Below are 60,547 nucleotides of genomic sequence, written 5' to 3' on the forward strand. Positions count from 1 at the left end.
CCCTAACCCCTAACCCCTAACCCTAACCCTAAACCCTAACCCTAACCCCTAACCCTAACCCCCTAACCCTAACCCCCTAACCCTAACCCCTAACCCTAACCCCAACCCCTAACCCTAACCCCCTAACCCTAACCCTAAACCCTAACCCTAACCCAACCCTAACCCTAAACCCTCACCCTAACTAACCCTAACCCTAACCCTAACCCCTAACCCTAACCCTGACGCTGACCCTAACCCTAACCCCTAACCCTAACCCCCTAACCCTAACCCCTAACCCTAAGTGACTAACCCTAACCCTAACCCTAAGTGACTAACCCCTAACCCTAACCCTAACCCCTAACCCTAACCCCTAACCCCCTAACCCTAACCCCTAACCCCCTAACCCCTAACCCTAACCCCAACCCCTAACCCTAACCCCTAACCACCTAACCCCTAACCCTAACCTAACCCTAACCCCTAACCCTAACCCCAACCCCCTAACCCCAACCCCTAAGCCCAACCCTAAACCCTAACCCTAACCCCTATGACCCTAACCCTAATGACCCTAACCCTAACCCTAACCCCTAACCCTAACCCCCTAACCCTTAACCCTAACCCTTAACCCTAACCCTTAACCCTAACCCTAACCCCTAACCCCTAACCTTAACGACTAACCCTAACCCCTAACCCTAACCCCTAACCCTAACCCCAACCCCCAACCCCAACCCCCAACCCCTAACCCCAACCCCTAACCCCAACCCCTAACCCTGACCCTAATGACCCTAACCCTAACCCTAATGACTAACCCCTAACCCTAACCCCTAACCCCAACAGCTCTAACCCTAACCCCTAACCCCCTGACCCTGACACCCTAACCCTAACACCCTAACCCTAACACCCCAACCCGAACCCCAAACCCCTAACCCCAACTAACCCTGACCCTAACCCCTAACCCTCCAACCCCCTAACCCCTGACCCTAACCCAACCCTGACCCCTAACACTAAGCCCTAACCCCCCTAAACCTAATGGCCCTAACCCCTAACCCTAATGACCCTAATCCCTAATGACCCTAATCCCTAACCCTAACTCTAACCCTAACCTGTAACCCTAACCCCTGACGGACCCTAACCCCTAACGGACCCTAACCCCTGACCCTAACCCCCTAAGCCTAACACCCTAAGCCTAACGACCCTGGCCCTAACCCTAACCACAACCACTAACCCTGACTCAGCCTAACCCCAACCCTCTCCCTAACACCCTAACCCTAATGACCTTTACCCCCTAACCCTAATAGCCCCCTAACCCTAACCCCAACCCCCTAACCCTAACGACCCTAACCCTAAGTGACTAACCCTAACCCCCTAACCCTAACTAACCCAAACACCGACCCTGACCCCGACCCTAACCCCCTAACCCCAACCCTGACTAACCTTACCCCCTAACCAACCCTAACTAACCCTAACCCCAAGTAACCAACCCTAACCCCTAACCCTAACACCCTAATCCTAACCCCCCTAACCCTAACCCCGACCCTAAACCCTAACGGCCCTAACCCTAACCCCAACCCCCTAACGGCCCTAACCCTGGTAACTAACTCTAACCCCTAACCCTAATGACCCTAACCCCCTAACATGTAACCCCAACCCCTAATGGCCCTAACCCTAACCCCTAATTCCCTAACCGTGTCCCCAACCCTAATCCCCTGAACCTCAACCTGATCCTGACCCTAAGCCCCTAACCCCTCTAAGTCTGAACCCTAAGCTTAACTACATCACATAACTGTAACCGCAACCTCTAAGATCTTAGTCTAAATGCTGTAATTGTAACTTGTAATCCCTAAGCTTAACCTCCCCCCTTGGTGTAACCCTAAGTGTTTTACCTCTTGACTTCCGGGTGTTAGTAGTTACTTCCGGTGTACTAAGTGCTCCTTCCGGCCTCAGGTTGTGTCTGTCTGCTTTATTTTGATCATTCCGTGTTGGTTTTAGGTCCTAAAAGTGCATTTCCGGTAGATTTTAGATAACTTCCGGTGTTTCTGGAGGACTTCCGGTGTCGCTGGAGGACTTCCGAGCTATAGAGACTAACTTCCGTTTGGTACTCTATGGTACGGAAGTCTATCTCTATGGTCCGGAAGTCCTCCAGCTGTACTCTATGGTCCCGAAGTCCTCCAGCTGTACTCTATGGTCCCAAAGTCCTCCAGCTGTACTCTATGGTCCCGAAGTCTGTCTCTATGGTATAGAAGAGCTCTAAGTGTATTGTCTAGCCTGGACATTGCTCTCTATGGTCCGGAGGTTTAGCTCTGTGGTCCGAAAGTCCTCCAGGTGTATGGTCTGGAGACTGATTTTATGGTGAGTAAGTCATGCAGCAGACCTCTATGCTATGGAGATGAGTCTTTGTTGTGGTGAAATTCTCTGGCTGTGGGGAAGAGTCAGTGTTTCATTGCTTTTAAGTGGTGCATCTATTTTTTAACCCTTGGTGTGCTGAGAAAAAAAATGTGCTTAATTTGCATATTCTGTGAATTAATTAGCGTAATAAGCAGTTGATTAGCATTCCAAGTGGGAGGAATGAATGGTTACAATAACAGTAGGTGATGATTACTGTAATCATTAATTACTCCCACTATGTGTGCTAGTAATTAGTATATATATTTAATAAAAAGTAATAAGTCTGGTGCAGCAGCAGAAAATGGCACAGTGACTGGCAGCAATTTTTTACAATTTTTTTTCATTAATTTTTGTAATTATTGCTGCCAGGGAGAATGCCATTTTCTACTGCTGCTATTTTCAAATTTTAAATAGTGAACACAAACACACAAAAACAAACCCAAAACAGGCCCAACACCAAGACAAACAAAAACCCAGAAAACGCAACACAGCCAAAAGCAAGACAAACACAAAAACACAGAAAATATAACACAACCAAGATGAAGACGCACACAAAACCCCAGACAACACAACAGCCCCAAGATAAACACAGGAAAGGCCTCTAATCAACACAGGAAACCCAAAAATGCCTCCAACGAACACAGCAAACCCAGAAACAGAGACAACACATCAATGACAAAAAACACATACACACAAAAAACAACCCCAAAGACCAACATGGACAAAAAAAAGACATAGAAAACAAAACAGATAAAGAAACCTTCATTAAAACTTTGTTACAATCATATTTTTATTATGCCTTAGAACACTAATAAAGACTGGATTAACTACCACAACTAGCTCTAGCTGCAATTAGAATAATTAAACACAGCCATATTACCATTCCATCTTTACTGCATAGTTTGATATATTTCTTAGAATACTACTCAAACACAATTCATGCCTGCTAGTGTCTTATTAACATCAGTATTACAATGTGCATGATTTATGCCCACGTAGTAATCTACATTTCTTTAAAACTATTCATAGCTACTACAACCTTTACACAACTACAAATACTTCAAATATACTTAGGAGCCAGTAATGCACATGCATTCTTTTAACCAGTCAATAGCTACATTTATCTATAGATATTGACAACTCTCCCTCTGTTGACTAATTCTCATTTAAATCATCATTTGCAAAAGTTATTAGCACAACAGTCCCTCAGAAATAGCTGTGAATGCTTGTAACAATTTCCCCCCCCCAAACAGCTATCTTTACCTGTAGACATTAGCAACACCCACTCAGCTAAGTACTTTCATTTGTTTTTTCAGTTATTACTGTGATTCCAATCAAGATAAATTGCTGCCTTTAATTTCTCTGAAAGTAAGTTTTACATGTAAATTGGTCCATTGCTGACTCCCACTAAAATTTTCAATATTATTTTTTACATTTCAAATGTACAATGTACTTTTATTTCCAAGATAAAAATACTCTCTAGTTGACCAAATACTTGCAACAAATACATTTACTCACTTCTCACTCATTATTTTAGAAAATACATTGCACCTCTAAAAATTCATCAGTACAGCTGAAATCAGAGCAGTTATTTAGTACTTGTGACTCTCTACCTTTTCCACATTTCTCCCTCCCATTTCGTACTCCCTCTATCCATTTATAATCTTGCCTCTGCGAGGTGACATCTCCACAATTTATTGTCACTTTCTGTCCAGGAACAATCACATCTCGACAGGCCCCTTACATCCACACCTGTGCACAAAAAAAAATTACATCAAAAACCATCATTAGATTAGAAACTACAAAGCCCCTCAAAACAATTTACAATCCTACCAAAAAAAAAATGAAGTTGAAACCACCTGACTCCCAAGGGGGTCCTCTTGAATACTGACAACCTGCTCCAATTCCCTACACCCTTCAACTGCAAGATCCTCAATCATCTGCCCATAACTATTTCCTATACAACATACCTCCCTGCAATGACAGGCAAAACAAACATCGTGGGACAGCACTCCCCAGTAAGAGTGTTACAAAGGGCCTTGAAAAACAACCCTCCCTGCAAAAACCACAGCCAAGCTTGACATCCACCCAAACACTGACAATGAACTCCCTCACAGAGTTACTGGGACCAGGCAGCAGGAACATAATACACTCATGCCCAGCCAGAGGGAAACAAATCCCTAGGCAAGGGTTTTTTTTCCTAAACACTTCTTTTTTTTCCAAAATGTCTAAAAAAAACCTCCACACACAACCTGCAAAGAGACAAAAAAACCACCTCACAAGCTTAAACACATTCAAAACACACCACTCATTTCACCTACCACACAAGCCACCCCTCACTCTTACCAATCCGTTCTGCCACCAGCCTGCCACAACGGAACACGGCCCCTAGTCTGCAGCACTCCCTGGGAACAATGTTCCCAGATGCCTCAAAAAGTGCCCTGACAGCAAAAACCCCAGCCAAAGCCTGACCTCTGTCCAAACATTAGCAATGAACATCACCTCATAGAGCGGCCAGGACCAGGGAAAAACAACCCAGCTGGGGGAAGAAAAAAAAAAAATCCCTCAGCTGGGGTTTTTTTTAAAAAACTATTTCTTTAAAAAAAAAAACACCACTCTCAACATTCAATACAACCTGCAGTAAAATTCTTCACGCATACAAGGGTTAGGCACATTCAGAAAGTTACACTCATTCAACAACCACTTGCTCCACCCATCATTACAAACCACAATTGTTTCACTGTCCACACACCACAATGGCACATCACCCCAGTTATACACCTATCCCTGACACTGTCTCACCACGCGCCTCAAAACATCACCATTCCGTACAAAACCGAGTTTCAGCCATCATAACAGCAAACCAAAGAAAACTCCTCGATAAATGTGCCAGTCCTGCTCCTTCTTCGCTTCAAATTGGGTACTATGGCAAGACTCCCTGGAGTATTTCCTCCAGAAATCCAAATCACACTGGGGCACCAGCAAAACACAACAGAAGTGACTCTACATCCTGCTTGTCAATAAGTACTGGCTATCCAAAACCACAGCCCTGACAACCTCCACCCAAAGAGGCCACGCTACTTAAACCATGTAAAGCAAGTCCCCTGGGTGGTGTCCAAGAGCTTCTCAAGACCAAAGCTCAACCTTGATTTTGCATGTGCCTTCTAACTACACCTGGAATAAAAACAAACATGAGATATTAATCCCCACATAGACAAGTTAAGGCTATTTCAAGACTCAACCCGCCTGACTTCCAAGCAAACTGCGACTCCAAATGGCAAGAATCCAACCTCTAGCGCCCACAAAACACAACAAAAACAACTGTTGCAGCTGTCTACAAGTACTTGCCCAAAGATGGACAGTATAGTTTTCTCCTAAATAATCTAAACAGATCAACATATTACATCACCATAAAGCTAAGCAACCCTTGTCTTTTGAGTTCTTACACTCCTGGGCAGAGCAGCTCCAACCCTTACACACAGACAGACACCAAAAACATGACCGTGACACATGAGAAAACCAAAAGAGAAAATCACTACCATAGAGAATATGCCTCTTACACAAAAACCCTAAATTGCCTTGACAGCACAAATGCCCTATACCATCCCTGAGAAGCAAGGCAACTGCCATGGCCCATAAGAAAAAGATACCATCAAAATGAGAACACTTGATGTGCGACAAATTGGAATTTAAGACATAACACCAGTAAGGAATCAGGGATGAAACCTCTAAAGGCAACTGTGGAAACAGAACTCTCAGAAACAAAGCTACAGGCACCACATGGCTAGACACCACAAAAGATGACCCCTTGTCCTGGTTTCGGCTGGGATAGGGTTAAATTTCTTCCTAGTGCTGTGTTTTAGATTTAGTACGAGGAGAATATTGATAACACACTGATGTTTTCAGTTGTCGCTAAGTGCCCTCCTAGTCCAAGGACAGCTCCCGTGCCTACTGACTGAGCTAGGTACACAAGGTGGGAGGGAACACAGCCAGGACAGCCAGCCCAGCCGGCCAATGGGGTATTCCATACCATGTGACGTCATGCTCAGTATATGAAGGGTAGGCGTGATCCAGGAAGTACCGATCGCTACTTGGTTATCGGTCAGCGCGGGTGGTGAGCAACTGCATTGTGCGTCACTCGTTTTGTATATTTTATCATTATCATTATTATTTTCCCTTTTTTTCCCTGTTCTATTAAACTGTCTTTATCTCAAACCCACGAGTTTTTCTCACTCTTACCCTTCCGATTCTCTCCCCGTCCAGCTGGGGGTGGGGGGAGTGAGTCAGCAGCTGTGTGGTATTTGGCTGCCTGCCAGGTTAAACCGACACCCCTCAAAAGCCTCTACAATGCGACACATGTCCATGCATGAAGCTACAATAACAAGGTAAGAAGGGCTCAACAGGTGCTATGCTGAAGAGGCAATGCATTTAAGACCCTCAAGAGAGCTACCGAGGTGCCTACTAACCACAAAAAAAACAATAGAGACACCAAGACGAGACACAGCTATAGTATAACACACGGAAAAACCACTACAGAAAAAACACAATACAAAAGACACAGTCTAGAGCAACCCTGCCCAACAAATACTAGCCTCATGCTAAAGACTAACCCACTCCCTTTACTTTACCAAAGGGGACTGTTCCTGGACAATCCTCTCCCCTACACTAACTTCATCATCCCTCCCTGCAATCCCCAACCTTGTTCCCTCCCCAGCTCTGCTCCCTCAACATAGCTATCAAAGGACCACGGATGTGAATCCATCCAAAAAAAAAAAGGACACACCCCTCACACCAGTAACTAACTGGGATGATGCTGTACTCACCCAGTTCCTTTTCATCATCTCAAAAAAAAAAAAGACACCAAAACAAACCAACCACAAAACATGGCTAGTGTTCAGCATCACACCAGTCTCCTTAAAAGCACCACAGCGCTCTGCTCATCTGATCCACATCAATTCCAAAGTCAGATGCTGCAATTGTCACTCATGGCACCAAAGATGTCAAACACATATTTACCTCTGTGCTTCTGATAAATCAACTACCCAATGCTCCTCCTCGCTACTACCCCAGCTCACCTCAAATGCTCATCCAATTCAAAAGGCAGCCAGCACAGCTCCCACAAAACCAAAAGGTAAATGGTTAACCAAGATGCCATGTAATACTGAGCTATTAAATGGTGACCCGGCCAACAACCTCCTCACCTTCCCAGACTGCTCCTCAGCAGGCAGCTACACCTCTCTGTGTGGGTAGTTAGGATCAGGCGGCCGGAAGATATCACGCTGTACGGAAAGATAGGACCCCTCCCCTAATAGCCAGTAGCGTTTAGGTGTGAAGTAAGCAGACGGAAGTGACGTCGTAAACCCAAGGTATATAACGCCGTGTTACCTACCAATAAACGCCATTTGCCGTCCACCACATTGGTGTCTGCGAGTCGATGGCCCGAGCGCCCCAGGGAGGGGGGTCACCGTGCCGTTCCTGAACCAGGTCGCCACGCCTCACGAAGGCGACACTCTGAGGCTACCTGCAGCATGTAGAAAAACCTAAACTAAAAGCACAGCCTGCCTGCAGCAATTCTCATGGCCCCCTCCTTTCCCTTGGCTTTTACCTGTGCACCCAGCTGCCGTCATTCGGGGCTGCCACATTTAAGCTTGCGTACTACCTGTAAAGCCCAAACAACAGGTAATGCTTATAACTTTGACAGCAATACACCACCTGATAAGTAATGGCTACTTCAGCCTGCTAGTCATTGCTCACCTTGCCCAAGTCAACTCCCGTGCCCATATTCCACTTGGCTCATTGCTTCGCATCTTCGGGGAAAAAACCCACAACATTATGCAGTCATATAACCTACAAGATTCACCTTCCCTCCAACACCACAGGCTGACCCACTTTCATCACAGAATCATAGAATACCAAGTTGCAAGGGATCTCAATGATTATCTGGTCCAACCTTTCTTGGCAAAAGCACGGTCTAGACAAGACGGCCCAGCACCCTGTCTGGCCAAATCTTACAAGTGTCCGATGTTGAGGAATCTGGCACTTCCCTGGGGAGATAATGCCGATGGCTGATCGTTCTCTTTGTGAAAAGTTTTCCTCTGTGTCCAATCAGAATCTCCCCAAAAGTAACTTGTACCCATTACCCCTCATCTTTTCCATGTGACTCCTTGTAAAAGGGCAGTCTCCATCTTTGTAACCACAATTTACCTACTGGAACATGGTGATGAGGTCTACCCTAAGCCTTCTTGTCTCAAGACTACACACAGTTCTCTCAGCCTTTCCTCATATATCAGGGTTCCCAGTCTTTTGATCATCTTTGTGGCCCTTCTCTGGACCTTCTCCACCCTATTCACATCTTTTTTGAGATAGTGGGGACCAACACCGAACACAGTATTCCAGATGTGACCTGGCAAGCACTGAGTAGAGTGGGATGATGACTTCTGTAACTCTGCTGGTGATGCCCTTGTTGATGCAATCCAGCATCACGTTGGCCGCCTTTGCTGCAGCAGCACACTGTTTGCTCAAATTGAGCTTGTTCTCCACCAGGACCCCCGGGTTCCTTTCCACAGCTGCTCCCCAACTAGATAGATCCCAGCCTATACTACACTCCTGGATATGTTTTCCCAGATGCAAGACCCAACTTTTAACTTCATTGAACTTCATAAGGTTCTCATTAGCCCATTCTTCCAGTCTATCCAGGTCTTCCTGCAGAGTGTCTCTCCCCTCCAAAGTGTCCGGTTCCCCACTCAGTTTGGTATTATCATCAAGCTTCATCAGGATACACTCGATCCCATCATCCGCATCACTTATGAAGATATTTAAAAGTGCTGGGCCCAATATTGATCCCTGGGGGACCCCACTTGTGACAGGTTGCCAGTTTGAAAAGGAGCTATTTACTACCACCCTCTGGGGGTGGCCTGTCAGCAAGTTCCCCACCCACCAAACAGACCACTTGTCTAGACTGTAACGCATCACTTTCTCTAGGAGGAGGCTGTGGAAAAACATATCAAAAGCCTTAGAGAAATCCAGGTAGAAGACTGTGTCCACCGCTCACCCCCCATCAACCAAGCATGTTACTTTGTCGTAGAAGAGGATCAGGTTTGTCAAGCATGATTTGCCCTTGATGAATCCATGCTGGCTTTTCCCAATCATGTGCTTCATTGGACTTGTGATATCACACAGGAAGATTCATTCCACAGCTTTCCCAGGGACTTAAGTATGACTGATGGGCCTACAATTTCCTGAATCCTCCTTTAGGCCCTTCTTGTAGATGGGGTGACATTAGCCTTCTTCCAGTCTTCTGGGACATCACCCAATCTCCACAACTGCTCAAAGATTATGGAAAGCAGCCTTACCACAACCTTCTTACAGTGCTGCACTTGCCTCCTCTGTCATTCTTCGGTGCGTGGCTCATTCCTATGCATCTGCAAAAACAATAATATCAAACAAGTCACCCAGTTGCAGAGCAATAACTTAACAATTCCAGAAGTGTTGTTTCCATTTAAGGATCAATCTGCTTCAATACACCTGACCAGCCCCTCCCACACGGCTCTGCTCCTCCCCATAAAACACCATTGAAAGAGCTGTCCACACAACCTGCTGATGGCTACTCAATCTGAGATGACTGTGCAACCTTTGCCTCAATGGTCTAGGCATGTCAACATATTAACCACAGACTCTTATGGCTATTCCACCTCCCCCTGACTCTACGCCCCCAGGCAGGGCAGCTCCAAGCCAAACACACACATGCACAGACCAACACTATACAGAACCCTACAAATAACGCGCCTCAGAGGAGAGAAAACTCTTGGCAAGAATGACGACACCCAAACGGAAGACACCGTTCAGGCAAGACGATGCATGGGACTGTGACAGTGATGCAAGGAGGCTCTGGGGCAACCCCAGAAAAAGAAGTAGAACCTCACGGCCCATGACAAGCAGTTGCTCTCAAAACTGAGAGGATGGATGCACAAGAAGCCTGGCCTCAAGACCTAAAAATGTAAGGATGCAGCGAAACAATCCCAGTCTGCAAAAATGGACATCTAGAGAGCAGAGCTGCTCCCGCAGCCCAGAAGGATGCCGCAAAAGAGGAGTGTCCAGAAAGTTCTGAGACGCAGGACCAATCCACACTTTAAGCTTGTAACGCAAAAGAAGCAGCATCCGATGGGTGCTACACTGATGAGTACAGACAGTTGAGATCCTAGGGATGGCACCCAAGGTGCATGCTGTGCTCCTCGAGCGCAAAGAGGACATCGAGACCTGAGGAAGGCCTAAGACACAGAAGACAGACCACACAAACTACACAACAACAGACACAGGCTGGAACTGCCCGGCCCAGCTCACGCTAGTATCACACTGATGAGTAACCCGCTCCCTTTAACTGCTCAAGGGGGACTGTCCCTGGACAGCCCCCTGCCCTACACTATCTTTAAAACCCGTTCATGCGATTGCCAACCTGGTCCCCTCCCTCCCTCGACCCACCTCCAGCGCCAGTGCATCAACTTAGCTTTTAGAGGACCAGGAATCTGAATCCATCCTCTACAAGAAAAACCAGAATCAGCCCACTGGGTTAACCCTGCAGTCACCAGGTTCCTCTTCACCATCTGCAAAAACAACCAAACAATGCATGCACAACAGTGCCACCAGTCAGTGTCACATCAGTCAACATGGACCTTTCCCACAGCATCCCCCACCTGAGACACACCGTTGCATTCCACTCACCTGCTCCACACCGATACCAGACTCAGATGCTGCAGTTGTCATCGCTTCTGATGCCTAGGATACCAAGAAACACAAAATTACCGTTGCACTTGCCAGAAACCCTCAGCCCCATGCTCCTCCTCTCTACTACCCAGCTCACCTCAAATGCTCATTTAGTTCCAAAGGCGGCCAGCTCGACACCTGCAAAACCAAAGAGAAACACTTCAGTTGCCATGTAATACTTCGCTATTAGACACCAACCCGGCCCACAACCGCCTCACCTTCTCAGACCCCTCGTCAGCATGCGGCAGCGTCGCCCCTCCGAGCCTGCGTATGGCACCTGCAAAAACCCAAGGGAAAAGGCACATGCTGAGATACTGCCCAAAACTGCAGCCTGCCCACACCGATACGTGTCTCGCACTCCTTTACCTTGACAGCTCACCCACCCAGCCTCCGTCACCTTTCGTTGCCATGTTGAGGTTTGTGCACCACCTGTAAGACCCAAACAACATGGGTTGCTTATAACTTCACCAGCAGTACGACACCTGAAAAATAACCGCTACTTAAGCCCCCCAATCACCACTCACCTTGCCCGAGCCAGGTCCAGTGCCCGTATCCCACATACCTCCTCCCTTTGCACCTTCAAATTAAAAAAAATTACCATTATGTAGTCATATAGCCACCAGTCACATCGTCCCACTAATACCATGCAACAACCCACCTTCTTACGGGACTCCACTCGCCTCTCCTACGTCACCCTTTGGTGCGTGGCTTGTCCGTCTGCATCTGAAAACGCAATAACATCAAAGAAGTCACCCAGTTGCAGAGCAATAGCTTAACAATTCCAGAAGTCTTGTTTCCATTTAGGAATACCATTAAGAATCCAACAATACATCCTGCCATTAATAAAAAACCACACCCAAACAACCCACAACCTTTAAGCCCCAAACATATAAGCATTAACACCTTGGAGATTCAATCTGCTTTACTACCCCTGACCAGCCCCTCCCACACTGCTCAGCTCATCCCCATAAAATACCATTGAAAGAGCTGTCCACACAACCTGCTGATGGCTACTCGATCTGAGATGACTGTGCAACCTTTGCCTCAACAGTCTAGGCATATCAACATATTAACCACAGACTCTTATGGCTATTCCACCTCCCCCTGACTCTACGCCCCCAGGCAGGGCAGCTCCAAGCCAAACACACACATGCACAGACCAACACTATACAGAACCCTACAAATAACGCGCCTCAGAGGAGAGAAAACTCTCGGCAAGAATGACGACACCCGGACAGAAGACACCATCGGGCAAGAAGACGCATGGGACCATGACGGTGACGTGAGGAGGCTCTGGGGCAACCCCAGAAAAAGAGTAGAACATCATGGCCTGTGACAAGAAGTTGGTCTCAAAATTAAGGAGATTTACACACAAGAAGCCAGGCCTCAAGACCTATAAACGTAAGGATGCAGGGAAACAATCCCAGTCTGCAAAAACAGACATCTAGAGAGCAGAGCTGCTCCTGCAGCCAAGAAGGATGTGCAAAAGAGGAGTGTCCAGAAAGTTCCGAGACGTAGGACCAATCCACACTAAGCTTGCAACACAAAAGAAGCAGCATCCAATTGGTGCTACACCGATGAGTACAGATAGTCAAGATCCGGGGGATGGCACCTGAGGTGCATGCTGCGCTCCTCGAGTGCAAAGAGGACATTGAGACCTGAGGAAGGCCTAAGACACAGAAGGCAGACCACACAACAGACACAGGCTGGAACTGCCCTGCCTGGCACACGCTAGCATCACACTGAAGAGTAACCCGCTCCCTTTAACTGCCCAAAAGTAGCTGTTCCTGGACAGCTCTTTGGCCTAAGTAGCTTTAAATGCACCTTCCTGCAGTTGCCAACCTTGTCTCCTTGCCCCCTCCCCAGCCATCGTCCTTCAACTTAGCTTTCAGAGGGCCAGGGGTCTGAATCCATCCTTGACAAAAAACACATTGGCTAGCTGATATTTTCCTGCAGTCACCAGGTTCCCCTTCAGTATCTGAAAAAAAAAAACCAACACACACACCAGCAGTAAGCATCATGACAGTAGACACCGTGCTCTTCCACAACACCCTCATCCTCACAAGAGCTGTGGCATTGCACTTGCCTGCTCCACACCAATTCCAGAGTCGGACGCCATTACTTGTGGCACCTAAGATACCAAGACACACAAGGTTAACATTGCATTTGTGAGAAATCACCAGTCCCTTGCTCCTCCTCTCTACTACCCAGCTCACCTCAAATGCTCATCCAATTCCAAAGGCAGCCTGCACGGCACCTGCAAAACCACAGAGAAACACTTCACTGAGTTGCCATGTAATACTTTGCCATTAGATGCCAACCCGGCCCACAACCGCCTCACCTTCTCAGGCCCCTTCGTCAGCATGTGGCAGCGTCGCCCCTTCGAGCTTGCGTGCGGCACCTGCAAAAACCCAAGGGAAAAGGCACATGCTGAGATACTGCCCAAAACTGCAGCCTACCCACAGTGAGTCCTATCTCCCTCTCCTTTACCTTGGCCGCTCAGCTGTCCCACCTCCAACATTTTGGGTTGCCACATTGAAGCTTGCGCACCACCTGTAAAACATAAACAACAAGGGTTGCTTACAACTTCACCAGCAATACACCACCTGAAACATAACCGCTACTTCAGCCCACCAATCACCACTCACCTTGGCCGAGTCAGCTCCGGTGCCCATATCACTCCTCCCTTTGCCCCTTCAAATTAAAAAATAGAAATACCATAATGTAGTCATATAGCCACCAGTCACATCTTCCCTCTAATACCACCCACAAACCCTCCTGCTTCTAGTGCTCCGCTCGTCCCTCTGCATCTGCAAAAATGATATTGAATGAGTCACATGGATGCAGAGCAATAGCCTAACAATTGCAGAGGACTTCTTTCCATGTAGGAATACCATCTAGAATCCAACTATACTTCCTGCCATTAAACAAATTTTATAAATCAAACATTAAGCCATACATTAATCAAACACAAGCCTTAATGCCTTTGAGATTCAATTTCCTTCACTACCCCTGAACAGCACCTCCCACATAGCTCAGTTCATCCCCATAAAACATTATCGAAAGAGCTGTCCACACAGCCTGCCAACAGCCACTGAGTCCTAGATGACTGTACAACCATTGCCTCAACAGTCTACGCATATCAATGTATTAAGCATAGACTCTTATGGCTATTCCACCTCCCCCTGACTCTACACCCCCAGGCAGGGCAGCTCCAAGCCACACACACACACACACGCACAGACTGACACTACATGGAACACTACAAAAAACGGACCTCAAAGAGGAGAGAAAGCTCTCGGCAAGAAGAATGACACCCAGATAGAAGACGCTGTCAGGCAAGACGACCTGTGGGACCATAACGGTGACATGAGAAGGCTCTGGGGCAACCCCAGAAAAAGGAGAAGAATCTCACGTCCCGTGACAAGAAGATACTCTCAAAACTGAGAGGATGTACAAGCAAGAAGCCTAGCCAAGACCTAAGAGCCTAAGGATGCAGGGAAGAAATCCCAGTCCATGAAAACAGACGGCTAGAGAGAAGAGCTGCTCACGCAGCCGGGAAGGATGCCGCAAAAGATGACCGTCCAGAAACTTCAAGACACAAGACCAATTCACACTTTCAGCTTGTAATGCAAGAAAAGAAGTGCCTCTCGAGTGCTATGCTGATGAGTGGAGGCATTCAAGGCCTTAGGGATGACACCTGTGCCCCTTCAAGCGCAAAGAGCAATGAGGTCATCGAGACCTGAGGAAGGCCTAAGACACAGAAGACAGACCACACAAACTACACAACAACAGACACAGGCTGGAACTGCCCTGCCCAGCATCATAGTGAAGAGTAGTCAGCTCCCTTTAACTGCCCAAAGCAGTCTGTTCCTGTACAGCCCCCTGCCCTACACTATCTTTAAAACCCCTTCATGCAATTGCCAACCTTGCCTACTAAGCGTTATCCACTACTCCCGCCGATCCCTCTCCAGCGCCAGTGCCTCAACTTAGCTTTCAGAGGTCCAGGAGTCTGAATCCATCCTTGACAAAAAACACATTGGCTAGCTGATATTTTCCTGCAGTCACTGGGTTCCTCTTCAGTATCTGAAAAAAAAAAAAAATACAAAACAGCATACCAGCAGTAAGCATCATGGCAGTAGACACCGCTCTCTTCCACAACACCCTCATCCTCACAAGAGCTGTGGCATTGAACTTGCCTGCTCCATGCCAATTCCAGAGTCGGATGCTGCAGCCACCATTACTTGTGGCACGTAAGATACCAAGACACACAAGGTTAACATTGCATTTATGAGAAATCACCAGTCCCTTGCTCCTCCTCTCTACTACCCAGCTCACCTCAAATGCTCATCCAATTCCAAAGGCGGCCTGCACAGCACCTGCAAGATCACAGAGAAACACTTCACTGCGTTGCCATGCAATACTTCGCTATTAGACGCCAACCCGGCCCACAACCGCCTCACCTTCTCAGGCCCCTTCGTCAGCATGTGGCAGCATCACCCCTTCGAGCCTGTGTGCGGCGCCTGCAAAAACTCAAGCGAAAAGGCACATGCTGAGATACTGCCCAAAACTGCAGCCTACCCACAGTGATTCCTACCAACCTCTCATTGACCTCGGCCACTCAGCTGTCCAGCCTCCATCATTTTGGGTTGCCACATTGAAGCTTGCGCACCACTTGTAAAACACAAACAACAAGGGTTGCTTACAACTTCACCAGCAATACACCACCTGAAACATAACCGCTACTTCAGCCCACCAATCACCACTCACCTTGGCCGAGTCAGCTCCGGTGCCCATATCCCATATTGCTCCTCCCTTTGCCCCTTCAAATTAAGAAATATAAATACCATAGTGTGGTGATATAGCCACCAGTCACATCTTCCCTCTAATACCACACACCAACCCTCCCTGCTTCTAGTGCTCCGCTCGTTCCTCTGCATCTGCAAAAATGATATTGAATGAGTCACATGGATGCAGAGCGATAGCCTAACAATTGCAGAGGACTTCTTTCCATGTAGGAATACCATCTAGAATCCAACTATACTTCCTGCCATTAAAAAAACTTTATAAATCAAACATTATGCCGTAGACATACAAGCCTTATCGCCTTTGAGATTCCATTTCCTTCACTACCCCTGAACAGCACCTCCCACATGGCTCAGCTCATCCTCATAAAACATTATCAAAAGAGCTGTCCACACAGCCTGCCAACAGCCACTGAGTCCTAGATGACTGTACAACCATTGCCTCAACAGTCTACGCATATCAACGTATTAACCATAGACTCTTATGGCTATTCCGCCTCCCCCTGACTCTACACCCCCAGGCAGGGCAGCTCTAAGCCAAACACACACATGCACAGACCAACGCTACATGGAACCCTAAAAAAAAAAAAAAACACGTGCCTCAAAGAGGAGAGAAAACTCTTGGCAAGAAGAATGACACCCGAACGGAAGACACCATTTGGCAAGACAATGCATGGGACCATGACAGTGATGTGAAGAGGCTCTGTGGCAACCCCAGAAAGAGTAGAACATCATGGCCCATGACAAGAAATTATTCTCAAAACAGAGAGGATGTACACACAAGAAGCCTGGCCTCAAGACCTGAGAACGTAAGGATGCAGGGAAGAAATCCCAGTCCGCAAAAGTGGACGGCTAGAGAGCAGAGCTGCTCCCGCAGCTGGGAAGGATGCCGCAGAAGATGACCGTCTGGAAACTGCAAGATGTGAGACCGATCCGCGCTTTAAGCTTGTAATGCAAAAAAAGCAGCATCCGATTGGTGCTACACCGATGAGTACGGGCATTCGAGATCCTAGGGATGGCGCCCGAGGTGCATGCTGTGCTCCTCGAGCGCAAAGAGGACATCGAGACCCGAGGAAGGCCTCAGACACAGAAGACAGACCACACAAACTACACAACAACAGACACAGGCTGGAACTGCCCTGCCCTAGCCTCATGCTGAAGAGTAACCTGCTCCCTTTAACTGCCCAAAGGAGATTGTTCCTGGACAGCCCTTTGCCCTACATAAACTTTAAATGCACCTCCCTACAGTTGCCAACCTTGTCTCCTTGCCCTCTCCCCAGCCATCATCCCTCAACTTAGCTTTGAGAGGGCTGGGAGTCTGAATGCATCCTGACAAAAAACACATTTGGTAGCAGATATTTTCCTGCAATCACCAGGTTCCCCTCCAGCATCTGAAGAAAAAAAAAAAACAACTACAAAACACCATACCAGCAGTAAGCATCATGACAGCAGACACCGCTCTCTTTCACAACACCCTCATCCTCACAAGAATCATGGCATTGAACTTGCCTGCTCCACGCCAATTCCAGAGTTGGACGCTGCGGCCACCATTACTTGTGGCACGTAAGATACCAAGACACACAAAGTTAACATTGCATTTATGAGAAATCACCAGTCCCGTGCTCCTCCTCTCTACTATCCAGCTCACCTCAAACGCTCCTCCAATTCCAAAGGCGGCCCGCACAGCACCTGCAAGATCACAGAGAAACACTTCACTGAGTTGCCATGCAATACTTCGCTATTAGACACCAACCCGGCCCACAACCGCCTCACCTTCTCGGACCCCTCGTCAGCATGCGGCAGCATCCCCCCTCCGAGCCTGCGTACGGCACCTGCAAAAACCCAAGGGAAAAGGCACATGCTGAGATACTGCCCAAAACTGCAGCCTGCCCACACCGATTCGTGTCTCGCACTCCTTTACCTTGACAGCTCACCCACTCAGCCTCTGTCACATTCGGTTGCCATGTTAAGGTTTCTGCACCACCTGTAGACCCAAACAACATGGGTTGCTTATAACTTCACCAGCAGTACGACACCTGAAAAATAACCGCTACTTAAGCCCCCCAATCACCACTCACCTTGCCCGAGTCAGCTCCAGTGCCCATATCCCACATACCTCCTCCCTTTGCACCCTTCAAATAAAAAGAACACCACACCATAATGTAGTCATATAGCCACCAGTCACGTCGTCCCACTAACGCCATGCCACAACCTTCTTACGGGACTCCACTCGCCTCTCCTACGTCACCCTTTGGTGCGTGGCTTGTCCGTCTGCATCTAAAAAAGCAATAACATCAAAGAAGTCACCCAGTTGCAGAGCAATAGCTTAACAATTCCAGAACTCTTGTTTCCATTTAGGAATACCATTAAGAATCCAACAATACATCCTGCCATTAATAAAAAACCACACCCAAACAACCCACAACCTTTAAGCCCCAAATATATAAGCATTAACACCTTGGAGATTCAATCTGCTTTACTACCACTACCCTTGACCAGCCCCTCCCACACGGCTCTGCACCTCCCCATAAAACACCATTGAAAGAGCTGTCCACACAACCTACTGATGGCTACTCGATCCGAGATGACTGTACCACCTTTGCCTCAACGGTCTAGGCATATCAACATATTAACCATAGACTCTTATGGTTATTCCACCTATACCTGACTCTACAACCCCGGGCAGGGCTGCTCCAAGCCAAACACACACATGCACAGACCAACACTATACAGAACCCTACGAACAACGCGCCTCAAAAGAGGAGAGAAAACTCTTGGCAAGAAGAATGACACCTAAACGGAAGACGCCGTCGGGCAAGAAGACCTGCAGGGCTGTGATGTGAGGATGCTCTATGGCAACACCACAGAAAGAGTAGAATATCATGGCCCGTGACAAGGAGTTGCTTTCAAAACTGAGAGGATGGATGTGCAAGAAGCCTGGCCTCAAGACTTGAGAGCATAAGGATGCAGGGAAACAATCCCAGTCTGCAAAAATGGACGTCTAGAGAGTAGAGCTGCTCACGCAGCCAGGAAGGATGCCACAAGAGATGACCGTCAGGAAACTTCAAGACACAAGAACGATCCACGCTTTAAGCTTAACGCAAAAAAAAGAGACTGATGGGCACTAAGCCAATGAGTATGGGCGTTTGAGACCCTAGGGATAGTGGCCAAGGCACATGCTGTGCCCCTTGAGCGCAAAGAGCAATTAGGACATTGAGGCCCAGGAATGTTTAAGACACAGAAGACAGACCACACAAACTACACAACAACAGACACAGGCTGGAACTGCCCTGCCCGGTTCACACTAACATCATGCTGATAAGTAACCTGCTCCCTTTAACTGCCCAAGGGGGACTGTCCCTGGACAGCCCCCTGCCCTACACTGTCTTTAAAACCTCTTTAGGCAATCACCAACCCAGTCCCCACCCTCCCTTGGTGCCCTGCCGGTGCCCCAACTTAGCTTTAGGAGGGCCGGAAGTTTGAACCCATCCTCAAAAAGGAAAACCACAGCCAGCCCACTAGATGAAACCAGGTTCCTCTTCATCATCTGCAAAGACAAGCCAATCCACACGTAACGCTGCCGTCAGTCAGCAGCACATCGATCCACAGGGACCCTTCCCACAACATCCCCCACCTCAGACGCGCCATGAGGTTCCGCTCACCCGCTCCCCGCCGATTCCAGAGTCCGATGCCACGGCCATTGTCGCTTCTGATACCTAGGATACCGACAGAAAGTTACCATTGTGCTTGCCAGAAATCACCAGCCCCGTGCTCCTCCCCTGTACTACCCAGCTCACCTCAAACCCTCCTCCAATGCCAAAGGCAGCCCGCACAGGACCTGCAAAACCAGAGCAAAACTCTGCACTGAGTCACCATATAATACTTACCCATCAGACACCGACCCGGCCCACAACTGCCTCACCTGCAAGGACCTCTTGGCAGCAGCTGGGCCCCACAGAGCAGCGTCTGCAAAAAAAAAACAAGCAAAAAGGCACATGAGGAGATACGGCCCGAAACCGCAGCCCACCTGCACCAATCCCTGTCTTGCACTCCTTTACCTGAACAGCTCACCGCCCCTGGCCTCCATCAGCTTGGGGCGCCACGCCGAGGTTAGTGCACCACCTGTAAGGCCCAAACAACATGGGTTGCTTATGACTTCACCAACAATTCAACACCTGAAAAATAACCACTACTTCAGCCCACCAATCAGCGCTCACCTGCTCACCCCGCCCGAGTCAGCTCCCATGCCCATATCCCACATCGCTCCTCAATTTGCATCTTCAAATTAAAAAAGGAAAAAAAAAAACAAAACCTCTAAACCGTAAATTAATCATATAGCCACCAGTCACATCTTCCCTCTAATACGACACACCAACCCACCTTCTTACAGCGATCCGCTCCCCTCTCCTCCGTCGCCCTTTGCCGGGCAGCTGGTCCCTCTGCACCTGCAAAAACAGAAGTGTCGAACTAGTCACCCAGTTGCAGAGCGATAGGGGAACAAGTCCAGAGGTCTCCTTTCCATTTAGGAACGCCATCTAGAATCCCACTATACATCCCGTCACTATAAAAACCCACACCAACCCACAACCTTTAAGCCCCACCCGTACAAGCCTTTCAGATTTTATCTGCTTTATTACCCCTGAAGAGCCCCTCCCGCTCACCTGGGCTCATCGCCATAAAACACTGTTGAAAGAGTTGACCACACAACCCACCAACGGCTACTGCTTCCGAGATGGCTGTACGACCTTTGCGCCCACTGGCTAGGCATACCGACATGCTGACCACAAACTCCTATGGCTATTCCACCTACCCCTGACTCTACGCCCCCGGGCAGGGCGGCTCCAAGCCAGACACACACAAGCACACACCAACACTGCACGGAACGCTACAAACGACGCACCTCAAAGCCAAGAGAAAACTCTCGGTGAGAAGAACAACACCCGGACAGAAGACGCCATCAGGCAAGATGACCATCGGGACCGTGACGGTGACATGAGACGGCTCTGTGGCAACCCCAGAGAAAGAGCAGAACATCATGGCCCGCGACGAGAAGTTACTTTCAGAACTGATAGGATGTATGCGCAAGAAGCCGGCCGGCGAGACCTAAGAACTTAAGGATGCAGGGAAGAAACCCGAGTCCATGAAAAATGAACATAGAGAGCGGAGCACCTCACGCAGCCAGCAGGGACGCCGCAGAAGAGGGCCGTGCGGAAGCTCACAAGAAGCCAGACAGATGTGCACTTTAAGCTCGTCACGCAAGAAAACAAGCGCCCGATGGGCGCTATGCCAATGAGTACAGGCGTTCGGGACCCTAGAAATGGCACCCCAGGCACCTGCTGTGCTCCTCAAATGCAACGAGCAACGTGGGCATCGAGACCCAAGGAAGGCCTAAGACACAGAAGACAGGCCACACAAATGACACAACACATGCAGGCTGGAACCGCCCTGCCCGGCACACTCTAGCATCACGCCCAAGAGGAGCCGCCTCCCTTTACCTGCCCAAAAGGGACACTGCCCGGACAGGCCCCGTCCCTACACTACCTGTAAAAACCCTTCGGGCAATTGCCAACCCCACCCCCTTGCTCCCGCAATCCCTCTCCGGCACTGGAGCCCCAACTTAGCTTTGTAGTACACCAGCAGTAAGGATCATGACTGTAGACGCCAACATCTTGCGTAACACCCTCATTCTCAGTCACGTCATGGGGTTCCGCTCGCCCGCTCCCCGCCAATTCCAGAGTCCAAGGCTGCGGCTGACATTACTTGTGGCACCTAAGATTGCAAAAGACAAAAATACCATTCTGCTTGTGAGACATCACCTGTCCCGTACTCCTCCTCTCTACTACCCATCTCACCTCAAATCCTTACGCAATTCTAAAGGCAGCCTGCACAGCACCTACAAAACTGAAGGTGAAAGCTTCGCTTAATTGCTGCAGGATACTTTGCTCTCAGATGCCAACCCAGCTGACTCTCGCCTCGCTTTCTGGGACCGCTTGTCAAGGTGCTGCTTTGCTCCTCTGACCCTAAGTGCATCACCTGCCAAAATAAAACTCAATGACACATGCTGAGATACTGCCCAAGACGAGAGCGCATGCGCACCAATACGCATCTCCCGCACCTTTACCTCAGCCAGTTGCCTGTGCTGCCTCTGCCATTTTCAAACTGCTGTATTGAGATGCGGGTACCACCTGTGGAAGTGAAACAATTCGGGACACTTACGACTTAACTAACAATATGACATCTGACAACTAACAGCTATTTCAGCCCACTAGTCATTGCTTACTATGCCCGACTCAGCTCTAGTGCCTATATCCCACATCGCAGGAAGCATCGTGACAGAAATAGAGGGGTGCTGAGGCGACCAGAGAGACAGAAGACTGCTCGAGGACACAAAGGTAGTCGGAAAGGGGTTTGAACAGAGTACTGACGTCGCGAGGGAGATGCTGACCCATTGGAAGCGAGCGAGATGGAGGAGAGGACAAAAAGACTGCTCTGAGGAAGAGGATGACCCGAGAGATGTTCTGACAAATCGAGAGGGGTATGAATTACACTCCAGAGATAAAAGCGTGCCGAGAAGACGCTCTAAAACCTCGGGATGAACCAAGAAAAGAGAAAAAAAAAAGAGACAAAGAAAATTTAAGAACTGACACGGTATGTGACAAAGAAGAAAGTAGTAAAAAATAGGGATAGGCAGCTTGATAAAAGTAGACATAGAAAGAAAATTTTAAAAGCAAAAGGGCACAAGGCAGAGGAGAAAAAAAAACGAAAAAATAGGGACAGAAAACTAGATAAAAGTAGACATATAAAAAAATTGAAAAAAGTTATTCAAGGAGGAAAAAATAAAAATATAAGGACAGCAAACTAAATAAACAGAGACGTAGAAAGAAAATAGAAAAATTGAGAGAGTACACAACAGACAAGGAAGAAACAAAAAAATAGGGACAGGAACTATATAAAAGCAGACATAATAAAAAAATTTTTAAGAGTGACAAGATAAAAGAAATAAAGGAAAAGTTAAAAAACAAAAAGAGCAAACTAAATCAACAAAGACACAGAAACAAAATTTAAAAACCGACGGGGTATGGCACAAACTAGAATGAAATAAAAAATAAAGACTGTGAACTGGAAAAAAGTAGATATAGAAAAAAATTTAAAAGGAACGTGACACAGGACAGACAGGAAATAATAAAGAAATAAGATTAGACATCTTGATAAAAATAGACAGCAAAAAAATGTTAAAAGTGACAATGTAGAAGACAGATAAGAAAAAAGCAAATAATAGAGACATAAAAATACATACAAGTGACCATAGAAACAAAATTTCTAAAGTGAAGAAGAAAAAAACATATTAAAAAGCAAAAAAACCTAATTAGACAGAGACATAAAAAGAAAATTCTAAAAGCAACCGGGTACAGGACAGACTAGAATGAATTAAAAAAAAAAAAAAGAGACAGCAAACTGGATAAAAATGCACAAGGAAAGAAAATTTAAAAGTAGGACAGATAGGAAACAATGACAAATCAGACAGAGACGTCTTCATAAAAGTAGACATGGAACAAAAATTGTAAAAGCGATGGGATACAAGAAACAGGAAAAAATTACAAAATAGGGACAGAAAATGATATTAAAGTACACCTAGAAACAAAAATTCAAACAAAAAAAAATGAGAGTAAAAAAATTAAAATTTTTTTAGTTAACTAGATGAAAGTAGACATAGAAAGGAAATTTAAAAAGCAACATGGTTCGTGACATACAGGAAAGAATTCAGAAATAGAAACAGGAACTGGATAAAAGTAGACATAGATGATTTTAAAAGTGCCAGGATTAAGGAAATAAAGGAAAAAAATTAATGAATAGGGACGGCGAACTAAAACGGAGACATATAGAGTAAATGAAAAACTGTTGCGGCATACATGCACAACCTTTATCATAACAGGACAGCCCTACCATCTCTCTCCATTCATTGCACCTCTCTCCCTCTGTCTCTCTCTGTTGCCTCTCTTATATCTTCCTTCTGGCAATGATCACATGTCTGCTCACAATTCCCTTCACCTGTTTCTGTTCTTGAATCAGCTGGTACTCATTAGGCCACCTCTTAATTCTTCTCCACATCTCCCCGTTGTTGTTTATGGTTTTGTAGCATTGCCAAAGTCCTATCCGAAACTCCCAATTCCAGAATTCTTCTCCACATCACCCCCTTTTTTGTTCTCAATTGCCAAATTGTTCATTATGTTCACTAGAACAAGTTCATATTCAAATGAAACCTGTGACCCATATTCTTTTATTGATTTGCGTACCTCCTTAATCACCTCATATGGTGGACAAACTTAATATTTCTAATTCTTTTTCCTATTCTCCATAACCCATATTCTTTTATTGATTTGCATACCTCCTTAACCTAATTCTTTTTCCTATTCTCCGTAACCCATATTCTTTTATTGATTTGCATACCCCCTTACACAAACTTAACATTTCTAATTCTTTTTCCTATTCTCCATCACACAGTTCACTTTCCTCTAGAACATCACTGATACATGTGTGTGTGTGGGTACGAATCCCCGCAGCAGATCTTCTTGGGGTGGGAGGGCGGGAACAAATGGTGCTTTAGCCTCTATCGCTACAAAACTTCATCCGCCGTTGGCGCAAGTTCAAATAAATCTTTCTTATCTTTTGATTTTCTCTCCAGAATTGCTGCCATTACATTCACTAGAACAAGTTCATCTTTAGCCTCTGTTTCTGTAAAGCTTCATCCGCCATTGGCGCAAGTTCAAATGAATCTTTCTTATGTTTTGATTTTCCCTCCAGAATTGCTAAATCAGTCACGTTTTGCAACACCTGCTCTGCAGGATGCAACTTCTGCAGAGCTGCATACACACAATATTCCTTCTAGAACTTCTAGTTGCAAAGTTTCCCTCGTCTGTAGTTCTTCTACTGAGACGCCGACTGCCCCATGACTAACGTATAAAGTTCATATAACTTCCCCGCGGCTGCTCACCTCTGTATCCGTTTTTTCTTTTATCCCATTGCCTTTCAACAGCTTTTTTCTTTTATCCTGTTTCCTTTCAACGGCTTTTTTTTCTGTTTCCTTTCAACAGCTTCTATCCCATTTCCTTTCAACGGCTTTTTTCCTGTTTGTTTTCAACAGCTTTTGCAGTTCAGCGGGGCTCACCACCGGATATTTCTATTTTCTTTCTTCAAGACCTTCTTTCTTCAGGTTTTCTTCTTTCAGTCCCTGTTCGGGCACCATTTGTTGCAGCATACATGCACAGCCTTTATCATAACAGGGCAGCCCTACCGTCTCTCTCCATTCATTGCACCTCTCTCCCTCTGTCTCTCTCTGTTGCCTCTCTTATATCTTCCTTCTGGCAACGATCACATGTCTGCTCACAATTCCCTTCACCTGTTTCTGTTCTTCAATCAGCTGGTACTCATTAGGCCACCTCTTAATTCTTCTCCACAAAAAACCATCAGGCTACATGACAGACAAGAAGGAATTAAACAACAGGGATGGGAGTTTGATAAAAGTAGACATAGAAAGAAAACTTAAAAAGCAATGGTAAGGAAAGACAAGAAACAAAAAATAAAGAGCGTGAACAGGATAACAGTAGTCAAAGAAAGGGCATTTAAAAAAAGAGGATTAAGAAAGAAAAAAAATTTGAAAAATAAGGACAACGAACAAAAATGCAGACAAAAAAAATTTGAAAAGCAAAGGCGTAAAAGACAGACAAGAAAAAAAATAAAATTCAGACAGCGAACTGGACAAAAGGAGACGCAGAAAATATCAAAAGCAACAGGGATTAGGGAAGTAAAGAAAAAAAAGGTAATGACAGTGAACTAAATAAACAAACATAGAAAGTAAATTTTAAAAGCGATGGGGATTGAGAAGAAAAGATTAAAAAGTATAGATAGAAAATGAAAAAAAAAAGTACATGTAAAAAAACTTTAAAAGCCATGGGATTAAGAGAGGAAAATATGAAAAAACAGGGACGGCAAACAAAAAACCGAGACATAGCAAGTACAGTTTAAAAGCGAGGGGGTACATGACAGACAGGAAAGCAATAAAATATAGGGATAGGGAGCGTGATAAAAGTAGACATAAAAACAAAATTTGAAAATCCAAGGAATTAACAGAAAAAAGAACTAAAAAAAAGAGGAACAGCAAACTAAATAAGCCAAGACGCAGACAGAACATTGAAAAAGCAAGGGCACTAAGGAAACAAGAGAAATAAGAAACAATACAGACAATGCTCTCAATAAAATCAGACATAGAAAGAAAATTTAAAAGCAATGTGTTAAACGAGAGACAGGAAAGAAATAAAAAATCAGGAAAGGCCTGTTGATAAAAGAGGTCATGGAAAGAAAATCTAAAAAGCAATGACATACAGGACAGAGAGGAAAAACTTTCAAATAGGATCACCAAAGTAGACAAAAGTAGACATAGAAACAAAAGTTTACAAGCCAAGGATTAAGAAATGAAAAGATGAAAAAATAGGGACACTGAACTAGAACAGAGACGTAAACCAAAATTTTAAATAAGGCAGCACTAAGGAAGGACAAGAAGTAATTCAAAACTAAAGACATCAAACGGCATAAAAGTAGACATGGAACATTTTAAAAGCAACAAGGACTATGAGAAGTAAAAAAAAAAAAAAAATTAAACAACAGGGAGAACGAACTAAAAAAACAGAGACATAAAAAGTAAATTTTTAAAGTGACAGGGTACATGACAGGCAGGAAACATAAAAATCAGAGATAGGAAGCTTCACAAAAGCAGGCATAGAAGGAAAATATTAAAAACTATTACGTACAGGACAGAGAGGAAAAAAACTGAAAACAGAGACAGCAAAGTAGATAACAGTAGACATTGAATCAACATTTTAAAAGCCAAGGGATTAAGGGAGGAAAGAATTAAACAACATTGGTAGCAAATGAAAATGCAGAGATAGAAAGAATTTTAAAAGCGAGAGCGCTAGGGAAAGACAAGAAATAATGAAGAAAGTAAAACAGCGAACGGAATAGGGGTACAAAGAAAGAAAAATTAAGGAGATGAGGAAAAAATTAAAAAATAGCAACGGCAAACTAAAACAGAGACGTAGAAAGAAAATTTTAAAAGTCATGGCAAAAAGTAAAGCAAAAGAAAACAATTTGAGAATCAAGACAACGAACAAGACAAAAGTAGAAAATTTTTCAAGCCGATGGATTAAGAGAGGAAAGAACTAAAAAATAGCGACAGTGAACAAAAAGACATACATAGACAAAAACTTTTCAAAGCGACAGTACTAAGGGAAAGCAAGAAATCATTAAAAATTCAAGACAGGGAACAGCATAAAAGTAGACATAGAAAGAAAACTTAAAAAACAACAAGCATTACGGAAATAAAGGAAAAAAATTATGAAATAGGTACAGCAAACTAAAACAGATGTAGAAAGAAAATATAAAACCAAGGGCACTAATGAAAGACAAGAAATAATTAAAAATAAATACATCAAAGGGAAAAAGGGAGACATAGAACATTTAAAAAGCGAGGGGCATTAGGGAAATAAAGGGAAAAATTAAAAAGTAGCGACACCTAAGTAAGCCAGAGATGCAGAAAGAAAATTTACAAAGCGAAGGCACTACTAAAGACAAGAAATCATTAAAAAAAAAATACAGCGACCCAAATAAAAGCAGACAGAAAATTTTAAAAGCGAGGTTGATGAAAAAAATAAGGAAAAAATTAATAAATCGTGACAGCCAACTAAAACGGAGCCATAGAAAGAAAATATAAAAAGCAACGGCACAAAAGAAAGAAAACAACAAAGGGAATAAAAGTAGACATAGAAAGAACATTTAAGAAGTGATAGGCATTAGGGAAATAAAGGAAAAAATTATGAAATAGAGACACCAAACTGAAAGAGAGACATGAAAAGAAAATTTTAAAAGTGACCGCACTAAGAAAACACAAGAAATAAATAAAAAAAAAAAGACAGCAAATGGAATAAAAGCAGACAGAAAATTTTAAAAGCAACAGAGATTAAGAAAATGAGAAAAAATTAGAAAGTAGCGACGGCAAACTAAAACAGAGACATAGAAAGAAAATATATAAAGCAAAGAAATTAAGAACAGAGAGGAAAAAAAAATAGGGTCAGCAAACTAAACAAATGGAGACATTGAAACAAAATTTAAAAAGTGATGATGTAGAGGATAGGCAGGAAGAAATTAAAAACACGAACAGGAAACTGGATAACTGGAGTCAGAGAGAGAAAATTTAGAAAGCAATGGGATACTGGCCGTATGGGTAAGAAGTTAAATATCAGGAGAGGGAGCCACAGGGAAATTACATTGGAAGAGCGACAGGGTACAGAGCACAGGGAGTCACTGAAAACAGAGAGGGGTCATGCTGAATAGAGGGAGTCCTAGAAATGTGATTTGCACAAACAATGGGGAAGAAGGCAGCGCGGGAAAAATGAAATAATAGCAGGTGGGGAGCTGGAAATGTAGAAGGCGACGGTGTACAGAACAGTGCTGACAAAAGAGCAAAAAGCTTTAGGGAGCCGGGCAGCTGGAAAGGTAGACGGAGGCAGGGACGAGCAAGGAGGTAGGCAGAGGTCTGGAGAAGCACCACAGGGATGGGCCCTCACACAGGAGACAGGACGCACAACTCACCGCAGCTGCTGGAGACCGGCAGGAGACCTTTACTGCCCCGAGGCTTCTCTCTCTGCCCTTGCCCCTTCCTCCTCGGCAGTGCTGGCTGCCCGACCCTCACCCACCCAAGAGCAGGGGCTGGAGTGCTCCTCTCCCATGAGGCTTCCCAGACTCATGGCAGCTCACACGTGTGGCCAACAGAGGCACTGAGCTCCTGGCACCGTGTGCTGGTGGCGTGCTCTGTCGGGGATCACTAGGAGAGATCCTTCCTCACTGCAGGATGGGCTGTTCCTTGCCGGAGACAACTGCCTGCGGAAGCCTCTTGTTTTCACTCTTCAGCCAGGTGCTGCAGGCAAGCGTGCCCAGGCAGCCCCCTCCCCAGCTAGAGCCCCTTACCATAGGAGGGCCAGCCCCATCCTCAGCCTCACAGGGACCACAGGGGCCTGCCCTGACCCATCCCCACCTGCAGCCTTTTTAAACCCTTGGCCCAGCCCCATCCTCACTTCATGGGTCCCACCTGGGCTGCCCCAGCCCACAGCTGGAGCCCATCGGGAACAGGGGCCATGGCCCCAGCCCCACAGCACATCACCCCTTCCCCTGGACCCAACCACAGCCACTTGCCCAGAGCCCAGCGGCTGGAAACGCATCCAGGAGCGCAAAGGAGGCAGCAAAGGTTTGTTTCTTTACACGCATTAAAAATTTCGGCACCGAGTTGGCTCCAAGTCTCAGAACCCAAAGGCAACAGGACAGAGGGAAAAGAGGGAAGAAGAAAGCAGGAGGAAGGACAGAGGAAGATAGACAACAGGTATGGGACAGGGAGCCAAAAAATGGGATACAGGGAACAAGAGAGGGATGAGGAACCACAAACGGGTGATGAGAGAGACAGAAATGGAGTGCAACAAGGAGGAGGATGAGGAGATGGAGGAATAAATAAGGGCGGGGTGGGGCAGGGGGGTCAGAGAGCAGGGGAGAGAGAGGGGAGGAACCGAGCGGAACAACAGAAAGGGACAGAGAATGAGACAGACACAGACAGGAGACAGAGGGACGGTGGAGGTGTCATTTTACAACGATGGAGAACTGGATAGAGCGAGACATGTAGAAAACTACAAAAGGGGAACAAAGCAGAAAGATTTATAAAAAAACCACCACCAACAACAAAAAAGAGGGACAGGAAGCTGGATAGAGGCAGTCATAGAGAAATTAAAAAGTGACAAACACAGGAAAGAATTAAAAAAGAGAGCACATAAGATGGATAGACTGAGAACTAGAAAGGGAACAGGACAGAGAGGCAGGAAATTTAAATGATTGTTCGAGGAAGCTTTACAGAGGGAGGTTCAAAAGAGAAAATAAAAAGCGACAGGCTACCGGAAACACAGCGAGGAAAAAAATGGACAGGGAACTAGATAAATGGAGATATACAAATAAAATTTTAAAAGCGACAGAGTACACAACAAGAAAGAATTAAAAACAAGGGAAAGGCAATGAGATGAACAGAGGCATAAAAAGAAAATTTTAAAAATGACAGGGTAAGGAAAACAGAAAAAAAATTTAAAATAGGGAGAGGAAACCGAATAAAAGATGAGAAAGAAAAACATTTCAAAAGTAATGGGATACATAAGAGACAGGATGAAAAATAAATTAGGGATTGGGAGCTTGATGGAAGTACACATAGAAGGAAACTTGAAAATGCAAAGAGGTACAGGACAGTCAGCAGACAATTAAAAATAGGGACAGCAAAGTAGAGCACCGGTACATATAGAAACAAAATTTTAAAAGCCAAGGGATTAAGAGAGGAGAAAAGTAAAAAAAAAAATAGAGACAGCGATCTAAACAGAGACATACAAAGAAAATTAATTAAGTGGAGCGCAGGCTGCGGGACAGACAGGAAAGAATTAAATTAACACATTGGATGGGATAAAATTACACATGGAAAAACTAAAAAGTCACATCTTTTAGGAAAGACATGAAAAATCTAAAAAATAAAAAAGGGTGACCAAGACAGAAGCCTATTAAAAAATAATAATAGGGAGTTTAATCAACGTAAATATATAAAGAAAATTTCAAAACCAACTGGCAAGAGGACAAACAGAAAAAAAAAATAAGAACAGAGACCACAAACTAGATAAAAGCTGACAGAGAAACAAAATTTTTAAAGCCGAGGAACTAAGACAGGAAAGAATTAAAAAATAGCAACGGCGAACTAAACAGATGAAGACAGAAATTGTAAAAAGCGACCGCACTAAGGAAAGATGAGAAAAAAATTTATAAATAAAGATAGTGAACAGGATAAGGTAGACTGAAAATTTTACAAGCAATGGGGATTAACGCAATAGGAAAAAATTCAAAAACGGCGACCTAAAACGGCAAAGTAGAAAGACAATTTAAAAAGCAAAGGCATGAAGGAAAGACAAGAAATAATTAAGAAAAAGAGCAAAGGGAATAAAAGTAGGCATAGAAAGAACATTAAAAAAGCGAGGAGGATTAGGGAAATAAAGGGGAAAACTGAAAAATAGGGACCGCAAACTAAAACGGACACGTAGAAAGAAAATCTTAAAAGCGAGGGCACTAAGGAAAGAGAAGAAATTAAAAAAGGACAGTGAAGGGAATAAAAATAGACATAGAGAGAACATTAAAAAATCGAGAGGGATTAGAGATTTAAAGGGAAAAACTAAAAAATAGGGACATCAAAGTAAAAGATGTAGAAAGAAAATTTAAACATCGAGGGCACTGAGAACAGACAAGAAATTGTTAAAAAAGAAAAAAACAGCAAAATACTAACAGCGAATGGGATAGAAGTAAAAAAATCCAAAAAGTGACCAGGATTACAGAAATAAACTGAAAAAATATTTTTAAAAGGCCAGCAAAATAAAATAGAGATGTAGAAAGACAATTTAAAAAGCGAAGGCATTAAGGAAAGACAAGAAATAATAAAAAAAAAAGACAGCGAAAAGAATAAAAGTAGACAGGAAATTTTAGAAGCAAATAGGATTAAGGAAATAAAGAAAAAAAATTTAAAATACCACCATTAAACTAAAACAGAGTTTGAAAGAAACAAAATCTAAAAAACGACAGCAAAGAATCGAGAGAAGAAATAATTTTTAAAAGATGGCAAAGGGAAATAAGTAGGCGTAGAAAGAACTTTTCAAAAGCGAGAAGGATTCGGGAAACAAAGGGAAAAACTAAAAAATAGGGACAGCTAACTAAAAAGGAGATGTGTGTAGAACATACAAAAAGTGACAGTGATAAGTAAACATGAGAAATAATTAAAAAATAGACAAAGACCATAAACAGGATAAAAGTAGACTAGAAAACGTTAACAGCAAAGGTGATTAAAGAAATAAGGAAATGTTTAAACAATAGCAACAGCAAACTAAAAAGAGAGACATAGAAAGAAAAATTATAAAGGGAATGCACGAAAGAAAAACAAGAAAAAATAATTAAAAGCTAAGGACAGCGAACGCGATAAAAGTAGATAATATTAAAAGCCAAGGGATCAAGAGAGGAAAGAACTAAAAAACAGCAACAGCAAAATAAAATGCAGACATAGATAGAAAATTTTAAAAGCTATGACACTAAGGAAAGAGAATAAGTAATTAACAAATAAAGGCATCAAAGGGAATAAAAGTAGGCATGGAAAGAACATTTTAAAACTGAGGAGGATTAGGGAAATAAAGGCAAATATTAAAAAATAGGGACAGCAAGCTAAAACAGATGAAGAAAAAAACTTAAAGCAAAGGCACTAAAAAAAGGCAAGAAATACGTAAAAGACAAGACAGCTAAGTAAAGATCGGGAACACGATAAAACTAGAAAATTTAAAAAATGAAGGGGATTAGGGAAATAAAAGGAAAAAAAATTAAAAATAGCAGCGGCAAACTAAAACAGACATGTAGAAAGAAAATATAAAAAGTGATGGCACAGAAGAAAGGGCTGAAATAATTAAAAAGTAAAGACAGTGAATGGGATAAACGTAGGCATAGAAAGAAAACTTAAAAAGCGACAATCATTAGGGAAATAGAGGAAAAAAATTCAGAAATAGGGAAAGCAGACAAAAACAGAGATGTAGAAAGAAAATTTTTCAAGTGATGGCACTAAGGAAAGACAAGAAATTAATTAAAAAATAAGGACAGCAAAATAAAGACAGCGAATAGGATAAAAGGAGACAGAAAATTTTAAAAGCAACAGTAATGAAAGAAATGAGAAAAATATTTTAGAATAGCATTGGCAAATTAAAATGGAGACATAAAAAGAATATTTAGAAAGCAGGGGCACTAAGGGAAGACAAGAAATTATTTTTGAGAACTGCAAAGGGAATAAAAGTAAGCACAGAGAGAAGATGAAAAAAAATAGGGGCTTAGGGAAATAAAGGGAAAAACTAAAAAATAGGGACAGCATACTAAAAGAGATGTAGAAAGAAAATTTTAAAAGCGAGGTCACTAAGGAAAGAAAAGACAATTTTAAAAAGATAGCAAAGGGAATAAAAGTAGGCATAGAAAGAACAATTAGAAAGCAATGGGTATTAGGGAAATAAAGGAAAAAATTATGCAATGGAAACACTGAACTAAGAGATGAATATTTAAAAAGCGACGGCACTGAGGATAGACGAGAAATTATTGACAGAAAAGACAGCAAAATTAAGACAGCAAACGCGGTAAAAGTAGACAGAAATTTTATAAGTGACGGTGATTACAGGAATAAGGAAAAAATTAAAAAATAGCACCCGCAAACTGAAATGTAGAAAGAAAATCTAAAAAGTCACGGCAAAGAAGCAAGAAAAGAAATAATTTTTAAAAGATAGCAAAGAGAGGAAAAAGTAGGTGTAGAAAGAACTTTTTCAAGCGAGGGGGAAAGGAAAATAAAGGGAAAAACAAAAAAAACAGACAGCGAACTAAAATGGAGATTTATAAAGAATATCTAAAAAGCAAGGATGGTAAGGGAAGACAAGAAATAATTACAAAATCAAGATGGCGAACATAATAGAAGACAGAAAATTTAGGAAGCAAATAGGATGAAGGAAATAAGGAAGAAAGTAAATATTTGCAAACTAAAATGGAGAAGAAGAAATAAAATTTAAAAAGTGATGGCACTGAGGAAAAACAAGAGAAAATAATTAAAATTAAGACAGCAAATGAGATAGAAGTAGAAAATTTTAAAAGCAACAGGGATTAAGAAAATAAGGACAAATTAAGAAATAGCGATGGCAAACTATAACAGAAACATAAAAAGAATATGTAAAAAGTGACGGCACTAAGAAAAGACAAAAAAAATTCTTATAAGACAGCGAAGAAAAAAAATAGGCGGAGAAAGGACATTTTAAAAGCGACAGGCATTAGGGAAATACAGGAAAAAACATTAAAAAAGGGACAGCAAACTAAAAGAGATCCGAGAAAGAAAATTTAAACAGCGAGGCCGCTACAGGAAGATGAGATATAATTAAGAAATAAAGACAGCAAACTGGATAAATGTAGACAAAAAATTTTAAAAGCAACAGTGATTAAGGAAATAAGGAAAAATTAAAAAGTAACAACAGCGAACTAAAACAGACGTAGAAAGAAGATCTAAGTAATGAAAGTGATGGCACAGAAGAAAGAGAAGAAATAATTTTTAAAAGACAGCAAAGGGAATAAAAGGAGGCATAGAAAGAAAATTTTAAAAGTAAGGGGGATTAGGGACAAAAAAGAAGTATTAAAAAAATAGGAACAGCAAACTAAAACAGATGCAGAAAAAAATGTAAAAGCGACAGCATTAAGGAAAGACAAGAAATAAAGGTAGGCAATTAAAGACCCCAAATGGGATAAAAACACACAGAAAATTTTAAAAGCAACAGCAATTAAGGAAATAGAATTGGTTAAAGTAGACATGGAAAGAAAATGTAAAAAGCAACAGGGTACACGATAGCCATTAAAAAATTAAGAAACAGTGATACGCACCTTAATATAAGTAGACAGAAGGAAAAATTTAAAATTGATTAGGTACAGGACAGAGAGGAAAAAATTAAAAAATAGCGACAGTGAAGTAAAACTGAGAAACAGAAAGGAAATTTAGTAACGACAGCATACAGGACATAGAGGAAAAAATAGAAAAATAAAGATAGCAAACTGGATAAAAGTAGAAATTAGAAATTTTGAAAAGGGACGGGGTAGGTGACAGACAGGAAATACTTACAAAATAACCATTGACAGCTTCAGAAATGTAGACGCAAGGTCGTGGATTAACCCTGGCTGGCAACTAAGCACCATACAGCTGCCCGCTCGCTCCGCCACAGCGGAATGGGGAGACAATCGAAAGGATAAATGTGAGAAAGAAACGCAAGAGTTGATATAAAAACAGTTTAAGAATTAAGAAGAAATTGTTTAAAAAATGTAAGGGGGGGGGGGGAACAAACAACAAAAAGAGAGGAAAATAAAACCCGAGACAAACAAGCGATGCAAATGAAAAAAATTGCTCACCACTGACAGACGGATGCCCGGCCGGTCCCCAGCAGCGCCCCCCCGCAAACCTCCACCCCCAGTTTTATTGCTACGCGTGACGTCATAGGGTCTGGAATATCCCTTCGTTCAGGTGGGGTCAGGTGTCCCCTCCCACCTTCTCGTGCACCTCCAGCCTGCTCACTGGCAGGGCGGGGCGAGGAGCGGAAGAGCCCCCGAGCTGCGTAAGCGCCACTCAGCAATAACTGCCGTGTCCCTGTGTTAACAACGCTGTTGTCGGCACAAATCCAAAACGTAGCCCCATACCAGCTACTGTGAAGAAAACTAATGCTATCCCATCCAAAACCACCACGTGCAGAAATAAAATTTAAAAAGTTGTGGTGTGGGAAACACGGAAAAAAATTTTAAAATGGGGACAGAAAACTAGAAAAACGGAGCCATAGAAAGAAAATTTAAAAAGCATCGGGGAACAGATAAGACAGCAAACATAATAAATGTTGACATAGGAAAAAATTTATTAAGCGATGGCATTAAGACAAGAAAAAAAAAAATAATAAGGATAGGGTAAAAAATAGAGACAGACATGGAAATATGATTTTTAAAGTGACAGGGTACACATCAGACAAGAATAAATCAAAAAATAGGGATAGGGAGCTTGATAAAAACACACATAGACTGGAAATCGAAAAAGCGATGGGGTTTAGGACAGGCAGGAAAAAATTGAAAAATAAATACAGTCATTTGGTTAAAGCAGACATAGAAAGAAAATTTTAAAAGCGACTGGGTAAAGGACAAGCATGAAAAAAAACTTAAAATGGGAACAGAACTGGATTAAAATCGACATAGAAAATTTAAAAAGCAAAGGCATTAAGGAACAACAAAAAAAAAATTTAAAACAAGGGTAGGGCGATAGAGAGAGACATAGGAAGAAAATTACAAAAGCAGAGGCATTAAGGAACAACAAGAAAAAGTTACAAAAAAAGAATAAGGAGAAAAGTACAGAGAGACGCACAAAGAAAATTTCAAAAGCAACAGGGTACAGGATAGACGAGAAACTAAAACGTCAGACAGAAAATTCATTAAAGTAGACACAGAAAGAAAATTTTAAAAGCGACAAGTATGGGAGACACAGGAAAACATAAAAAATAGGGACAGCAAAACGGATAAACTGTGACACAGAAAGAAAATTTAAAATGCAACCGCTTTAAGGAAAGACAAGAATAAATTTAAAAATAAGAATGGGGAAAAAATAGACACACACATAAAAGTAAATTTAGAAAGCAACAGGGAACATGACACGGCACAGAATTAAAAAATACGGATAGGGAGCCTGATAAAAGACACAGAAAGAAAATTGAAGAAGCGATACAGTACAGGACAGACCGGAGAGAATTAGAAGATGAAGACGGTCCACTGCAGAAAAGTAGTCATAGACACAAAATTTAAAATTGACAGACTATAGTATAGACAGGAAAAAATTAAAAAACGACAGGAAACTAAATAAATGGAGGTATAGAAAGAAAATTTTTAAAGCAACTGGGAACAGGACAGAGAGGGAAGAATTAAAAAATAGGGACAGGGAATCAGATAGAGGGAGACATAGAAAGAAATTTTTCAAAGCGACAAGCTACAAGAAACACAGGAAAGAATTAAAAAGTAGGAACAGGGATGAGAATAGAAGGAAATATTGAAAGAAAATTTAAAAAGTGAGAAGATATTCGGAAGAAAGAGACGAATTAAAATTTAGGGAAAAGGAACCAGAAAAAGGGAATTATTGAAAGAGAAATTAAATAGCAATGGGGTACAAGAAAAATAAGGAATAATTAAAAAATCAAGATGGGCCGGATAGAGAGAGACGTAGAAGGAATTTTAAAAAGCAACCGAGTACAAGAAACATAGACAAGAATTAAAACATAGGGACAGGGAGATGGATAGAGGACAACGTAAAAAAAGAACTAAAATGGCAATTGGGTACAAGAAACAAAGGAATATTAAGAAAACAGGGACAGGGAGATGGATAGAAGGAACCACAACGAGAAAACATTAAAAGCAATGAGGTACAAGAAACACAGGAAACAATTAAAAAATAGGGACAGGGAGATGGATAGAAGGAAACATAGAAAGAAAATTTTAAAAGCAATTAAGTACAGGATAGAGGGAGGAATTAAAAAATAGCGACAGGGTGCCAGAGAGAGGGAAACGTACAAAGAGAAATTAAAATGTAACGGGATATAGAAAACATAGGAAAACCTTAAAAAATAAGGAGAGGGAGACACAGAGAGGGAAACATAGACACAAATTAATAGGTGAAGCGGTACAGGGCAGAGTTGGCAGAAGAGTAACAAGTTTTGGGGAGCCGGACAGGTAGGTGGGCCGGCAGAGAGGGAGACAGAAGCAGGGACGGGCAGGGAGGCAGGCAGAGACCTAGGGAAGGGCGGCAGAGATGGACCGGGATGCGCGAGAGAGGAAGCGCGACTCGCCGCAGCTCCCGGCACCGGTGCGAGACCTCCGCCACCCCGACGCTTTTCTCTCTGCCTCGGCGGCAGGCGCCTCGATGCTCCAGCACCGCGAGCCTTCCCAGCGGCTCGCACGTGCGGCCGACAGAGGAACTGAGCTCCCAGCACCGTGTGCCGGTGGTGCGCTCTGTCGGGGACGGCTTGGAGGGATCCTTCCTCGCCGCGGGCACCGGCCGTTCCGTGCTGCAGGCAGCTGCCGGCGGGACCCTCTCGGATTCCGTCCTCAGGCAGCTCACCTTCTTCAGCTCCCTCAGGCAGGCATGCCTGGGCAGACGCTTCCTTGGCTAAAGGGAGGAATTAAAAAATAGGGATAGTGAGCCAGATAGAGGGAGACATAGAAATAAAACTTAAAAAGTGACGGGGTACAGGACAGATAGGAAAACATTAAGAAATAAAGACAGGGAGACGCATGAGGGATACATAGAAAGAGAAACTAGAAAGCGGCAGGTAAAGGGAAACACAGGAAAAACTTTTAAAATAGGGATGGGAAGGAAGATAGTGGGAGAAATAGGAAGACCTTTCAAAAAGTGACAGAATACAATTCACACAGGTGAGAATTAAAAAATAAGGCTGGCAAGAGACAGAGAGATATATGTATAAATGAAATTTTTAAGATGATGGGATAAAGGAAAGAGCGAGAAGAAATAAAAAATAGGAAAAGGGAGCCAAATACAGGGAGGCGTAGAAAGAAATTTTGAAAAGCTATGGGGTACAGAGCAGAGGCAGGTATTTATGAAAAAACAGAGTCAGGGAGCCAGATACTGGTAGGTAGAGAAATGAAATTTAAAAAGTAATTGGGGTACAAAGCAAAGCAGAAAAACTAAAAAAAAAAACGGAGACGGAGCTGGTTCGAGAGAGACATAGAAACAGTTTAAAAGGCAAGAGGGTACTGGGCAGAGTTGGAAGAACAATAACAAGTTTGGAGGAGCCATACAGGTAGGTGGGCAGGCAGAGAGGGAGACGGAGGAAGGAGGCAGGCAGACATCTGGAGAAGAGTGGCAGAGATGGGCCAGGATGCAGAGGGGAGGACACGCAACTTACCGCAGCTCCCGGTGCCGGCAGGAGACCTTCACTGCCCCGACGCTTACCTCTCTGCATCTGCCCCTTCCTCCTCTGCAGTGCCGCCAGCCCCACCCTCACCTGTTTTGCAGCACGCAGCGGACGCCCAGATGCTCCTCATCCGCAAGGCTTCCTCGACACACGGTTGCTCACGCACGTAGCGGAGACAACGAGCTTCCAGCACCACGTGCTGGCGTCCGCTCTGTCAAGGGCGGCTTGGCGAGATCCTTTCTCACCGCCGGCCATTCGTTGCTGGAGGCAGCTGCCTCCGGGACCCCCTCGGATTCCCTCCGCAGCCAGTTTTCCCTTCATCGGCTCCCTCGGGCAGGTGTGCCCAGGCAGCCCCCTTTACAGCGAGAGCCCCTTAGCCCAGCAGGGCTTCACTGGCCACACCTAGGCTGCCCCAGCCCCAGCTGGAGCCCATCAGGAGCAGGGGCCGTTGGCAAAGTGCCACAGCACATCACCCTCTCCCCTGCACCTGTCCACAGCCACAAGCCCTGCCCCAGGGGCTGCAAACATATGCAGGGGCACAGAGAAGGCCAGGAAAAGCTTATTCATTAATGCACGTAAGAAATCCCAGGAGTGAATTGGCTGCAAGGCTTGGTGTGCAAATGCAGCGGGAAAGAGGAAGAAAAGGGAAGAGAAAAGCAGGAGGAAGGACAGAAGAACATAGAGAAGAGATGTGGTACAGGGAGCCAGAAAACAGGACACTGCGAAAAAGAGAGGGGTGGGGAGTAGGACAATTGTGTAGAGAGAGGAGAGCAGAGAGATTGCAGAAAACAACAGGGACAGAGAGAGGGAGGAAAAAATAAGAGAGAAAGGGAGCGGGAGAGAGAGGCAGAAGGAACCAGCGGGACAAAACAGAGACAAGACAAGGGACGGGGAAAAATTCTAAAGTGATAGGGGAAAAAAAACATAAACAAGAAATAAAAAATAGAAACAGTGAGCCAGACAAAGGTAGACGTGGAAAGAAACTTTCAAAAAGCAACAGGGTACAAGAAAGATAGGCAAGACCTAACAAATAGGGGCAGGGAGATGTAGAAAGAAAGTGCAGAAAGCAACCGGATACAGGACAGAAAAGGAAGAATTAAGAATTATAAACAAGGAAATGGATAGAGGGAGTCGTAGAAAGAAAATTTAGAAAGCGATAGTGTGCAGGAAACCAGCAAGAAATTAAAATTAGGTCAGGGAGACTGAGAGAGGGAAAGGTAGCAAGAAAATTTAAAAAGCGACTGCGTTGGAGAAACATACGCAAGAATTAAAAAGATAGGGATGGAGAGGTTAAAAGAAAGTTTCAAGAGCGATGGGGTACAAGAAACATAGGGAAGAATTAAAAAATAGGGACACAGACGCTGATATAAGAAAACTGTGGTGGGTTGACCGTGGCTGGCCGCCTGCCAAACCGCTCTATCGCTCCCCCTCCTCAACAAGACAGGGGAAGAAAATACGACAAAAAAGCTTGTAGGTTGAGATAAGGACAAAGAGATCACTCACCAATTATTATCACAGGCAGAACAGACTCGACTTGGGGAAATTAATTTAATTTATTGTCAATCAAAATCAGAGTAGGATAAAGAGAAATAAGAACATCTAAAAAACACCTTCCTCCCACCCTATTCTTTTTTCCTAAGCTCATCTTCGCTCCCGACTTCTCTACATCCTCCCCCCGAGCAATGCAGAGGGACAGGGAGCGAGGGTTGCGAGCAGTTCATCGCACGTCATCTCTGCCGCTCCTTCCTCCTCACGCTCTTTTTCTGCTCCAGCGTGGGGTCCCTCCCACGGGGCCACAAGTGCTGATAGAAGCCCATTCCAGCGCTAGCTCTCCACAGAGTCACAGCTTCCTTCAGGCACATCCACCCGCTGCGGCGTGGGGTTCTCCACGGGCTGCAGGAGAACAACCTGCGTCACCGCGTTCTTCGACCACAGGCTGCAAGGGAATCTCTGCTCCGGTGCCTGGAGTACCTCCTCCCCCTCCTTCTTCACTGACCTTGATGTCTGCAGGGCTCTTTAACACTCACATTTCCTCTATCGCAGCTTCTGCACAGCATTTTTTAGCCCTTCTTAAACGTCCATCACAGAGGCGTTACCAGCGTTGCTGATGGGCTCAGCTTCGATCGGCAGCAGATCCGTCTCAAAGACGGTACTGGCTGTGCCCAACATGGGGGCGACTCCTGGTCCCTTCTCACAGAACCCACCCTTGCAGCCCCTGCCCCGCTCCAGCTAACAAAACCTTACCGCGTAAACCCAATACAACAGCGATCGGCTACAGGGCAGAGAAGGGGGATTGAAAAATAGGGAAAGGGACCCACAGAGAGAGAGGCACAGAGAAAAAAAATTAGCGATGGGCTACAGGCCCGAGAGGAGGAAATGACAGGGAACCAGACTGAGAGAGATGAAGAAAAACAAAGAATAGTGATGGGCCACAGGGCAGAGAGGGAGGATTTAAAAAAGGTGACTGTGATATGGACAGAGATAAACAGAAATACCAAAAAAACTCGATGAGCCGAAGGGGAGAGACAGAGGAATTAAAGAATAGGGACAGGGAGCCAAACAGAGAAAGAACGATACAGACAAAAATGGGCCATGGGACAGAGAGGGAAGAAATGAAAACATAGGAACAAGAGAATCTAAGAAAGGAAAAATGTATCTAGAATACAGGGCAGAGAGAGGGGAATTAAAAAATAGGGACATGGAGACAGACGGAGGTGGGGGGGTAGGAACTGTGAAGGGCTAACGGGCAGACGGGGAGAAATTTAAGAAATTGGGATAGGAAGACAGATAGATAGAGGGAGAAAGACAAAACTAGTGATGGACTGCAGTACAGAGACAGAGGATGAAAAAGAGGGACAAGGAACAGGATAGAAGCACAGAGAAAAAAAGAAACCGGAAAAGTAGAATGATAGATAAAGAGGGGGACTTGGAGAACGAGAGGGAGAGGTGCAGAGAAGAAAAAAAAAAATGACCGCAGTAAGAGAAAGAGAACGGGGGGGCAGGGAGGGACCGGGATGCAGAAGAGGAACTACACAGCCTTGAGGCTCCAGGACTCACCGCAGCTCCCGCTCTCAGAGCTGCTGGAGAATTTCACAGTTCGGACGCATCTTCGTCTCTCCCTCTCTGTCTCCTTCCTCCTCCGTAGCTGCGGTCGCTTGACTGTCATCCACCTGAGAGAATAAATCAGTGTCTCACAGCTCTTACAATACGAGGCTTACGAGATACATAGCCTCACACGCGCACACTCTGCGTGGCTGTAGCGTGCTTTCGGGTACGCGTACAGACGTACTGTGCGGTGCATGTTGGTGATCAGATCTGCCGAGGACTACGCTAAAAGGGATCCTCCCTCACCTGGTGAGGCAGGCTGGCTCCTGCCTCCAGCTGGAGACAGCTGCCAGCTGGATCCTCTTCATTTTATTCTTCAGCTGCTTTACCTTTTTCTGGCCTCTCCAGCTTCAGCCGCAGCAGCTCCTGCCCACAGCCAGCAAGTGTCCAGCTGTCCCTTTTCGCCCATACCGCTAGGGGAATGAGGCCAAAGGCGACCCACACAAACCTGAGCCAGACGCAATCAACAACATCCCCGGAGAGGAACCGACGACCAAGTCCTCGGTGCTGCCTCTGGGAGAGGGAAAGAGCAAGCAACCGTTATCCACAGTGATAACTGTAGCTCTCCTCAGGCAGGAACGCCTCCTTTTGCAGGAGCTCCTGGAGACACCGCTCCTTCCCCGAACTGATGCTAACGGCACCTGCATTTATGGAGAATAAAGCATATTCAAGGGTCAGCTTGCTGCCGTGACGACAGGGTTTGAGGGCAGTCTGTGGCTACGGGACAGGCTTCAAGGGAGGTGCTGGAGCTGGAGACAGCTGCAGGGGGTGAGCAGGACTGGAGGAGTTTTCCTGAGTTGGGGAAGCACCTGGCACCTTTTCCAGGGGGTGGGAAGGCCTCCGGGTACCCAGAGGGGTGGGGGCAGCCATCTCCTGCACCTCTTCCTGCCTCCTCTCCACCGGCTCTCAGAGAATCCCTGGAAGCAGCCCTGAGGGGGCCTGACTCCAACTGACCGTCAGCCTGTTGCACCGGTGCGTCAGAAATGTGCGGCTCATCGGCATGCTCAGGCACGCGTGCCCCGGCAGCACCATCCCCTGGGGCTACAGCCCTTTGACACAGAGGGGCCATCACCATCAGCCTCACTGGCCCCCCCTGGAGCTCCTCCAGCCCCAGCCCACAGCTGCAGCCATGGCCCCTCACACCCGCTATTTAGCCTGCTCCCCTGGACTCTGACAGTCACTCACCATGTACAAAGGACTACAGGCACAGCCATGAGAGCAAAGGACACAGCAAGTGTTTATTCGTTAATGCGTTTAAGTTCCAGGAGCGAGTCTGCTCCGGGGCTCGGTGCCTGTAGCGAGACAACCCGGCAATCGTTACTGGAGCAGCAGATACAGAGAACGAAACTACAGTGAAGGGGAACAGGACACAGGAATAGAAAGAAAAAAATAAAATGAGGAAGAAGGACCGAGGAGCAGACTAAGTAAGATACAGGGAAAAGGACAGTGACATGGATAAGTTGATAAAAAAGGAATGAGGAGCCCTGCAGGGACATGGCAAAAGAGAAACAGGGTCAGGGAGCAGAACAGAGGAAGAGAGAGAGAAAATTATGAGCGCGGAGCAGAACAGATGGATCGAGAGAGAAATGGAATTAACGAAATAAGGAAGGAGAGAGAGAGGGGGGAAAAGTTAAGAAACAAACCACAGGAACTGAGGGGGGGAAAAGAGACAAACATATCAGGACAAAGAGAGGGAGAACGAAAAACTGACGCTGGGCTGCAGGATGACAAAAAAGGCCAGGGAGCAGAACAAAGGGGAATAATGGGACAGCAAGCTCGGCAGGGGGATATAGCAAGAAACGACGTGACAAGCAGTGGTATGGAGATATACAGACAAAAAGTTAGGGGGAGGATGGAGAACAGAGAGAATAAGAGGAAAAGGACAGGGAGCGGGGCAGAGATGGAGAAAGAACCATTAGAGACAGAGAGAGAAGGAGTGCAACAGGACTGAGACAGAGAGATGGAGAAAGAAAGAGAAAGCAGTGATGGGTAGTAGGCCAGAGGAACAAGGAAAGAAAGGAGGAAGGGCAGAGGGATATAGAAAACAGATGAAGACAGGGAGCCACAAAGTGGGATACCGTGAAACAGAAAGGGACGGGGAACACGAGAAAAAACAGGGATAGGCAGGTGGGGCAATAAATAAGAGGGAAAGAGAGCAGCAGAAGGGGTCACAAAGAGTAAGAGATGAACAGGAAGGAGGACAGGGACAATGAGAAACAGAATTAAAAAAACCAGCAACAGTGAGCAAAACAAAGGGATAGAAAGAAAAGGAAGGAAGGAGAGAGACAGGAAGGCAGGGACACAGAGCAGCACGTACAGGCGCAGAAAGAAAAAGAAAGCCAGGAAACAGGCCAGAGAAATTGCACGGGAAAAAAGAGACAGGTGCAGATCAGGACAAAGAGATGGAAAAGGAAAAAACGGCAGTATCGCTATTCGGACGCTGAGCCGCGCGCCACCGCGCATGCGCTCGTGACGGGCGGCTGCACCGCTTGTCGGGGAGCGGCCGCAGCTGGAAGCCCGCAGAAAACCACAAGAAACCGGCAACAAAACTACACACCGTGCTGCGCCACGGGGGCCGCGGCGGTAGCAACGACAACACCGCGCCGCACGCGCTCGAGAGCAGGGCGGCTACCAGGCAGCCAAGTCCGCAAAAACTACACCTCCCGGCATGCACTGGCAAACACAGCATGGCCGCCCGGAAGCCAAGTGCCGGAAGACTACACCTTCCGGCATGCTCCGGGGAACAAACATGTCCGACCAGAAGCCCCGCACCCCAGGACTACAGCTCCCGGCATGCCGCGAGGCAGCCTTCCCTGCCTTCTGACCCTGCGGGGACACCGTTCCCTCCCCCGCCAACGCACCCGGAGACCCCAGCGCAACCCCGAGCAGCCCCCGCCGCCGACTCCGACACGGCGCGCCCCTCCGCCCGGCTCCCGACAGTCCTCGCCGCTGGCTCCGACACGGCGCGGCACCCTCGCACCCGTGCCGCCGCCGCCGCTCCGTGCCTCCGACACGGACCCCACCGGCCCGGCCGGCCCCCCACAAGCACCGCCGCCCTCCTCGGGTTTTTCCCGGGAACCGCCGAGTGATCGCCCGGCCCCCGCCCACCTTCGCCCCCGGTATAGCCGCAGCTCGGCGACCGCGCTCCTCCTCCCGTGATTGACACTGGCCCCTCCCCGGCCAGCCGGGGCAGGGCAGCACCAGCACGAGCACCAGCCCCTCCCCCGGCAGCCACCCCTTTACAGGGAGGGGCCGTCGCCATCAGCCTCACTGCCCGCACCTGGGGCTCCTCCAGCCCCGGCCCGCAGCTGGAGCCCAGCAGGAACAGAGGGCCATCGGCCAACCCCCGCTCAGCGTCACCTCCTCCCCTGGGCTCTGTCACAGCCCCTCTCCTGGTGCAAAGGGAGTGCAAATGCAGCCGTGAGGGCAAAGGAGACGGCGAGTGTTTATTTAGTCACGCACGTAACAAGTCCCGGGAGCGAGTCTGCTCCGGGGCTCGGGGCCCCCGACGCTCCCCCAGCCCATGGGACACCTCGGCAGTCGTTCCCGGAGCCACGCTTGTCGGTTCGGCAGGGAACGGACGGTCGGTCGGCTGGCTCCTGGACCGATGGGCTGCTGGGCAGAGGTGGAGGCTGCCAAAAACGTGGAGCGGGGCGCAGGACACGAGAAGAAAAAAGCGGCAGCAGGCTAGACGGGAGGGTGTAGCGAGAAAGCGTGAGGCAGGGAACAGGACAGCGAGAGAAGGATGGGGACAGGGAGCCCGACAGAGGTGGAGAAAGAAGCAGCAGGAAGAGAGGAAGGGAAGCAGCAAAAAGAGGGAGACAGAGCAGGACAGAGACTGACAAAGAAGGACAGGGAACAGGATGGAGATGCAGGAAAAACCTGGGATGGGCAGCACGACAGAAAGGGAGGAAGGAAGGGAAAGAATATGGGCAGGAAGCCAGACCGAGACACATGGAGAAAGATTAAAAAGCGACAAGAACAGGGCAAAGAGGAAGGAATGAAACAGGGACAGGGAGCCGGCACAGCGAATGATGGAGGGAAGGGCCCGTATGGGGGGAACAACACAAAACAAACCACACAGCTACATGCTACGTAGCAGGGAGGGAAGAATTAAGAATTAGGAACAGCGAGCTGGAAAAAAAAAAAACAGCTGGAGAACAAGAAGAATAGCATCACGTACAGAAAGAAGAGGGGGGAAATTCTAAAATAGGGTCATCGGGAAGCCGGAGATAGTGAGAAGGAGAGAGGACAAAAGCGACAGGCTACAAGGCAGAGAGGGCAGAATTAATGAATAGCGACAGAAAACTGGCCAGAGAGAGATGGAGAAAGGCAAAAGATTGGACGGCTGACAGTGCACAGAGGGAAGAATTCAAAAACCATGAACAGGGAGCTGGACAGAGAGAGAGGCAGAAATAAAATGGGGACAAGTGACAGGCCACAGGGCAGAGAGAGAGAGGAACTGATAAACAGGGGACCAGACAGAACACAATGTAGAATAGAAAAAACCAGCAGCAGGCTACAGGGAAGAGGTAGGAATTAAAGAACAGGGACGGGGAGCTGGACAGAGAGACACGGAGAGAGAAAAAAAAAAAACAGCGATGGCTACAATACGGATAGGGAAAAAATAAAAACTAGCAGTAGGGAGTTGGACAGAGAGAGATGGAGAAAGACAAATAGTATGGGGCTACGGGACAGAGAATGTGGAACTTAAACACGGAGGGAGGGAGCCGGACACAGAGAGGGACCGATGAAAAAATCCAGACAGGCTACACGGGGCAGACGGAGGAATTAAAATCTGGGGACAGGGAGCCAGACAGAGAGAGAGGGAGATCGCAGGGAATAGCAGTGGGTGCAGGAAGACGAGTGAGGTATCAATAAATAGGGACAGGGAGCCAGACAGAGAGAGACAGAGTAATGCAAAAATAGCGACGGGGTACAGGGCAGAGAAGAAGAATTGAAAATGGGGCGCAGCAAGATAGATATAGAGAGATGGAGAAAAGAAAAAAGCGACAGGGTACGCGGCAGAGAGGGAGGAATTAAAAAACAGGGACGGGAAGCAAGAAAGAGTGAGATGGAGGAAGCGGCGGGGCATTAAAAGTGAGGGACGGGGAGCTGGGAAAGAAGAGGTGGAGAAAGAAATAGAAACACAATGTGCTACGGGGCCGTGAAAGAAGAAACCGAAGAACTGGGACAGGGAGCCAGAGAAAAAGAGCCAGAGAAAGAAAAAATACCAACGGACTACGTAACAGAGAGAGAGGAATGAAAAAATAGGGAGCCGGAGCCGGGCAGAGCAAGAAGGAGGGAAAAAAAAAATAATCAGGGGCCAACAGGACAAAGAAAGGTAGAAAGGAAAAAACAGGGATCCGGAGCCAAACAGAAAGAAAATGATAGTGACGGGCTACAGGGAGAAGAGGGAAAAATTAAGAGAGGGACGAGGACCCAGATGCGGCGTGATGCACACAGGAAGTATAGCAATAGCTAGGGGGCAGAGAGGGAGGAATTATAACATAGGGACAGAGAGCCAGAGGTGGAGGGGGAGATAAAGAGAGGGGAAAAAAACCAGACAGGCTACAGGGAAGAGAAGGAGGAATTAAAAAATTGGGATCCAGAGCCAGAGAGAGAGATGGAGAAAGAAGAAATTGAAAAATAGGGAGCAGGAGCCAACCAGAGAGAGACAGAGAAAGGAAATACCGTGATGGGCTCCAAGACGGAGAGGGATGGATTTCAAAAAAGAAGGGACCGGGAGTCGTACAGAGAGAGACGGAGAAAGAGAAGATAGCGACAGGCCGCAGGGCAGCGAGGGAAGAACTAAAAAGTAGGGACAGGGAGCCAGACAGAGAGCGATGGAGAAAGGAAAAAAAGATGCGACAGGCTATAGGGCAGACAGGGAGCGATTAACAACTCGGGACAGGGAGCGGGACAGAGAACGGAAAAATAGTGATGGGCTGCAGGGCAGAGAGGGAGGAATTACAAAAACGGGGACAGGGAGCCAGACAGAGAGAGATGAGGAAAGGCAAATAATAGCATTGTGCTACAGGGCCGAGAGGGAGAAACTGAAAAATAGGGACCGAGAGCCAGAATGACGAGAGACAGAGTAAGAACAAACCGCTATAGGCCACAGGACAGACAGGGAGGAATTTTTAAAAAACAGGACCGGAAGCGATGTACAGAGAGACGTCGGGGAACAAAAATTGAACAAGCGACACGTACAGGACAGAGAGGGATGAATTTAAAAAAAAAAATAAAGACAGGGAGCCGGACAGAGAGACACAGACAAATTAAAAACAGCGATGGGCTACAAGACAGATAGGGAGTAATTAAAAAATCCTGGATGGGAGCCGGACAGGGAGAGACGGCAAAAGAAATGAAATCGCAACGTGGCACAGAGCCAGGAAGGACAAAATTGAAAAACAGGTCCTGGGAACTGGAAAGAGAGAGACAGAGAAAGAAAAGAGACCGATGGGCTCTAGGGCAGAGAGGGAGGAATGAAAAAACAGGTGTGGGGAGCCAGAGAGAGAGACTGAGAAATAAGAGGGAGAACGCAACAGGCCACAGGTACAGACGGAGGAAGTACAAAAGAGGGGCCGGGACCCGGACGGAAAGAGGCGGAGAAAGGGAACTTCAAAAGTGACGGGCTACAGGGCAGAAAGCGAGGAATTTAGAAAATCAGGATCTTGAGCGGACCGAGAGAGACAGAGAAAATGAAAATGGTGATGGGTAACAGGGCAGAGAGGAGGGAATTAAAAAACAGGGAGAGGGAACGGGACAGAGAGACTGAGAAAAGGAAAACTCCTGACAGACTTCCAGAGAGAGAAGGAGGCATTAAAAATTACAGACAGGGAGTGGGACAGACAGACAGAGAAAGAAAAAAACGGCAGTGGGCTACCGGGCAAAGGAGAGGAGAGTTTAAAAGTGGGGACAGCGAGACGAACAGAGAGGGACGGAGAAAGGAAAGAAGCGCCCGAGGGACAGGGAGCTGGACAGAGAGAGACAGAGACAGCAACAATACCGACACACTAACTACAGGACAAATAGGGAAGAACGCAAAAATAGTGGCCGGGAGCCAGACAGAGAGAGACGGAGAAGGAAAAAATAGCCACAGGCTACAGGGCAGAGAGAGGGAGGACCTAAAACATGGGAACAGGGAGCCGCTCAGAGCGAGATGGAGAAAGGAGGTACAGGGGAGCACAAAAAAAAAATCGCAGCAGCGTGGGAAAGGGAGGGGACCAGGGGAGGGGCACGGAGGAACCGGGACTCACTGCAGCTCTCGCTCTCGGTGCTGCCAGGAGAATTTGACAGTTCAGACGCTTCTTTCTCCTTCTCTCCTCCTTTCCTTTTCTGTAACTTCGGTCGCTTGGCTGTCCTCCACCTAAGAGAATACATGGGTGTCTCACAGGTCTTACGAGACAAAGCTTCCTAGACGCGTAGCCTCGCTCGCGCGCTACACGCAGGAGTAGGACAGAGGAAAACAGGAAGAAAATTATGAGCAGGGTGCAGAACAGACAGCTTGAGAGAAAAATTGAATTACAGAAATAAGGAAAGAGAGAGAGAGGAAAAAACATAGTGAACACACCAGAAGGACTGAGGGGAAAAGAAAGAGAGACAGATCAGGATAAAGAGAGGGAGAAAGAAAAACCAGCGCTGCAGGATGAGAAAAAAGGCCAGGAAGCAGGACAAAGGAGAATCATGCTGGGCAGGGGTATATAGCGAGAAACGATGCAAACAGGCAGTGGTATGGACATATACAGACAAAAAGTTAGGGGGAGGATGGATGACAAAGAGATAAGAGAAAAAAGACAGAGAACGGGACAGAGAAGTGAAGCAATGAAAAATAGGGCCAGGGAGCAGGACAGAGGAAGAGAGACAGAGAGAGAGGGACAGGTAAGGCAGCAGATAATTGGAAAAAGAAAAGAAAGGGAACAGCACAGAGGGTCACAGAGAAAAAGAGAGGGATGGCAGAAAGAGAAAAATACGATGAGGGAGAAGAACTGAGAAGCACACAGAAAAAGGTACAGGGAAAAGGACAGAGATGGAGAAAACAGAGAAAGACTGGAGGCAGAACAAAGGGAAAGACTGACAAGTACAGGGAGCAGGACAAAGGGATGCAGGAGGAAAAATAGTGATGGGCAGCAGGTTAGAGAAAAAGAAAGAAAAAGAGCAAGAACAGCAAGAGAAGGAGAATGATAGAAGGATGTAGAGAGAAAGACCGGGACACATAAAAGGAAGGGTTGGGGGACACACACGTCGCAAGAGTAGAAATAAAAAAAGAGCGATAGGGAGCGAGACAGCGTGACAGAGGGAGACAGAGGGAGGGAAGGAGTGGGATGCAAGGATACAGAAAAGCATAGGTACAGGGAAAAGAAAAGAATGACAGAGAGAGAAAGAGGAGAATGGGGAGCAGGAGACAGAGAGATGGAGAACAAAAAAATAGTGATGGGCCGAAGAACAAAAATACAGAGAATTAAAAAAATACTTCTAGGGAGCAGGACAGAGGAATAGAGCAAGAGGAAAAAATCAACAGGGAGAAGGTCCGGTAACACACAGGAGGACTGCATATTACCAGGACACTGCAGGAGTGAGAGGGAGGGAACACAGAGCAGGACAGAGGAATAGAGAGAGAAAAAAAATAGGGACAGGAAGAAAGGCAGACTAACCAAGAGAGGAAAAAAACCAGAAAGGGAACTGGACAGAGATGGGCAGCAGAACAGAGCAGGACTAAAAGATAGAGAAAGAAGCATTAGAGGCAGATGAATAGAGAGAGGAAAAAACAGGTTGAAGGAAAGAGAGAGAGAGTGAGAGTGACAAAACCCAGGCAGAGAGTGGGAGAAAGAAAAACCAGTGACAAACAGCAAGACAGAGGCGGGGGGGCAGGGGGAAGGAAAGACAGGACGAAGGAGAGAAAAAGAGACAGAAGGACAGAAAGAGATAGGGAGGCAGGAAAGGAGAGATAGAGGAAGGAAGGCAGGGACACGGCGCTGCACGTACAGGCACAGAGAGCAAAAGAAAGCCAGAGAATAGACCAGAGAAATTGTGGGGAAAAAAGAAACAAATGCAGATCAGGACAAAGAGATAGAAAAGGAAAAAACCGCGATGGGCTACAGAACAGAGACAGAGAATGAAAAAAAAGAGGGAGACAGAGCAGGACACAAGAATAGAGGAAGAGGTACAGGGGAACAAACCAAAGAAAAACACTGCAGCGTGGGAAACAGAGGGGACCAGGGGAGGGGCCGGGAGGGCCCAGGATGCATAAGAGGGAAGACAGTGCCCTGAGCGCCTGGGACTCACCGCAGCTCTCGCTCTCGGCGCTGCCGGGAGAATTTGACAGTTCAGACGCTTCTTTCTCCTTCTCTCCTCCCTTCCTCTTCTGTAACTCCGGTCGCTTTGCTGTCCTTCACCTAAAAGAATACGTGGGTATCTCGCAGCTCTGACGAGACGAGGCTTCCTACACAAGTAGCCTCGCTCGCTCGTGCACTACGTGGCCGTACCGCGCCGTTGGTGACGCATACAGACCCTGCGGTCCGTGTTGGCAGCCTGGCCTGCTGCAGACTACGAAGAGGGATCCTTCCTCACCTGGAGAGGCAAGCTCTCTCTCGCCTGCAGCAGGAGGCAGCGGCCAGCCACATGGCCTTCGATGTCATCTTCTTTACCTTTCTCTGGCCTCTCCAGCTTCAGCCGCGACAGCCCCTGTCCACATCCAGTAAGTGCTCCGCCTGTCCCTTTTTGCCCCTACGCTGCGAGGAAAGCGAGGCCGGGCAGAGACAACCCACGCAAGCCTGAAGCGGGTGTCATCAACGGCATCCCCAAGGCAGGAACAGACAACCGCATCCTCAGTGCAGCCTCTGGAAGAGAGAAAGAAAAAGCAGCGACCGATAGTACCATAGCTTGCCCCTGGCCGCATCCTCTCCTTCTGCAGGGACTTCTGGAGACGCATCAAAGGCCAGCTTGCCGACTGGGCTTGGGGGTGACCTGGGGCTACAGGGCTCCAGCAGACCGGGAGCCTGCCGCAGCGGGCAGTTTGAAGCTTCCCGTCCCGCCACCCCCGAGCGGCCAGGAGACACCGCCCCATCCGCCGAGGGGACTCGCTCACCTCACCGATGACCTCGGCCCTGACCCGCCGCCGCCGGGAAGCGCGCCCGGCGCGCCGCCATGCTGCTCCCCCGCAAAGCGCATGCGCCAGCTGCCGACGGCGCGCCGGAGGGCCCCGAGCCGGTGAGCGACTGCCGGGCTGCAGTACCGCGATTCGGCCACGGGGCGGCAGCAGCAGGGAGCACCCGCCGGGCGGCGCGTGCTCGGGGGCGGCACCGGCGCTGCAGCTCCGCGCTTTGCGCGCCCAGCGCCCGCCGGCAGCGCGCACGTGGGGCGGCAGCGGCGTTTCCTTACCGGGAGGCAGCGACGAGCGCGGCGGCACCACCCCGCAGGCCCGCACTGCCGTTACCGGCGGACAGCAGCGTGGAGCAGGGGGGCGCCTCTCACAGCGTGAGAAATAAAATTGGTACCAAGTGATTCAATTTGAAGAATAAAGTCTATGTTTGCTTTCTCATGACATCTGCAATATTCAGTGGAAAAGGAATCCTATGTTTAGTTAAAAGACAGAAAACATTCACTTTACAGTATAAAAGTGAAACCATTCTGAAGGATGATTTTTTTTTTTTGAGGCCATGATTTTCAGAACACTTTTAATTGCCTTTTTCTATCTGATTTAAACATTCAATTTAAGCACTTGAAGTTCCCTCCCTCAGCTTTTGCAAAATGTGTACCATATTGCAAATTGCCTTTGACAGACTTGCAGTCTTATTGATAACTATTTAATGATAAAAGCCCAATGATAAGTATTTTTCTAGATTATAATGAAAATGTGATGTAGTTCCTTGTCCAAGAGAGACCAAGATGATTTGAAATTAAGGAAAAAGTTTAAACGTGAATTGGGATACAGATGTGGTTTCTGGCTATAGTAATTATCTGAATATATTTTAATTACGCTTTTAATCTGAATATATTTAATTACGCTTTTAATTACTCTGTACTCGATAATTACCATCAATACGCATTTGCAATCCTTATTCACGTTATCGAAGGAACATTCACAAGTACCCAAATCATAGGAATAAAATAGGTCTTGAACTGGACTATTCTTTATTTTTCATAAAAACTTCTGAGAAGGGATAGAAATTTAATGGCAAGTTGAGAGACTGAACTCTGGAGATGTGAGTGGCACTTAGAGATGGAGATGTCTTAGGTCACGTGCAGCTGTTTCAGAAAGCAGAAGCTTCCGGCCCATCAACGCAGGTGCTGCTGCAGGTACCCTTCTTGCGGGCGCAGTTTGTGGTGATTCAGATATCACGTATCCTCAAGTTCCCTCTTCTTTAGAACGTAATCATGCGTACGCTTCTAAATTAAAATTCCTGAAGTTTGACGAGTTCAGCTGAGACCGTGAAATCCAGGCTGGCTGTTTGGTGATGGCCGCAGAGGAAGGGGATGACCTCGGGGTGCTCCTCCTTCAGGCAGGTGCAGAGCTCCAGGAACTGCAAAGGGAGAGGGGTCGGGGGGGAGGGAGACCCTGAGGTGGCACCGGGTCATTTGGGGGGGACGGGGAGGTGATGGAGGGGGAATGGAGACACTCAGGGTGGAAGTGGAAACGATGGAGGGAGGACAGAGACAACTGAGGAGGGGACAGAGACGATGGAGGGGGACACAGGGACACTGAAAAGAACACCAAAGTGCTGGAGCGGGGACAGAGACATCCAGGAGAGAGGGAGATGCCAAGGTGGCACAGGGAAATCCACGAGGGACAGAGAGGAGATGGAGGAGGAATAGAGGGACCGGGGGGGTGGGGGGGGGACAGAGAGGTGATGGAGGGGAGACAGTGACAACCAGGGGGGATGTGGAGATCATGGAGGGGGGGCAGAGACACCCAAGGGGGAACAGAGATATGATAGAGGGAGAACAGAGACACCAAGGCGGCGCAGGGACACCCAGAGCAACAGGGAGGTGAAGGAGGAGGAACAGAAACACTGAGGTGGCATGGGGACACCAAGGGGGACACACAGGTGATGGAGGGGGGACAGAGACACCCAGGGGAGATGGAGACACCAAGGCGGCACAGGGACACCCAGGTGGAGCATGGAAGTGACAAAGGAGGGGACAGGGACACCCAGGGGTAACATGGAGATGATGCAGGGGGGACAGAGACACCCAGAGGTCATGGAGAGGGGACGGAGACAACCAGTGGGGACACGGAGGTGATGGAGGGGGGACAGGGACACCCAGGGGGTACAGGGAGGTGATGGAGCAGGAACAAAGTCAACCAGGTAGGATGGAGACGCTGAGCTGGCACGGGGACACCTTGGGGGAACACAGATGTGATGCAAGGGGAACACGGAGATGATGGAGAGGGACAGAGACACCAGGGGCAACAGGGAGGTGAGGGAGGGGGGAACAGAGAAAGGCTGAGGGGGGATGGAGACACCAAGGTGGCATGTGGACACCCAGCAGGGACATGTAGATAATGGAGCGAAAACAGAGACACAAAGAGATGGAGACGCTGAGGTGGCACAGGGACACCAAGGGGGGACGTGGATATGCCGAGACGAGACATCAAGGGAGATGCCGAGGTGAGACATCAAGGGGGACGCCAATGGGGATGCCAAGGGGGGACACGGAGATGCCGGAGGAGGGACAGAGATGCCAAGGTGGCACAGTGACACTGGGGGGGACGGAGACACCCAAGGGGGGTCATGGAGACGATTGAGGGGGACAGAGACATCAAGGGGAGACAGAGACACCAAGGTGGTATGGGGACACCAAGGCAGACACGGAGATACTGCAGGAGAACAAGGAGATGCTGAGATCAGACAGCAATGTCAAGGTGACATGGAAAGACCGAGGGGACACACAGACACCGAGGTGGCACTGAGACACCAAGGGGGATGAAGACACCCAGGGAGCAACATGGAGATGATGGAGGGGGAACAGAGACCCCGAGGTGGCATCCTCCGGAGGTGCCGGGTGGAGGCTCGCGGACCCCCTCGTCCTCGTCGTCCAGCACGATGATGCCGCCGGGCAGGGAGGCTGCAGGGGCTCGAGGTGAAAGCAGGGAGCGTATTTCGACTTTACCGGTGCCAGTTTCCAGAGGCATGAGGGCAAATTATTAATCATAATTAATACTATATTGATCAAAACAAGGCAGCACAGGGTCTGGGAAAGTGCTGGGCTCGCTGTCACCCTTAACCCACCCATAAAATCATTAAATAGGACTAAAAGAAAACCCATTTTCCTTGAGTCTTTCACAAGAAACAATAAATTAAAAAGAAATCAAGCCCGTTGGAGGAGACTGTTCCTCCAGGGGAGCAGGAAGAGTGTGGGTACAGCTTAATGCCAGCGGTTCCCTGATACCCAAGCCACACCAATTCCCTAAACCCCCCTAAATTCACAAGGGAAATATGGGGGGAAAAAAAGGATCAAAAGCTGCTCAAGTTGGGGCAAAAATAAAATAAAAAACAGGTAACGGTTGAAAAGGCACCAGATATAATAAATTTGGACACAATGCGATATTGCAAATCAACAAGAGTAAAAGAGTAATTGAATGTGCATATATGTATTTATTAGGGTATATTTATGTGTATATTTACTCACATATTACTCCTTTTTCCCTATAACCCAGATTTTGAGGCCGAAAGCAGAGAAATCCTGGCAGGCTTGGGGTCATTTGCGACGATTTGGTGAGGAAACAGTACTCGTCATACCTTAATTAAAAGTCGACGAGTCCTCAGTGTGATACATAATCAATATCAACAATAAAACACCCCAGATGGGTATAAAACACACATGAATTGTGATCGTAAAAAAAAATTTGCTTTTTTTTTTAAGCAAAATTCAACATATCTTTATTGGGGCATTCAATTGCGGCTCCTGTGCCCCTACTCCGCTGTCCTCCTGCCTGAACTTAGAAATATAAGAATTAAATATTACCATTTTCCACCCAAAATGGGAAGGACCACGGCAAGGCGTGACCCAAAACAACCAGAATTTAAATTAACTATTTATTTTATCCCTTTTAACTGTTTATTTTGCCTCTACTGTTTTTTTTTTATTAATTATTACCCATATCAAAAACCAATTCTGAGGTTTATTATGAATCCTCAGGGTTGGAGCCCTAATATATACTGAGAAAAACATCAAATCCTTAAAAAAAAAAAGAATAGGTGCCGGCGGGGCTTATAGACAGTAGATGTCCAAAGGGAAGAGGCTCGCCCTATGGATTTTGCTGCCAGGGGAGCAAGGGGCTACCTCCAGTTGGCATGGGCCATGCCCACCACGCATTCGCTCAGCGGTGGAGAGGGGAGTGGAAGGGAACTTTGGACCCCCAGAACCGCCCACAGACCCCCCAAAATCCCCCCAACCACCACCCCAAATCCTACCCCTGTCCCCCCCAACCGGTCCCCCCAAAACAGACCCCCAGCCTCCCAAACCATCACACCCACCTGCCCCCTGACCCACCAAACAATCTCCCCCTCCTCTAACTGTGCGCCCCCAAATCATCCCCACCCCCCAAAACTGCCCCAGTCCTCCCAAACTTCCCATATCCCCCTTGCCAGATCACCCCCATCTGCCCCCAAAACTGGCCCCCATCCCTCTAAACCCTCCTATGCTCCCCCAAATGCTCCCCTGCCCCCCAAAACCATCTCACCCCCCAAACTTCCCATCTCCCCCTTCCCAAATCACCCCCACCCCCCAAAACCATCTTTATGTCCCCCAAACCTCCCCTCCAAAATTTTCTATCTCCCCCTTCCCAAATCATTCCCAAAGCCACCCAAAACCTGCCCCCTCCCCCAAAACCAGCCCACCTCCCACCCCCAAACCAGCCCCCATCCCCCCCACCTTGCTTGCAAAGCGCAGGGAGGTGAAGGACTCGGTGAACTTCTCCTCCAGGGGAGCGAGATTCACTAACACCAATCTTGAGGATACATCAGGGTGGCAGTGGGGTCCCCCAAAACTCCCAGCCCCCCAAAATACCCCCCCAAGCCCTTCAATCACATCTTGGCAAAGCCCCCCAGGCAGTTCTGCAGGAGGTAGGTCAGCCTGCTGTTGCAATAGGGGACGGGGGGCTCCTGCGGGGACCCTGGCAGTTAAGGCGAGGGCCCTGAGGACCCCCACAAACCCAGGGGCCTCCCTGTACCTTTTTGGCAAGGGCCATGATGACTTGCCCCAGGGTGGAGAAGCTGGCACTGATGGCCTGCGACTCATGCGGCTGCTCCTCGCCCAACAGCAACTCGTCCAGCTGTTCGCTGCCTGCCAAGTCTACCAGGCTCAGCACCGCTGTGGGGGGAGAGGAGGGTCACCCCAAAAACAGGGGGGCCCAAAAAGGGCTCACCCCAAACCTGTGGGTCCAAAAAAGGGGGCCCCAAAAAGCCTGACCCTAAACTGGTGACGCCAAACCTGTGACCCAGAAAGTGGGACCCCAAAAGGGCTCACCCCAAACTGGTGGCCCCAAAAGAGAAACCCCAAGACGACTCACCCCAAACCCATGGCACTGAAAGGTGGGCCCCCCAAAGGCTCACCCCAACTAGTGGCCCCAAACCTGTGGGCCCCAAAAAGTGCTCACCCCAAACCAGTGGCCCCAAACCAGTGGTCTGAGAAGGGGGACCCCAAAAGGGCTCACCCCAAATTTGGGGCCCCAAACACAGAGCCCCAAAACGGCTCACTCCAGAAAGAGGGGTCTCAAAAAGGGCTCACCCCAAACGACTGGCCACAAACTCATGACCCTGAAAAGGCTTGCCCCAAACTGGTGGCCCCAAAAGGGGGGCCCTGAACCCATGGCCCCAAAAGGTTCACCCCAAACCCGTGGCTTTGAAAGCAGAGCCCCTAAAAGGCTCACCCCAAGAGGAAGAACCCAAAAAGAGCTCACCCCAAACCAGTGACCCCAAACCCATGGCCCTAAACGAGGGGCCCAAAAGGGCTCACCCCGAACTGCTGGCCCTGAACCCATGGCCCCAAACCAGTGGCCCCTAAAGGCTAGCCCCAAATCAGGTGGTCCCTACTGTAAAAGCTCACCCCAAACCAGTGGCCCCTAAAGGGTGGCCCCTGCAAAGGCTCACACCAAACCAGGTGGCCCCAAAGCAACAGCCCCTAAAGACTCACCCCAAACTAGGAGCTCCTAATGGGTGGCCCCTAAAAGCTCTTCCATAAAGGGTGCCCCTGAACCAGCGGCCCCTAAAGGCCCACCCCAAACTAGTGTCCCCAAAGCAGTGACCGCTAAAGGCTCACCCCAAACCACAGCCTCTAAAGGGTGGCCCCCCATAAAGGGTCCCACGCCCCCACTCGCAGGCGCAGCACAGGTCCCGGGCAGTGTTGGAGCCCTGGATGCAGAGCTAGAAGACGCCTTGGCTGCAGGATGAGCCGTCATTCAGAGCTGTCTGGGCCACCGCGTGGTTGGCGGCTGCCATCTGCAGCAGCCCCAGCACCTTGCGGGGGGACACAGACGCCCCGTTACCTCCCAAAACCACCCACACAGCCAATCTGAGCTTTAAAGGGGGGAATCAGGGTCCCCCTACCCCACTCCTCAGGGGCGACTGGGATGCAGCACAGGTTAGGGACATACACCTCCTCATCGGCCTGCAGGATCTCCAGCTTGGCCCTGCGCTTCGGCCGGCCGGCTAGCAGATCCCACAGAGATTTGTTGTAGATCTCCAGGAAGCTGGCGGTGAAATCATACTGCCCACCAGCATCACACCAAGCCCCAAAAAAAACAGAAATGCCCCCAAAATGGAGTTAGCGCTTTGGTTTTGGTTTGATGGTTTTTTTGTTGTTTTTTTTTGTTTTGTTTTGTTTTTTGTTTTTTTTTTTTTAAAACTCACTTTCCAGCCTTTTTCTGCCAGCTCCCAGGCTCCCTTGAAGACCTGCTGCACTACGCACAGGGTCACGCCCCTGGTTTCGGGATCCAAGACATTGTCTCGCTGCTCATGTCCCACACGAGACTTGGAGGGTGTAAAAGGAGGTTTTGGGGGGTCCCCAACTCTGTCCTCACCCCCCCTCCCGGGGCGAGTGGGAGCAGCTAAAACCCCCCGTTTGTCCTAAAAAATCTCATTGAGCCCATCAGAGGGGGACTAAGGACAGCTGAGGGGTTCGTTAGCAGCAGAGACACCCTCAGCCCCTCAAAATAGGGATAAGCGACAGGGAGACACCCCCAAAGCGACTCACCTCCCCTGCCTTGGAGAGCACCAGCACCTTGTTGTCCTTGGGGGGAAGTAGAGATGCTCCAGGCCCTTCTGCTGCTCCTCCTCCTCGGGCAGCACCAGCCACACATGACAGAAGACACAGATGTTGCCCTGAGGAAGGACAGAAGCTGTTATTTTAGTGGTACAAGGAGAGAATTCAGATGGTTCGTCCCCCACCCAAACCCCCCCCCCCAGGCTTCACCTTGAGCTCCTGGCCGAGGTTATGGAGATGTCGCCACTCCATCTCCAGGCCATGGAGCTGTTCCTCCTGCTGCCCCAGCCGCTGCTCCTGGGCAGCTGCCGGCGCCCACAGCTTGGCCGCCTGTGCTGCCTGCCGCTGCACCGTCTCCTCCGCCAGCTTCAGCTGCGCCTGCCAGGAGGGAAACAGCAGCAGTTGCAGTGGGGGAGGTAAAAAACAGCCCCAGTAGGGGGGGAAACCAGCCCCGGATGTAGCGTGGGGCAAAAACTGAACCTGGTGAGGGGGAAAAAATGAGCCCGCGTAATAAGCCCGCAGGGGGAGAAAAGCAACCCCAACATGGTGGAAAATCAGCCTTGATGGGGGAGAAAACCAGCCCTGGTTGAAGGGGCAGGGGCAAAAAACAGCCCTGGCAGGGTGGAAAACCCCAAACCCCTGGGGGGGGCTCATGGGGGACCCCAAACGTCAAGGGGGAATAGCAGCAGTGGGGGGTGAAATTAATGGGCAGAAGAACATAGGGTGTGTCCCCAAAACTGGGAGGTCCCCAAAACCCCAGGGACCCCAAAAACCAAGGGGAAGCAGTTGGGGAAGAGGAGCAAAAATGGGAAGGGAGGAATAAAATCAACGTGGGGAAGAGATGGGGGGAATCTTTGAAACTAGGAGCAACATCAAAACCCCAGGGGGGTCCCCAAAACCCCAGGGGGGGTCGCTGCCCCCTGAGGGAAACCAGAAAGCCAAAGAGAAGCAGTGGGATGGAGGAGTGGAAACGGGGCAGCGTGGAGCATGAAATCAAGGGGGGAGGAAGTGGTCAGGGTCCCCCAAAACTGGGGGGGGAGGGGGGAGCAGCAAAACCCCAAGGTGTCCCCCAAAAACCTGGAGGGCATCGCTGACCCATGGCGGGATCCCCAAAATTCAAGGGAAAAGAGCAGGAGGCAGGAGCAGGAATGGGGCAGTAGGAGGTAAAAATCGAGGAGGGGAGATGGAGGGGTCGCCAAAACCTTGGGGATCAGGAGGGGATGCCAAAATCCAAGCAGAAGCAGTGGGAAGGACAAGTGGAAATGAGGCGGGGAGAAAGAAATCCATGGGGAATCCCCCAAAATCTGGGGGGGCTCAACATACCCCAGGGGCCCCCAAAATGCCCCCGTCAGGACCCAAACAGTCTAGGAGAGGGGGGGGCCTTGAAACAGGTAACAGAGATTTAGGGGCCACTGGTGGGAAGGGGGGGTATCCCTGGAAGTGAGGGGACCCCAAAATGGCCCCGGGGTGGCTCAAAATGGCGAGGGGAAAAGCTCCTGGGGAGGCCCTGAAATCGCTCCTGGGGGGCTGTGAAACCCCCCGGGGGGTCCAAGCTTAGAGGGGAGCCCCAAACCTGGCAAGGGGCAGGGCTTAGACCCAGGAGGCGGGCTCTAGACCTGAAAGGGGTGTGGCTAGAGCCAGCCCCCCTCCCCAAGCCAACTCGTGGGGAGGATCTCCGGGTCCTGTTTAGGGTTG

General features: G+C 47.3%; 1 protein-coding gene and 3 long non-coding RNA genes across 8 annotated transcripts; all 4 read right to left on the reverse strand.

Moving 5' to 3' along the window:
• Positions 1–15,995: 15,995 nt before the first annotated feature.
• Positions 15,996–20,582, reverse strand: LOC142081267 (uncharacterized). Its single transcript, XR_012673299.1, has 2 exons — positions 20,307–20,582; positions 15,996–16,032 (listed from the first exon to the last, which is right to left on the reverse strand). It is a non-coding gene; the product is annotated as an uncharacterized LOC142081267 (long non-coding RNA).
• A 1,258-nt stretch (positions 20,583–21,840) lies between these two features.
• On the reverse strand, positions 21,841–28,631 carry LOC142079955 (uncharacterized). Its single transcript, XR_012672815.1, has 3 exons — positions 24,919–28,631; positions 22,048–22,111; positions 21,841–21,959 (listed from the first exon to the last, which is right to left on the reverse strand). It is a non-coding gene; the product is annotated as an uncharacterized LOC142079955 (long non-coding RNA).
• Positions 28,632–40,073: 11,442 nt separating this feature from the next.
• Positions 40,074–51,808, reverse strand: LOC142079956 (uncharacterized). 5 transcript variants are annotated; one of them, XR_012672818.1, is made up of 7 exons: positions 51,735–51,808; positions 51,218–51,486; positions 50,933–51,042; positions 48,907–49,016; positions 44,753–45,331; positions 42,093–42,157; positions 40,074–41,709 (listed from the first exon to the last, which is right to left on the reverse strand). It is a non-coding gene; the product is annotated as an uncharacterized LOC142079956 (long non-coding RNA). The 5 variants fall into 5 exon arrangements; XR_012672820.1 differs by lacking the exons at positions 48,907–49,016; positions 50,933–51,042; positions 51,218–51,486; positions 51,735–51,808 and having other exon boundaries at positions 40,074–40,432; positions 41,597–41,709; positions 44,753–48,854; XR_012672819.1 differs by lacking the exons at positions 48,907–49,016; positions 50,933–51,042; positions 51,218–51,486; positions 51,735–51,808 and having other exon boundaries at positions 40,074–40,432; positions 41,597–41,709; positions 41,974–42,157; positions 44,753–48,854.
• Positions 51,809–52,757: 949 nt separating this feature from the next.
• LOC142081268 (kinesin-like protein KIFC1) lies at positions 52,758–58,994 on the reverse strand. Its single transcript, XM_075147955.1, has 5 exons — positions 58,844–58,994; positions 56,823–56,962; positions 56,525–56,600; positions 55,280–55,389; positions 52,758–53,169 (listed from the first exon to the last, which is right to left on the reverse strand). Exons 1-4 carry the CDS (start codon positions 58,947–58,949, stop codon positions 55,349–55,351), a joined length of 363 nt encoding a protein of 120 aa, XP_075004056.1. The 5' UTR covers positions 58,950–58,994; the 3' UTR covers positions 52,758–53,169; positions 55,280–55,348.
• Between the last annotated feature and the right edge of the window lie 1,553 nt (positions 58,995–60,547).

This window comes from Calonectris borealis, chromosome 3, assembly GCF_964195595.1.
Source record: "Calonectris borealis chromosome 3, bCalBor7.hap1.2, whole genome shotgun sequence".
Classification (NCBI taxonomy): Eukaryota; Metazoa; Chordata; class Aves; order Procellariiformes; family Procellariidae; genus Calonectris; species Calonectris borealis.

Excerpts from the sequence above, each read along its gene's own strand:
- LOC142081268 (XM_075147955.1), bottom strand. The coding sequence starts at position 58,949 with ATGTGTGGCTGGTGCTGCCCGAGGAGGAGGAGCAGCAGAAGGGCCTGG. Across the intron at positions 56,601-56,822 it reads TCATGGCCCTTGCCAAAAAG|ATTGGTGTTAGTGAATCTCG; the intron begins GTACAGGGAGGC and ends TGTATCCTCAAG. Across the intron at positions 55,390-56,524 it reads CCCTGCGCTTTGCAAGCAAG|GTATGACGAGTACTGTTTCC; the intron begins GTGGGGGGGATG and ends CTTTTAATTAAG.